Here is a 72089-nt window from a genome sequence, read left to right as displayed (position 1 = left end):
ATTTTAAGATGAAGTTTGTGAGATGGCAAAGTTAAACTAGAGAAAGAAGAAACAAGGGTTTAAAGTGGAAATGTTGACTTTAATGTCCATATAAACGGCGAGATTAATGTCAAAATGTCCAGAATAATGAAAATGTCAAGAATAAAGTCGACATGTCAACTTTAATCTCAAAATAAACTGTGAGAATAAAGTGGAAATGTTGACTTTATTCTCGACATACAGTGATCCCTCGCTATATCCCGTTTCGACTTTCGCGGCTTCACTCCATTGCGGATTTTATATGTAAGCATATCTAAATATATATCGTGGATTTTTCGCTGCTTTGCAAATTTCTGCGTATATGCTTCCTCAGTTGGTTAGCCCATTTGATTTCATACAAGGGATACTATTGGCAGATGGCTGAGAAGCTACCCAATCAGAGCATGTGGTTAAGTTTCTGGGTGCTGAATGGCTCAGCGACAGAGAGTGCAGAATTCGATTTCGCTTTGCGTTAGCCAGCATCTCGTCTCACTCATTCAGCGTCAACAGTTTCTTTGTGTGTACAGTAGTCAAGCCCTTGGTTATGTCTACAAAACGATCTGCTCCTGCTACTGCTTCCAGGGCCATGCCCAAGTGCCAACAGAAGATTCTAACGATTGCCGAAAAGGTAAAATTGTTGGATATGTTGAAGGAAGGGAAGAGCTACATCGCAGTAGGACACCGTTACGGTATCGAGTCCACGGTTCGTTATATTAAGAAGGAGGAAAAGAATATATGATCTACAGCTGCAGTGTCCTTTAACCAAGGCTCGAAACGAATTGTAAGTGGACGTAATAAGGCGGTAGTCCGGATGGAATTTGCTTTAGGGATTTGGATTGAAGACTGCTGGAAGAAGAACATCCCTGGGGACACCAATATCATCCGAGAGAAGGCCAAGAAACTTCATGATAGGTTTGCGGATGCTGGAGATACTCTAGATGACGTTCTTCAACCTGGAACTTCTGTTGAATCCCCCAGTGAGAAAAGTGAACTAACTGCCAGCATGGGCTTGTTTGAAAAATTCAAGACAAGGTTCAATTTGGCCAACGTGAACCTGCATGGAGAGGCTGCCTCCGCAGACAAACCCGCAGCTGAGAAATATGTCTCCGACACGTTCAAGGGGATCATTGAGGAAGGCGGATATCGGCCTGAACACGTGTTTAATATGGATAAGACGGCCCTATTTTGGAAGCGGATGCCGTCTCATACTTTTATCATGAAGGAAGTGGCAAAAGCCCCAGGGTTTAAGGCTCACATAGATCACATCATGCTGGTCATGTGCGGCAGGCAATGCTGCGGGCTTTATGATAAAGCCTGGGCTCATTTACAAGTCCAAAAACCCCCGGGCCCTGAAAAACAAGAATAAAAACCTGCTGCCTGTGTACTGGAGGCACAACCCGAAATGCTGGACGTCAGATTGGTTTCACCAATGTTTCATTCAGGAGGTAAAGATCTATCTGGCAGAGAAAGGGCTGGAGTTCAAAGTCCTTTTATTTCTGGACAATGCTGGACGTCATCCCTTGGATCTATCCTATCAAAGCGTAAAAACAGAGTTTTTGCCGCCGAATACGACGTTACTGATTCAGCCAATGGATCAAGGAGTTATCCAGGCTTTCAAGGCTTTGTACACCAAGAACAGCCTGCAACGCATGGTCGAGGCAATGGACACGGACGATGACTTTTCCCTGAAGGAGTACTGGTGTAAGTACATGATCACATCGTGTATGGTGAACGTGCAGAAGGCCCTTAATGATATGAGGAAAGAGACGGTTAATGCCTGCTGGAAGAAATTGTGGAAAGAGACGGTTAATGCCTGCTGGAAGAAATTGTGGCCAGAAGTTGTACATGATTATGAGGGCTTTTCTGCAGAAGAAATTTATCACTTGGTGGTTGACAAAGGCAGTCAGGCTGGCAAAACTGCTAGGAGGAGAAGGATTCGATGACACGACTTTTGATGACATCAATGAGCTGCTCGATGCCCACCCCGAGCCGCTGAGCGACGAAAATTTGGCCAAGATGACCAAGTCAGCGAGTGAGGAAGAACAAGAGGACCCAGCACAGGAAGAAGATGACTCCGGCCTAACTCTAGATCGAATGGCAAAAGCTCTCCAGACATCGATTGAAGAATGGGACCCTCAAATGATTGCAATTTAAAAATGCTCTTGATGCTGCCACGGAAGTATATAAAAACCTCTTTACACAAATGAAAAAGCAGCGCCAGCAACTGCCCATCACGATGTTCCTTACCCGTAAAACACCGCCTAGTACGCGTTCAGTGGAAGAAGAAACTCCAGACGACAACGGTGATGCTACACAGTCGCCTGAGGAAAAAGCTGTGACGCTGTCCTTTGTTGTGCAGTAAATGTCATCGTTATCGATGCGGTAGTCGTTGTGTCATTGTTGGCAAGTTCCCATAACTCATTTTCTACGTACTTAGTACATGTACGTATGTTTAGAGTAACTGTACACACATTTTATACCATTTTTCTTGCATTGTACGTATTTATTGCTGGTGGCCTGTCTATCGTAATGGCTGTAACATATGTGATATCGGAGACGCTTGATATCTTTAAAATAACATTTAGGTTTTATGTACAGTATTAACATGTTGTAGATATTTCATTTATTTTTATATTATCTAATCAATTACAATGTGTTGAAAACTGTGTTACGTATTAAATAAAACTCCTCAATGATATACGATACGTATGTTTGTGCGTAGTATATAAACAGTGTGTTTACATACATAATTTCAACGAATCTTACCTAATATCTAAGCGAATACAAAGGGTTTATGCTGTATAACTGTGCGGGAAATGTTTATAACAGTGTGGGAGAGTTTATAAGGGCTTAAAATATATAAAAATAGCCACATAAACATATGGTTTTTACTTCGCCGATTTTCACCTTTTGTGATCGAGAAGGGATTACTGTACACTTTTTTTCTTTACTGTGTCCGTCGTAGGGGAACCTGGGCCAGGTACAAGTCACTGTTGCTACAGGGTGTACCAACAGCAATGTGGTGAACACACGGCAGTTAGGCGTCTCTCACCATACTTACTTTTTATTTTTAATTCTCATTTACCCAGAGGTATATAACTGCTTCAATATCAAGATCGTGATCAATTAAAACAATGGTACATACTAATAAACAATGGTATTGTTACTAACTATCAAGATGTTAATAGACCATTCTATGCAGATTAGGGACCAATGTCCCCAGTACTCATTAATTTTCTGAGGAAGCAGGCAGTCCTGTTATCACAGTACGGTTCAGTATGTTGATGAGATACCTCTTCATTTATCTCAGTCTCAAACAAAAAAGGCACCCATTGCCCTTTCATCTATTGGCTTTTCCATTTATTATTGACATGTTTTTTATTTTTCTTTCTAAAAGTGCCACACAGACATGTCCTTTTCTTTGAAACACTGATTTCTAGCCCATTACAGGTGCACATTGAAACAGGTAAGCATTTGTTTTAGAAATGTCACGAAGAGATCTACTGGAATGGTTAAGTAAGTAAAAGATGAGAGTGTACTTGGAGAATGATTGATGAATTACACAAAATGTACTAGGAGATGATTAGATCAGCCGATGTCCTGTAAGCAACAGGACTGGACGGTGGTCACAAACACAGAAGGTGATAGCTGAACCTAAAAGAAATGAGAAGAACAAGATTGCGACAGAACAGACTTTTATTTGGATGTAAGCCAACAAACCAATCAGAGTAAATCTATGCATTAACCAGCACTGTTATGTGAATTTTGTTGTTTATAAAAACAGAACTCTGCCCTTATTTTTTGGATCATTCTCTAACAGACTGCTGTGATGAATGATCCTTCTTCAGCATTTGCTGTTGAGTAAATAAGGATGCAATAGATAAGCTTCCTCCTGCCTGACTCCTGACTCAGAGAGGTCCTATTTTGAGGACAGGATTCTTTCTTTAATACATTTTCCAATTTAATTTCTACCACAAGATCCAAATGCCCCAGAGCAGTGACAGGGACGCCGTCCTGTTAAGAAGTGGTGCCGTCCTTCAGATGAGACATAAAACCGAAGCCCTGACTCTCTGAGGTCATAAAAGATCCCTTTTAATAAGAAAAGTAGGGTGTTCCTGATGTGGCTAAATTGCCCACCACAGCCTGGTCATTCTGGCCCCCTAATTGGCCATCTCTCTCACCCCTTCACCACCTAACAGCTAGTGTGTCGTGAGCATACTGGGACAAGAATGGCTGCCATTGCATCATGCAGGTTAATGCTGAATATTGGTGGGGATTGAAGTGGCTCCCCACTGTCAATGTATAGCAGTTTGAGTTGATTATAAAAGCACTATATAAATTATTATTCTGATTTTAAAGGAGGGCGGTACAGTGGCGCAGTGGTAGCGCTGCTGCCTCGCAGTTAGGAGACCCGGGTTCACTTCCCGGGTCCTCCCTGTGTGGAGTTTGCATGTTCTCCCCGTGTCTGTGTGGGTTTCCTCCCACAATCCAAAGACGTGCAAGTTAGGTGGATTGGCAATTCTGAATTGGCCCTGGTGTGTGCTTGGTGTTTGTGTGTGTCCTGCGGTGGGTTGGCACCCTGCCCAGGATTGGTTACTGCCTTGTGCCCTGTGTTGGCTGGGATTGGCTCCAGCAGACCCCCGTGACCCTGTGTTTGGATTCAGCAGGTTAGACAATGGATGGATGGATTTTAAAGGAAGAGATTACATCAACCACTTGGACCAGATTTTTATCTTTTAATCAAAATTTTGGAAGTCAGGCGTACACTGCACTGTTTCACTGCCCAGCCTGCTTCTAAATCCCTTTCCCAAGAGAGTTTGGCTAAATAAACGTGCATGTGAATTTCACTGCTGCCACACTTCTGAAACGACTGTATGAGAGGGACTCATACATCATTATAGACAGTCTCCTTATATCAAAAGCTCTCCACTACTGGATACACGGGCTGTTCCTAGCAAAATTCTTTTTTTAATCTACATTTCTACATCAAGTTATGCTGTTTTGTTACCATCTACCCCAGAGACAAAACTTCAAAAATACATTTGAGAGGCAAGACAGCCAATCAGGTTTAAGATGAAGGACATGGACCGGCCCACGTTATGAGCACTGGCGAATCATTAGAAGGCAGATGGGCATCAATTAGTCAGTCCTCATTTAATGCCACATGTGGGCGTTTAAACAGGCAATCCAGTCCATCTCCTGTACGCTTTATCTCTGTGTGCAGCACAATTATTACACCTTGCGGCGTTTAGCTTATATTATTGTATATGAAGTCAGTATTTGTATAATCTAAGATTTGTAAATGATTAAAAGGTGTTCATCGACTCAGTTGACTTCTGTCATAGGTAATGTTATCTATACTAATAAAAGGCAAAGCCCTCACTCACTCACTCACTGACTCACTGACTCACTCACTCACTCACTCACTCACTCACTGACTCATCACTAATTCTCCAACTTCCCGTGTGGGTGGAAGGCTGAAATTTGGCAGGTTGATTCCTTACAGCTTCCTTACAAAAGTTGGGCAGGTTTTATATCGAAATTCTACGCGTAATGGTCATAACTGGAAGCAGTTTTTCTCCATTTACTGTAATGGAGATGAGCTTCAACGCCGTGGGGGCGGAGTTTCGTGTGACATCATCACGCCTCTCACGTAATCACGCAGTACATAGAAAACCAGGAAGACCTCAAAAAAGCGCTCAAGAAAACATGCATTATATAATTGAGAAGGCAGCGAAACAATAAGAAGCGAGCGAGTGGCATATACTACCATATTCATGAGTTCTGCTACTTCGGAAACAAAGCACGATGTAAACCTACACTTTAAATTAAGTTCATAGACAGGCTGCCGCTGGCGTTTGTAATTTAGTGCCTGCCCATATAAGGCCGTCCGTCAGCGGCAATCCAATAGCAAACTGCCACGGGTAAATATTCACGGGTGAAGGACTGTGCTTATGGAGAGGAAGATGAGATGGTCAGGGTGGTGTTTGACACAAACTCAGCGAAACTGCGAGAGAAAGTTTTAAGTGCCAGGACTAAGGTAACATTAAATAAAGCTATGGACATAGCACGAGATGGCACCAGCACAGCTGGGAACCTTCGATGCAAGTACACCGAGTGGCTCACGTGAACTGGCGCAGTGCACAGATAAAAGCAACAGTTCCAAAGAGCTGAACAAAACCGAATTACACAATTGAAAAGGCAGCAAAAATATGAAGCGTCTGATAAGCATATTCATAAATGCAGCTACTGTGGAAACAAAGCACACGGTGGAAAAAGTGAATGTCCTGCTAAAGGAAGACAGTGTAAAAAACCCGTGCATGCAGTTTGTCACATCACAGATAAAAGGAAGACGAGCTGTTTATTGATGCAGTAAGAACTAATCGATGAATGAAACCTCTTATCTTTACAACGATTGACAAACACGGAATGTAACTTGAACACATCCTACAAATACGAGCCTGATTGAAAGAAATAATGATAATCAAATCCTTGATGACAGCAACATTCAATAACACTCACAAAACAATTACTGTATATTGACAATCATGTTACGTTATTTTTAAAATGTTCCCTTTTCTTTTTCATAACTTCTACTTCTCCACTGCGATACACGGGTATATATATAAATGTATATATATACCCGATCTACAATACATACTTTAGCATAGACAAGCCACACGCTGTGCTAATTGTAGAATCTTAAGCCTCTAAGCGCCGACATTCGAGGTTCGATTCGAGAGGGTGTACTGACTATGTACGCGCTACTGATTCATTTTACCTTCGCATCTCCTTGGTTTGGGACGTATGAAAAATATTAGGTTAGCAGAATCATGTTACGTTATTTTTAAAATTTTCCTTTCTTAGCACAAGCACAGCTGAGAAGCTTCGATGCATGTACTCCATAACGCGTTAAAAAATAACGCATTTAATCACACTTTCAATTCCAAGCAAGCGGGAACTTTTGTCAATGCATGATTTCCTGGTACATCCATTACACTGATGCACACATCACAGCTACAAAAATGTTAGAGTCGGAATAAAGCGCGTTCCTACGACTGATCATTTCGACTTCCGAGCGAAGCCTTGATAAAAGCATGGTTTTGTGCACACTGAAAAGCAAGCAAAATTAGATGCATTACAGAAAGCGGACTTTGTGGCTCTTACTGGGGATCATTGGACTTCCGTGACCGTTAGTAATTCTAAATACATCTAATTACAAAATGTTCAATGATCACACTGTTTTAGCCTAATGTACAAAATAATTTTGGCTAATGTTACTCAGAGTTTAAAGAGTAAGTTGGTCAAATTACCTTTTATGTTTCTGACTTATTTTTTTAAGAAGAAAAACTGCACTTTATGTTGAAATTTTGGTTATTATTATTTAAAGACAATACTATTCTGAAAATGTACTTAAAGTACTTAAACTACCACTTTATTTTTAAGTCTGCCCAATTTTAACCAGGGATGATATTTTTGTTTCTGTTTTGAATTCAAATGCAGTTTAAAAGCTTTTTTTCAGAAATTAAAACAGCTTCAGTTTACAATATTCATGTCCATGTCTATTATTTGATTCTGTCGCCCACTAAAACCGTTTTAAATTAAAAAAAAAACATTTGCGATTTGGGGCAAATTTACGTGTGCGATTACATACGATTAATCAAGATTAATTCTTACACAGCCTCTAATTAATTGGATTAATTTTTTAATCGAGTCCCACCTAATATATATATGTAGATTTGTATATATATGTATATATACATATATATGTAGATATGTATATGTATATACAGTATATATGTAGATATGTATATGTGTATATACAGTATGTATATATATGTGTGTGTGTATATATATATATATATATATATATATATATATATATATATATATACCAGCAACACTCATGACAATGACAAAACAATTACATTGTCAATCATGTTACGTTATTATTAAAATGTTTCCTTTTCTTTTTACTTCTCCGCTGCCAATCGCAGGTATTTTGCTATATATATATATATAATATAAATAGATAGATATGACAACAACACTCATATCAATGACAAAACAATTACATTAACAATCATCTTACGTTATTTTTAAAATGTTTGCTTTTCTTTTTCATAACTTCTTTAACACACTACTTCTCCGCTGCGAAGCGCAGGTATTCTGCTATTTAATATATTGTGCATTTTACATATGATGGCACATTTTCCTGTCATTTAAGTGAGTTACAAAACATGTTCCCATTATTTCAGTACGCAGCTGCAAGCGGACCTTATCAATGTGGTGTCCAATACCGTAAACGCAATCATAAAGCACCTTTTCGGGGTCCCGCTAAAACTTAAATGATGTGATACACCAGTGTCTTTTGGTGGTAGGGTTGATGTGTGGTTGGCAGTCTAAAGTGTATCGCCACCCTCCTAAATGCAAAAAGAGAATAAAATAAACATGGATAGATGCGTATCTCATTTCTAATTATTGGACAGGGAGTTTTATTGTAGGCTGCAGAGACGATGATGTCCTCCAATGGACACTGTGCTGCTATTCAGGCTTTAAGTCTTCCTACAACGTTCAATATAAAGGAGATGCTCTTTTGGAGGCATCTGGGTCTTCCGACTGAATCAGAAGACCCAAATTCCATCTGAGCCAAGTGACGAAGTGGTGATCAGTTAATAGGTCTATCCAGAGCGTACATCCATGATTAACACAGAAATAATAACTCATATGAATTTCATGAATTATGATCGGACAGCCCTTTCTGGCACTCCAGGGGCCTCATGTATAACGCCGTGCGTAGAACTCGCACTATAACATGGCGTAAGCACAAAAGCCGAAATGTGCTTACGCACAGAAAAATCCAGATGCAGGAATCTGTGCGTACTCCAACTTCCACGTTCTTCTGCTACACAAATCCCGATCAGCGTGAAAACTAACGCTCGTGCACGCGCATTTTGTAATGCCCCAAATCCTCCCAGAATTACGCCTATTTGAATATGCAAATCAATATAAATCGCCCTTAAGCGCAGCCTTCTGTGAAAAGACAATGGGAAAAGCACGGGGAAAATATAAGAATTTCAGCGAATACCAAGTGGAGGCAAAGGAAAAACATACTATTTGTTCAAATAAACCGTGGTATAATCAACAAAAGGAAGTTGATCGAGTGGCATAGCGTGTTGGAGAAACTTGAAAGCTCACATTCACAAAATCGCACAGTGCCGGAAATAAAAAGAAGTCACATATCAAAGTCGCCGTGAAAAGCCGAGTTGTAAGCCCACTGTCTGAGTGTCATATGAAAGCTTATTAGGGTACAGAGAAAAAAGCCACACGGTAGGGAAAAAGCACGAAATGTCAACTTCAATCTCGACATTTCCACTTTAATCACGTAGTTTATTTTGTCATTTAGTAGAACATTATAAACTTCATCTTAAAATCGTTTAATTAACCAGTTTCTCAAATCACATCGTAATTAAAGTAGCACGTTAAATGCTTTGTTTTGTATTTGATCTTCTATGTGCTCTATGTGTGTGAATCACTACTTGTTTCTTAAACCGGCTCTCTTCCTCCAACTGGACACAGAATCCATTACATTTGTAATATTACAGCTCTCTGAATAACTAAAATACTGAGATGTATACGTGATGTCATTTTCATGATGATAGGAGTTAAAGCACATTATTAAACATGTGTTTCATGAGCCTCGTGCTCATGACACAAGTATTTATCTTTTGTCGAAATTTGTCGCTGCGTTTTCAGCTGTGTTGTTATTTTCTCTTTCTGTTTTATATTCAATATATATTGGCGTGGCCGCCCAAGAGTCAGTGCTTTTCTTTCCCCAAGTAACCGATCGCCACACAATCAGCTCTGTAATAGAAGCTAAGCCATCTGTAAGCTTAGCGCCGATTCTTCAAAACGTTTAAGGAACATTGAAATATCTTCGTAGTACATGTTAAATTATTCTATCCTTCACGACAATCCCAGTGAAGAATATAGATTATTTAAATGAAGTTAAAGTTTTATGTGTATAATTTAACAAACATATTTTGCTGCATTTCACCTTAAAAATGATATCGTCATCATATGTAAATACGCGCTTTATAAAGTGGCTCAGGTTGTGCGATATTATAACTGTAGTGCAAGTTTACAGTGAGGTGATTGTACTTATAAGTACAAACAGTTCTACAAGGAGCAATTGATTGAGTGCATTTAAAGTTCTTAGGATGAAACTGTTTCTGAACCGCGAGGTCTGTACAGGAAAGGCTTTAAAACATTTTGCAGTGGCAGAGACAGCATGTCCTTGAAGCTGTATACCGATAATTCTCTTTCCGATCAGCTGCTGCTGTGATTCACACTCAGATACAGTGATATAAATACTCCGAGTGGTGCAGTGAGAGAAATATGGTAAAAGATGATCCGCTGTGGCAACTCCTAACGGGAGGAGCTGAAAGAAGAAGAAGAAGGTGCAGTGAGAGTAACAACGCTAAAGCAGTTATGGTATTTGGAATACTATGGCTGTTCCCTGGACCATTATATTGTTACGAGTTAATTACAATCAGATGCATTACACTAATAAACAATATGCGGTTAGTTTCGGTGTATTTATAAAGCCGCGTCATGAAAATAATGAGTAATCACACAAGAACAGTACCATTGCTTTGACGCTGGGTGCCGACAGTCTGCAAAACCGAGCGGAGAACTTGCGTACAACAAGGTATGAGGTACCGTGGAAAAGTGCGTGGCTTTACGCCAAGTGTAGGTTTTATACATCGCGATTTGAATGTGGAAAAGTTCTTACGCAACATTTCTGTGCGTACGCACCGTTTATACATGAGGCCCCAGGTCACTAACCTCATGGGCACTGAAGTCTTCTATTGGTACTATAAAGCCAGCAGATGGCATCCTTTTGAAAACCCAATCCACCCTGACTGAGGAGGCCAGACACACTAAATAGTTTGTGGTTTAGTATGCACAAATAACCATTCATGTTTTCCTCCCTTTAACTCAGTCGCATTAAGGTGGCCTGTCATCAATTGGTACAAAATACCAGTCAAAAAGCAGAATCCAAAGAGGGACAAAAATCACAGGACAAATCTCATGGTCATGGTCAAGAATGCTAATGAACCAACAAATCGAAGGGCGGCACCAGAATGTGGCTCTCACAAAGGCAAGAATGCAAATGGTCAAGGACTCCCCTCCTCATGTCCGCATCCCCATGTGGCTGTCACCCAATGAACAATTTCAACAGGATGAAACTCCATTGGTCAGAGGCTCTCTCAGTGGTGCGTCCGTACTTGGAGCTCTGGGATGCAAACTCGAGCACTTGGAATTCAGAGTGAACAGTGCAGTTGGGTGAACTAAAAGAGAACTCTCTGCTCTCTACTGACCAATCTAACCTCCGATTACACGGGCATCTTCTGGGCAGAATGAGAGATCAGGAGATAAAAACACCAAAAGACTAAGAAAAACTACAGTATTGGCAGAGAAGAGCAGAGCTTAAATGGAGAATTCACTTTTAACTGAAGGAAAAAGGAAATTGGAAAGCTGAGAGCAAAGTGAAGGTCATGCCGAACAAATCCAATAATTGAAGCTAGCGACACTGAAGGAGATTTTCGAACAGTTTCATTTGCCAGATAAATGATGCGATGTTTACAATGAAAAGGTACTGAGGTCACTAAAAGTTGTCACGCCAGAAACGAAACGTAAAGTAAACAACAATAAAAGAAAATAACAACAATAAATAAGAAATGGAAAAAATTCACAACCTAAAGGTGACTTCAAAGTCAAAATTAATAGTAAAACTGAATTCTACACATTGTGAAAAACTCCAAAAGGAAATAAAGAAACCACAGCAAACTGGCTTCTAAATCCAGAGAGTCACAACACAGGCCCGCTCCATCTCAGCACAGGAGGCACAGAGGGTGGCTAGATGATGAAATGGCCAGGGTCAAAGCTCTGGCTCCTAGCCCATTCCAACAGGCACTTTGGTTTGCTAACGTCACAGGACCCTGCTGTCCCTTGTGAATGGTCAGCCCGCACTGTTTTCCCACATTGGTTCATCGGCCTAAGCACAAACAGGTAACAGGGGCCACTCGGCTGGCAGGCATTCCCCAGCAAATTCCCTCCCCAGAAAGTTAATTTCTAGATGATTCCAATTTGGTTTTGGTGTTACTATTATGTCTCTTTTAAAATTTGCTTTGACTCTTTGGACCAGTTTTCCTTCATGAAATATTCACTTTCTGTGTAGGATGAAATCATGAGTGCTCCCAACCGCACATGTAGTCTGGGCTGCTGATGGTATTCATTGTGACGTGGAACCTTGGATATGAACTGAGACAGAACATAAGCAAGCATCTGAAAAACTGAAACCGGCATTGCACACAGCATCACATTGCATGGAAAAGATACAAAAAGTCCAAATTAGGCAAATATCCTTCATATGTGTTTGATACCATTGACATATACAGTAAGAAAAATCTCCATGCTGGCCTGCTTGCAATAAAAAAAAACAAACCCAAAAACACAAGCCCTACCAGGTCATTGTGCTTGTCAATTTTCTCAAGTTCTTCTAAGGTTCACTTTGGTCCCATAAGACAGCGAGTGTCTGGTTCTCTAAAGCTGGATGTAAGCTGAAGCAAAGGTCATTCTGTCTTCCATAATTCAAGTGGCTCAACCTCTTGCTGCACGCTTTGCTGTGTCTTCAGTCTTGAGTTACACTTCTTTCAGGTCTCAAACACTGATTCTCTTACTAACATGACTAACTGCTGAGAGGCACTGACATGATAATCCTTGTTGTCAAGTGAGGAACGACACACAGGACAGCCAGCCTGGCTGCTCCCAGGTTATTCTCAAAGGTTCTTTTCTTAGAGACAAAATAAACAGGTGCTCTGTAGCACAAATTAAATCAAAACAAAAGTATATCGCTTAAAGCATTTCAAGGTGATTGGTCACAAGGTTAGTCGCACCGTCCTGCGAGGGGCTCTGATCATAGAATGACGTCTCCTTCCAGTAGCCTTGGAACTCAGAACTAGTGGACCAGTAGGGACAGAGTCAGCTGCCCACACTGGCCACTTTTTTGGCACTGCAGAGGAAAAAGGGCATGATTAGCCCCAGTGCCCCCTCTTGTCCCTCTGGTGCGTGTGCATTATACCCTGTGTTTCAAAAAGACAGTCGTTTTAGCCATTAATGTGATGTACTTTCATTCCAACTGTCTATACTGAACCTCCAGAAACCATTGCATGTAAATGATTTGAAAGCATTATTATCATTAATGTTTGAACCTCGGTATAATGAAAATATTTGTCTTTTCAAACGTGTTTTGAATTAAAGTAGCACAACCAAATCAATACTTATGATAGGTGGTTCTATGTGTTTCAGCTGGTTAAAGAAACAGGTTTGTGATTGATTCCTGTTTATTTGATGCATTTTAATTCATCTGTAGTGATTGTGCTTCTTCTGTAATATTAATCCAAGCTCATCTAATTTTACCTATACTTTCAGATTCAAAATATTATATAATATAAAAATATTAAAGACCAAGACTTTCAAGCAAAGTTTGTTCATTTGCTTCAGCGCTTACCTTGTTTAACTATGTGTTGAGTTTGAAAAGCTACACAATAGCAAGGGAAGAGCACTTGACATGTGAAAAAGAAAGAAATGTATATTCTTCCAGAAAAGCATGATTTCCTACAAACGTTGCTTACAACCCTCATTTGGTATGATTTTTGGCAGAGAAACACAATGTATGTTCATACATCTGTGAAAGACATTAAGGTTACAATTTAAATTTAGTTCTTACACCTTTCAACCATCAGTAAACCTAATGCGTTCCCAGTACTGTTCATTTTAATATCTATAAATGTTTATGCTTCAAGTACAGTAATTCAGGCTTGCCTTTTCAAAAATGTTAAAAAAAAAAAAAATAGAATGAAAACATCTTCAGTTTTTATTAAATTTCTTATTGAAATATATAACTTTAGTCTTACATGAACATGAAATTGAAACTTACGGAGTAAACTTAACATTTGTTTATAATCAAAATGAACATGTATTAGTAACTTACACAAATTCAAAAAAATTCCCTAAATATGGACACAAAGTCAAAATGAATTTATATTGGTTTCTAGTGCTATCAAAACATTCAGTAACAATTATTTGGTAAATTGCTCACTTTAATTATATGTGGCACAGTATGAGCAGCTGTCAATTTACGCTCAGGTCACCAACTGATGCTTTATAAATTTGACCAAACACTGTAACAGAAAACAATACACAAAAAAGTTAAAAATTAAAATACACAAAAAGGTTGAAAAACATTTTTACAGTAAACTACGTAAAATCAGCAGAAGAACTTTAACATACAAGAGTTAAACAATGACTATGTAAAGCAGGGGTCCCCAACTCTGGTCCTGGAGGGCCCCAGTGGCCGCAGGTTTTCATACTATCCATTTTCTTAATTAGTGACCTGTTTTTGCTGCTACTTAATTTCTTTTGAATTATTTTTTTTTGACTTGCTCTTGAATACAGATAGACCTCAGGTGGTGAGAATGGGAGGACGGGTGTCTGCTGAGCTCACAGTCAGCACAGGATCCCCACAGGGCTGTTGCCTCAGCCCCAAACTCTTCACCCTGTACACTTATGACTGTGTCTCCACCCAGGACAATACCATCGTCATTAAATATGCTGATGACACCACCATCCTGGGGCTCATTGGGGGTGGGAGGGTTGGTTGGATGTCAGGGTACAGGACACTGGTAAACAGCATTCTTGTCTATGGAGAGGATAATGACCTCATCCTCAACCCAGACAAGACCAAGGAAATTATACTGGACTTTAGAAAGAATCCTCCCCCTCTAGCCTCTTATCATCAAAGGGACTGAGGTGGAGAGGGCTGGCAGCCACAGATTCCTGGGAGTGCAGGTTACATCAGACCTGAGCTGGACTCTTAACATCACAGTCATAGTGAAAAAAGCCCAGCAAAGGCATTATTTTGTTAGGCTGCTCAGGAAAGCTGGCCTGAACCATCGCCCTCTCACCCAGGCCTACAGAGGGCTAATAAGAGGGTATTCTTACCGCAGGCATCACTGTCTGGTACGGGAACACCACACAGGCAGAGAGGAACGCAAAGAGACATAAAGACTGCGGAGAGGATCATAGGGACAAAACTTCCTTCTATGGACTCTATGTACGCACATCGCTGTCGGAAAACAGCATAGGTAATTATAAGGGATTCATTCCATCCAGCGCACTCTCTGCTCAGACACAAAAACTGTATGTACAATCTTAGACACAGTACAGCGGACAGCATCATCACTCACAGAACAAGGTTTTTCAATAGTTTTTTTTCCGCCACAGTCAGACTGATGGCAAAACAAAATTACCGAACATGTGAAATAACCCCACATTAGTCACTTGACGAGTGATAAATGTGAAATATTTTAACTGTGCAATATCTGTAATATAATTGTAATTTTTTGTGTAGATATTACCACTATTTTATATAGTGTTGGTATATTCATATTATGAATTTATAAATATAGAATTCCAATGTGCTTTGACTGTCGTTTTTATGCACAAATGGCAAATAAAGAAACCTTAACCTCTTAATTGTTTCTTTTTCTTTCATTAGCAGCCAAACAATAATGAGATACAAAATGAACCAAAACATGACCAGCAAACTGTGTCCAGCATACAATATCTGAAAATAAAGAAAGATAAAAGGTCTCAGGAATGCTGATCTGCTCAGGTCCCCAAAACACTTTAACAGTGCTCTTAGAAAAGAGAAAAATCAACAATTTCGGAAACGTATGCCATTGCATAATGACTGAAACAACAAGCCATGGAATTAAAGAAAGGGTTTAATTAACAACAAGACTCAGCACCTAATTAAGCAACTAGTTGGTGTGAAATTGGTTGGAGTTTGAGGCCCTGACTTAGTTGGTCTTCTGTTGGCTCAATCAGTTCACATTTCATTTCTGTTTTGGTTTCACTTATTTTTAATCAATTAAATTCAAAAGAAGTTAATTAGTAGCAAAACAGGTTACTAATCAAGGGTTAGAATGAAAACCTGCAGCCACTAGGGCCCCCAGGACTGGAGTTGGGGAGTCCTGACCTAAAGTAAACAAAGATACAATGTGTGAGAACAGATGCCTATAAAAAGAAAGAAACATATTCAATCCCTAGAGCACTGTGTCTCCTCATACACCACACATCAGGTCAACTGGCACAGCAAACCACTCATGGATGATACAGTCATGTGATTAAGATCACAGAAATGACCCCTGTATCAGACACTACACCATACAGGAATTTAAACAGACATACTGTTTGCTCCTCTTCTCTTACCAAACAAGTCAGAGAATGCCATTAATGGAACGTGCATTCAAACTTAAAAAAACACACTTTTTGAATATTTTATTTACATAAAGTATGCTGCTTATATCAGTTCATTCAGTGCAAAGTGAGAACATTCATTTTTATTACACAATTCACATGCATCATTCATAACATCTGTTAGGCACAATTCTCTCTTCTACTCTGTACCACTCTTTCAATTCTCAATATTTTTATGTCCTTTTTACCGCTGATCGCTGACTTACACAGTTATCAACAATTTGTGTAGTATCAAGAAAATGCCAAAAATCAAACTGGGATTAATCAACTGTTTTAATCTCACTAAATCATACCACTATCACGAGTTTAACAGCCGTTAACCCAGTTTAGCTGGTAGCTTCCATAAGTTATCTGACTGCTGTCAAATCTTTGTCACTTCCGCAAAAACGAGAGTAGAGTTTGCAATAATATCTTTTGGGTGCAAGATTTAAATACGCATTTTTTTTTGAGTTTTTCTAAAGATTTCCCCATTTATTAATAACACTGCACATGTTGACAAAGGTCATTTTACAGTATATTCCATCCATCCTTCCATTATCCAACCCAATATATATCCTAACTACAGGGTCACGGGGGTCTACTGGAGCCAGTCCCAACCAACACAGGGCACAAGGCAGGAAACAAACCCTGGGCAGGGTGCCAGCCCACCTCAGGGCGCACTCACACACACACATCCCCACACACCAAGCACACACTAGGGACAATTTAGAATCGCCAATGCACCTAACCTGCATGTCTTTGGACTGTGGGAGGAAACCCACGCAGACACAGGGAAAACATGCAAACTTCACACATGGAGGACCCTGTTTAAACCTGCCAATGTAAATTTGGATTGAAGACTGGAAGACCACTAAACTGTTCTGCATACGATGCACACAGTGGCTTTTTTGTGAAGTGATAACAAAATTACAAAAGAATTGAACTGTGGCTCTCAAGCTCATTCCTGGAGTACAATTCTGCTGTAGATTTTTGCTCCAACCAATATTAGAATTATGGGATTCCTTATGATTATACATTTTTTATATATATACATTTTATATATACATTTATATATATATATATATATATATATATATATATATATATATATATATATATATATATATATATATATATATATATATACACACACACACACACACACATATACATATACATATACATACACATACACATACACACACACAAATCCCTCATCTTTCGTTTGATAATTAGCTTATGGGCAAAAGTAAGACTGCCTGACACTTATTCTCCACTCAAAGTACATATGCATGAATTTTGTACATAGAATCAACATTGGAAACCCCAGTCCTTTAAAGTGCTTTGAAATTCTATTGCTTTTAAACATATACTTAGGATCTGAAACTAGAACTAAACCATAGAATGAAACTGTACATAATGACCAAGACAACTGCAGACCAACACAAAAATCCAAACAGGATTGGTCTCTAACAGGTGGCACAGACATCATCATATGATGCCACAGAAAAGACTTATTTTTTGTTATTTTTAACTGCTGATCCATTCACATTTAAATCTTCAAACTGGGTTTTTTTCATTGAAGTCTGATCTTTCAGTCGCCGCTTCTCTCTAAAAACAAAAAAAAAACATTTACTTTTATAATGCATTTTTTTATTTTAATGATGAATAATGTTTAAATGTTTAAAGTAAACTCTTACTATTTAATCTGTAAAGCTTATTTTAAATTTCACTCATATGCCATGCATCATAAATCTTTTATAAGTAAACTGATCTTCACTTCAATTTAAAAAAATTTAAAATGTTACAGTTAAGTAGTAATCTTAAAGCAGAAAATGCATATTTTCACAGTAAACAAAATCTTCTGAATGACACTTTTTGCATTACACTTGATTCTAAATTTACTGTTACTGTTACAATAGAAATGTTTAATGGATTAAACAGTATTAGTTTGTTTGGCTCACTAAACCATTTTGTCTAACGGTTATTTCTCTTCTGAATGTCCGTGCTGGACTATAAATACACCAGAGCCGAGGCCGAGTTTTGTTTTTGCTTTTTTATACATTGTGTTTCTTTTGAAGAAAATGGCTGTATCTGTTATTATTGCTGTATGACTGAATTAAATGACATTGTAATGTTTGGATTTTTGGAGTTGTTAAGCTACCTTCTCACTTTAAGTACAGTCATCCTTCAGTATCACAAGGGACTGGTTCCACTGATGCTTAGTGGGAGCAGTATTTGTATATAACCTAAAACACATCCTTTTAAATCATCTCTGGATTACTTGTACAGTGGTACCTCGGTATACATCCTTAATCCGTTCCAGATCCTTTGACTTACAGTATACCAAACAGGATGTATATCAAACAAATTTTTCCCATAAGAAATAAAGGGAAAATGATTAATCTGTTCCCATGGAAAAAAAAAATCTATTGTTATTGGCATATTATACATTGATGGGGTTGTATAAAATACTGTAAACACTGCTTAATACTAAAATACATAAATACAAAAGCAATTCGATGAAATAAGTGAAAATTTAACCTCACTTTTTAATAACATCTTGTTTTTCACAATCGTAGATACTGTCGTTCTCAGCATATGGTATGCAGCAGCCATGTGCCGGATATGCATGCCACCTTCATACTTTTCAATAATCAATTCAAATTTACATGAAAAAAACACAAAATCATGTGAAAATTCACAGAGTTATAGCGCGGATTGTTCACTGAATGCTAGCAACTGGCGTACAGACGTTCACGGGCAGTTATGGCTTTGTCTCGAGAGAAATAAACAAGGGTAGCACGCGGTGTTCTAGCACGCGAGCCGTATTCCAAAAAAAGGTTGTATACCAAGCAAACTTTTTCGCGTCCAAACAGGATGTATATCAAGTTGGACTTATTCCAAAGCAGACGTATACCGAGGTACCACTGTATTACCTAATACAATGCTAAGGCTAAGTAAATAGTTTTACTTAATTGTTCAGGGAATAATGACAAGAAAAATTATTTGTACATGTTTGGTATAGACACAACCGTTGTAGCCTAACTACTTAATATACGTTATAAACAACATAACATTTTTTTTAGATTGGATTTGTTAAATGACCTGGAACAGACATACATAGAATAAAACACAGAATATTTAAAATACATGTCAGGACTTGAAATCTGGTGCAGGATTTCACATAATGACAAGAAACCCAGCACAAAAGTTAGTAAATCCTACAAATTCTAAACTTTAATATGTGAATTTCTCTATCCTGTTGTAAGAATAGTCAACATATTTTTTTAAATCACTATTTTATAATAATGGAAAATGTGTTACTTAGGAATTGATTTTTTGTTTGTTTACATCGTGCTAAGGTCATATGAATAGGATGTCACCTTCCTGTTGGCATTTCTCTTGACCAGAACACGCAGCTGTGGAATATGCCAACCAGCTGTTCAGCACAGCACAAATGTGCAGCAGGAGTCAAGGGCATGGGGCTTGTGCTTCCCTAGGTTAAACTTCCATACATAATTTGGACTACCTGACAGAATTAATTTTATACCAGGAGAAGGAGAAAGGTAATAATTCCTCTAATTTTTAATCTTTATGGACAAGATTAGTTTTTATACCAGTAGGTCATGCAAATTAAGTGCTTGAAATGGGGTAGTGACACAGTGGTACTCTGCACCAGCATTTCCCCATTCCCTGTAGTTAATGTATGCATATTGCCAGTTCAAACCACAATGACAACTCCTATTTATAAGGCCAATATGTCCACTTGCACCTCCAAAGGAAGCATGAGGCACGATTGCAACCACATGTTGCTGACAAGGCGCAAATTCTGTCCCAGATATCGTTACCTTTACAAGAGAATGATGATATAGTCTTATTTTCTGATTCCACTAGGCACCATTGGGAGAATGTGGAATGGGCTAACATAATAGCGCCATTCCTGAAGGCATAGGACTTATTAAGATCTCTCAGAGGAGAATGCCACTAACTATGACCTGCTAAAGACACAGATCCTAAAAAGATATGCCATCTCCCTGGACCAGTAGGCGAGAATAAGCCACGAGTGGTGGTTTGACCTGGAGCGGCCAATGTGCACCCAGGTGTTTGACTTATGGGGCAAGGATGGGCGCTGGTTAAGGCCAGATGTGAATGATGCCCAACAGGAAGTACAGCAGGTCACCTGCAATTTGCTAATAAACACCCTCCCAGATTATCTTGCCCAGCCGGTTCAGAGGCAGCCTTTTAAAAACATAGAGGCTCTCACAGACACCGTAGACCATCACATTGCTACTTCACAATCCAAGAGAGCAGAACAGTACACTCACCAATCCCGGACAGGGTGCGTTGCTATTCAAAAGCCCAACCACCACAGAACAGAGAATGCGCCAAAGGCTAAGGACAAGCACATGATTCCCACACCCCAACACCACTGCAAGTGTGGGGAGGTGGGGAATACCATTCCCAGCTGCCCTTCTACCCAGCAAGCCACTAGACTGCAGCTGTGCACTTGCTAACCCACTTTCTTTTCCTTGTATAGGAGTAGTGCTTATTAAGGGGCATAGAGTGATAGCTTTAATAGATTCCAGTAGCAACATCTCTATTGTTATCTGCTGATTTGTTTTGCCATGATAGTGGTTGAATGGTAAGGCCAATCTAACCTGTATTCACAAAGAAATCTGCCAGTACATTGCGCGTCATGTTTCATCAATTATGAGGGCTTGTTAGGGGAAATTACGGTGGTGGTACACCGAAAAACCCCCTTTTCTGATGATAATGACTAGTCTAACAGTAAAAGCAGTAAAACACAATCAACTCCCAAATAACTTCATGGCCCAGTAATAGACATCGCAGACTGCCTCCACGCCATTGACACAGCCAGCAGAGAGAGAACACGTGGTCACAAAGCTTAGACATTAAAGCATCCTCAACAAACACAGTGGCATCTCAGGGTGAAACCACTCCCACTGAGGTTGGCCCTGACCCTCTCGTTTACATTTTCAGTTCAAACAAGCTCTGGCCTCCTTTGAACGAGAACAATGGAATTATGATTCACTTAACACTAGAATTACCACAGCCTACGAAAAAACTTGCAGATCCGTCCCACCTTAAAAAGCTTCCCATCTCTCCGTCAGCGTCTTTTGTCCTTTAAATGGGTTGATAAGCAGCTGCATTGTAGTGAGCATGTACTGCATACATATATATATATATATTATGTGTATATATATATATATATATATATATATATATATATATATATATATATATATATACATATATATATATATATATATATATATATATATATATATATATATACATACATATATATATATGTATATATGTAAGTGAATGTAATATGTAAGTGTAAATATGAGGAAGTGCCGGGGGAAGACGAAAGGGGACACACGGACGGCTTCCAGGTGCGCAGCCGGCACTTCCGCCACACAGGCAGCTGGAGTCCATCCGGGTTCCCATAAAAGGGGACGCCTCCCTCCAGTCATGAGGCAGTATTGACGGAGCTGGAGAGAGGACAGGAGGCGGCCAGGAACAAAGGCACAGAGACTGTGGGCCCTGGACTTTGGGGGATTCAGTGCCAGGGGCACTGGGGTTGTGTGAGTGCACGTGACTTATGGAACTTGTAAATATTGTAAATAAAAGTGTGTTGGGTGAAAATATGTCGTCCGTCTGTCTGTGCCGGGGCCAGCGTTCACAACACATACATACATACATATACATATATATATATATATATACACATACATACATACATACATATATATACACACACACACACACACACACACATTGTGGTCCCTGGCCGGGATGCCCAGGAGGACCAGAGGAGGGCTTGTGCCTCCTCCAAACCGCAAGGGGGCGATCGCCCTGGTTGTATTGGGGGTCACGGGTAGGGGGCTTGGAAGCCTAACCCTGTAGGGGCCCGTGGCCACCGGCAGGCAGTGCCCTGGCGCCTGAGGAACCCTGGAGCTCAGCACTTCCGCCACACCAGGAAGTGCTGGGGGGAAGACGACAGGGGACACCCGGACGGCTTCCGGGTGCGCAGCCGGCACTGATTGCCGGGAAGCAGCTGGAGCCCATCCGGGTTCCCATTTAAGGGGCCGCCTCCCTGCAGTCAGCAGTGGATGTCGGGTGGAAGAGGACAGAGCTGGAGAGAGGACGGGAGGCGGTCAAAGAGAGAGAGAGAGAGAGAGAGAGAGAGAGAGAGAGAGAGAGAGGCAGGCACAGTGATTGAGAGGCCTGGACTTTGGGGAATCGGTGCAAGAGGCACTGGGGTGTGAGTGCACGTAATTATTGTATATAATATTTGTAAATAAATAGTGTGTGGTGGAACTATGTTGTCCGTCTGCCTGTGTCCGGGTCCCAGTTCACAGTGGCGTAGTTGTGCGGATGGTCCGTTTGGTACAAGACGGGGACCTGCTTTACAAAAACATAATTCTGTGGACGGCCCGGCGCAGCAGCGGACCCCATACACTCGCCGCGGGAGCGGCGCGTGCACAATCCCGCGGAATTGGTTCACCCCACAGACCGCCGCCGGTCCGCATTATGGCCGAGCTTCCCAGGTGCGGAGGAAGGATAATGGGTGTTGCTGGAGTGCAGCGGGCTCCCGCAGAAGGCGCCTGGGACGGCAGGCCACCTAGCGAGGCTATGCCGGGGACGTTTCCCCGGACAGACAGGACCCGGGAGGTAAGTTTCCTGCTTGCTGGCAAAAGGGCCTGTGGGTCCGCGTCTGTTTTTTCTTCAACAGGCAGGGGCGGCCCGGATCCTTGTCGGTGGCAGGCGCCTGTCGAACCGCGGCGCCTCGTTAACGCAGCAGCAACTGGGAGAGCTGCTGCGAGGGAGACGCTGCAACCTGAAGAGCCGCCGCACTGGGGAAGAAAGAGTCAAAATGGCCGCGGGCCGGATGTCTCGTCCGCTGACAGGCACGGGATTGGATACATATACATACATACACACACACATATACATACATGCACACAGAGGGGGGGCAGAGTAGCTAAAAATTGTACTCAAGTAAGAGTAGTGTTACTTCAAAATAATATTACTCAAGTAGAAGTAAAATGTAGTGATCCAAAAAATTACTCAAGTAAGAGTGAAAAAGTATTTGGTGAAAAGACTACTCAAGTACTGAGTAACTGTTTGAGCATAATAAATGATTTATTTTGTAGAAATGTAATAAAACAGACAATAATATAAACTAATGTGCAAATTCTGGTATTTCCAAATAATAAAATAAAAAAATGAGTAAAAATAAATAACATTTTTACAAAATAGAGATGCACAAATAACAAAGTTCAAAATCTCAGTTTTTCACAACAAAGCTTTTGAAGCCAATACCTAGAGTAGGTAACATGTATGCTTGAACAGTACAAACTACTTAAAGTGACAGGATATACTGTACACTGACAGTATAATACTGTATATTCATTTTGTGGTGTAGCGGGTCTGCGGTTTAAAAAAAAAAAAAAGCTGTGTCACTTTCCGTGGGCACAACTGCACCACCGCAGGGAGTTAATGAGGTAGTTGGAGCGAGTCGCTCTCAATTGTTTCATTGGCTTCCTGTGCCATGTGATTAAGGCCCACGGAGGCGGGAATGTATATATATGGGTCAGCACAAAAAAAAGAAGGGGGAATCAAAGAAAAGGAGAAAAGAAAAGAGCTAAGATGGAAGTCGGCCGAAAGGAGCTCGTGGCTGCTGAGTCTCCGCTGGCTATGTGAGCAATGGTTAAGCCAGGAGAATGAGAAGGAGGTGTGCTGAGATCAGAAGTTAGTCTGCATTTTAACCTTGGATTTTTAACAGATTTATTTATTGATTTTTTTATCGTTACTTTTCACAATGACTTTTATGGATTTATATATGTACAGTACTGTTTTTTAGAACACTGCACCATTGACACTTTTGTTGATTTTACTTTTGTTTTGACTGGTTTTTAAAAAAAGCACTTGAGCACTTTTTCCACCATTCTCTGGCCTCATCATGAATTATCCTCCTATGCAAGTTCATCTCGGTCATAACTATTAACTGTGTGGGTTCAGCAGACTCCCCCATGTGTGAAAAGGGAGTTTGTAGGGTACCGGCATCGTCACACATTTGCCCTCCAAATAACACAGCTGATAGAAAATAACATTAGAACAAGGCAGCTTGTGCCTGTACAAGAAGTCTCACCATGACTGTCTGTGCATGTTTGGTTAAAACGTGCTTGTTCTTCACTCAGTGAAGTGATGGTTAAGCTTCTCAAGGTTCTTGTAGTGAAGCTATGACGGTTTAGCAGTGAACAGGAGCACTGCATGACTAAAAAGTCTCTCACAGGCTGCAGACGCAGGAAGTTTGTGTGGTCATGTGATTGCACGGCTACATCTGATTGGTGAAACAGAGTCATGTGATTATCGTTGCTACATCTGATTGGTGAAACAGTCATGCAGTAGATCCACTGGTGACTTCTCATTGATAAAAAAATATAGTGTAATGTACAAATGGAAAAAAGTAACGAGTCGAGTGTTGCCCAATGTAGCGGAGAAAGAGTAGCGTTTCTTCTTCAGACACATAATTTTATCTACTATTTTATAAAGTACTCAAACATCAGAATAAATAGTAATAAAAAACTGTTTGAAATGTTAAAATCAAAGTGCTTCTTAAACTGTACAATTCTAAACAACTACCCCCAACACACTTTTTCACCCCAACAGTCTGAAATCCCCCTTTGTGTTAAATTTAAGGAAGGAATCCCCTCCTGCCCCAGTTTCAAAAATGAATTTCAAGCTCTGCAAGTACAGAAAATATAAATTTATTCTCTCTCTCTCGCGCACACACATACAAACTGTACATAACAATAACACAGTGAACGAACAAGATGCAAGGTATACAATGCTCAAACAACAAGTGCTAGAGAAGGACAGAATCTGTGCAAGTGTAGGATCTGCATGGATTTAGAATAGCACTTGGGAGAGGGCATGAAAAATATACAGTGCTTTAGTTTTTAAACATTTTCATCTATTCAGGAATCTACAAAAAGAAACTACACACGTTGTGGAAACAAACTGGAAAAGCATCAACAATAAGCAAACAAATCACAGAACAGAACCCTCTCTATGCCTTAAAAAAGACCAAACGATTTACACACTGTCATCAATAACAGTAACAGTTAAAAATTAATTGCCAAGTAAATGCCTTTAAAATGATTTTGCTGATGTTCTTATCAACTTTTGTATTTTCTACCATTAAAATTCATTTAACTGTATAAAAAATAATTCCCCATGCTTTTTTAAGCCAAACCCCAACTTACTCCTACAAGCACCAGTTAATTTATCTTTGATTGGTGAAATTCATGAATGAAACACTGCGCACAAATATGAAAAAAAATGAGAAAGTGCTACAGTTAGTAACACACCTAATGATTTTTTATTTTTAAAATGCCACAAATGATCTTGGAGTTGTTAAAAAGTATTTCTGGGAAGTACACTACATTAAAAGTCAAGAGATAATTTTTTTTTAAATACAGTAATGTCCAGAAAATCAATCAGTAGAGTTTGGTGTGCTACTGATGAACTGAGATAGGTCTTTTGTTAAACAACATGGTGTATTTTACCTTCTTGACTCATCTTCAGTACTGGCAATAGCAGCTCTCTGAACCTTCCGTGCTTTGGGGGCCTCCAGCTGCGACCGAGGTTTAGATGGCATGAATTTAAAAATCTCCCTCTGCCACTCATCATCAAAAGTCTGGGCATCAGCTGTATGAAGAGATTTGTGCATATGATTTATTTACTTTGTGAACATCTCAGCTATATATTCCTGGCTGACATGAAAAATTCTTTACATGGTGTAATGCTGTCAGAATATTTATATAAGGTTTTAATAAGAATTTCAGTACTTAAATCTGCCATTGTAAACATGACAGCATTATACACAACTTTATAGAAAGTAAAAAATAAATACTGTACATGTGGACACAATAAAAACTTGGAAGGCAGAATCAAAACAATCCAACAAACCACACCTTGTTTGTTAGATTAAATAAATGTAATGTCATTGTCTAACCCACTTAGTCCAGATCAGAGCTTCTGTGTTAGGGCAGGGATTGCTGCCTGTCCCAGCTAGCATAGGGCACAAGGCAGGAACCAACCCTGGACAGGGTGCCCACACAACAAATTCACACTAGGCCCAATTAGCATCGACAATTCGCCTAACCTGCATGACTTTGGACAGTGGAAGAAAACCAGAGCACATGGAGAAAACCCACACAGACATGGGGAGAAAAATGGAAACTCCACCAATGGTGGACCCAGGACATGAACTGTGGTCTTCTTACTAAAAGGCAGCAGTGCTACCATTGCACCACCCACATTAAAAATATATAGATTGCAAAATATATTCTGTTTTCACTTTTAAGGTAATACAAACAAAACAAAACTTCTATTTTATATCACCACAGGAAGTGTAACTTGTTCTATACCGAACGACTTGGTCGATAAAGGTAATACCAGTCAAAAATGACAGGAATATAAAATAAAACATTATTCGCTTTGGCAAATGACTAGTTTTGCTGCAGCTTAGGTGTCGGACTAGTGTTCCACTACTGGCAGATGTGACTTTGGCAATGAAATTAATAGTAAATTTATGTCAGTTCACAAAAGTACATTCTGTTTACACAGAAAAAACCTGTAGACATTAAAAACATACTTTCATCTAAATTGACGAATTCTTGGTTAACTTCCCGGTTCCCAGTTTTTTTGTTTTGTGATTGTTCAATGATGTGAGCCCGATCATGAATATGGTGCCCAATAGCCATCTTCTCAATTCCACTCTCAGAATCTTTAACTGCCCGTCTTGTCTCCTTGATCTACAAAACAAAGAACAAAACAATCATTTCAAATCAATATTTAAATTAGGGGATTAGCTACTGTATTAATGTCTACAGAATGAAATTATATTCATAGACAGCATAACCCATCATTTTCTAAATCAGCTTAATCTAAATTATGCATGGGCTTCATGGGGGAAACCAAAAGCACTGGACAGGCCAACAGAGATAGAATTAAAGTATCATAAACTTGGTAAACATTTTTGCTCTTCTGGATTTAATAATAATAATAATATTTAATAATAATGAATATTTTCACTGCACCATTGTTTGCTCTTGCTGTCTCATTTTAGCGATCAGCTATGTCACTTTACCAAATTTAACACTAAACTGAAAAGCACACATTCATAATTGTTAGGATCAGGTGAAATGATATACCTACATTAAACTGTGTACCGTATAACTACAACAAATATTGCATAAACTCCTGTCCAGAAAACCAGTGTCTCTATCTATCTACTTTCTCATCACTGTGCGAACTTCCTTTACTTTCAAAACTCTAACTGTAAAACTGAAGACAATAGCTAATCATTTTTTCTTTATCTTGACCAACACAAATTTGTCTGCTGTTCCCCAATGATCTCAGTCAGCTAAAGTACTGCACGCCTGCACTGCGCAACATTTCTAAAAGGCCACATGTATATAAAAAAAAGACTATAAAAAGACAACCAAGTTTTACATATAACAGTTAACTTTACCGCTAATAAAATGGTACTATATGTTAAATAAATACATACATAAATAAATAAATAAATAAATAAAAGTGGGTATAATATTTAAACCTGAACCAGAGATCTTGACGATGGGCTATTCAATTTTAGAATTATTTGATACTTCTAAAAACAAATTATAGGACTCAGACAGTATTTCTGTAATATATAAAACCATTTTACAGTCCCTCCCTTTCAAAGATCCAAGAGGACAGTGGGAAAAGGATCTCTTACTCAATATCTCAGAAAAAAAGTGGAAGGTAACAATGCAGAGAATTCAATCACGCTCCATATGTGCAAATGAAATACAATTATTCAACTCAAAATTATATATCGAGCACATCTGTCTCGTTTAAAATTGTCCAATATGTTTCCTGGGCAAGATCCAACCTGTGAACACTGCAATCAAGTTCCAGCCTCACTAGGTCACATGTTTTGGGCCTATACCAAATTAACATCATTCTGGACCAAACTTTTTAAATGCCTTTCAGACAGACTTGGTGTCACAATCCCACCTAACCCATTAACAGCTGTGTTTGGTGTACTCCCAGATGGGCTTAAAGTGGAGAAGGACAAACAAACTGGGATTGCCTTTACTGCACGTTGACTTATCTTGCTCAATTGAAGAATCCTAACTCTCCACTTTTAAGTCATTGGGTAACTGATGTTATATACTATTTGAAATTGGAAAAAATCTAATTCTCACTTAGATGATCTGTGCAGAACTTTTTCAAAACCAGGATTTAATCAACAACATTTTAGAATAAGCTTTTAAAGCACTAAGGAAGCAGATTCTCTCCCCATTTCTTTTTCTTATCCATTTATCATTATTCAGTTATTAATTAATCTATTTACTTACTTTCACTAGCGTTACGTTTTACTCTGCTTGCCATGCTCTCTTTCTTTGGGGTAGGGGTTGATTTGTTTTCAATTCCATTTTTGTTAAAATTGATCTATTTGTATGGAATGTTGTGTGATTACAATAAAATGAAAAAATAAATGAACAAAAAAAAAATAAACAAATTATAGGTCATCCAAATTAAGTTGCCTATCATCTGCTTGTTGGTGTGCTCTGCTTAATCATAAAATCTGAGATAATGTAGTCTTAGAAAAAAAAAAAAAAATGTATGAATTAATTAATGTTAATAAGCCAACCTATTGATATACATCTCTCAGCATACAGAGTAATTTAAACAATGATAATTCGACATTCAGTGCAAAAACCTACTGAAGAATGAAGAATATCTATATATATATATATATATATATATATATATATATATATATATATATATATATATATATATATAAATAATTCACTAAGGCAAGACAACCATGGAAAGCACGTCGGAAGGGGCGTGGATTCATTAAGCTGCAGACAAGTGAGACACCTATGGCACACGCAGGAAGGAGCCACGGCCAACAACTCCAAGACCATTGGATAAGACGACAACTCACAGAGCCACGCCCACCAAGTCGGACGCGACGACACAGAAAAACCGGTGTCATTTATATTCGTCTGTCGTAGAGGTCACATGTAGCTCCGACCCACGTTGACTGTTCATAGAGGCATGTTTCTTGTGGAGGTGAATTGCGATATGCAGCGTGTAAAACTGTTTGCAAGGGGTATCCCATGGGATCCATAAAACATTTCTTTACAACAGAGGTAAAACACAATGAAGTGAGCAGTCTTTAATAAATGAGTTTTCGGTTACGACGCACGACCGCGTGCACCATAGCAAACTGTTTTACATGCTACATACAGCAATTTATATCAGCGACAAACATGCGTCTTCTTAGATGCTCCTGCACTTTGTACACACCCCCCTCCCACCTCGCTACCACCATGGTCGGGTGTCTTGGTGGATTATACAGTATATGTGAGTCACAGGTGAATCTGGACTGTACAAAGACGACAACGACTCGAGTGACGAATTGGAGGTGGGCACATGAGCAGGCAGTGCATACTGGACGAGAAATCAGCAGACTAGCATGACGGAGGGAGCGGAGTGGATGTCCTTCTCCTCTCCTCCTGTTCCACCCTCCGTGCCTGAGCGCCGCACGGACGATTGTGTGTTGGTCCGTTCCGTGCATTGGTTAAAACCCAATGAAGGAGGCAGTCTTTAAAAACCAATAAGCCCTGTGCCTCTGTTTCATTGCCGTCTCACCTGCTTCACCAATGCAGGCGCTCTCTCGGCAGCGGACCTTCACTGTGCCTGATCGGTTCACACAGAGGCACCACATGACCAGGTAGTGTGTATGCTTCGAGAACGAGGGTGGATGTGACAGGACTATCTAAGAAGAGGCATGTTTGTCACGGATGTAAATCGCTGTATGCAGCGTGTAAAACAATTTGTCGTGAATGTGAATCGCTGTATGCAGCGTGTAAAACGCTGTATTGTATGTTGCCCTCTCCAGAGTTGCATCTTTTCATTCACCTACAGTCGTATACACAATGAAGTGAGCAGTCTTTAAAAAACGAGTTTTCGGTTACAACGCACGACCGCGTGCACCATAGCAAACTGTTTTACACGCTACACACAGCAATTCGCATCCACAACAAACATGCATCTTCTTAGATGCTCCTGCACTTTGTACACACCCCCCTCCCACCTCGCTGCTACCGTGGTCGGGTGTCTTGGTGGATTATATATAGAAAGGCAGCCAAAACCGCACAGAGCAATAAAAAATCTACGTGAGTCACAGGTGCATCTGGACTGTGCAAAGATGACAACGACTCGAGTGACGAGTTGGAGATGGGCACATGAGCAGGCAGTGCATACTGGACGAGAAATCAGCAGACTAGCATGACGGAGGGAGCGAGTGGACGTCCTTTTCCTCTCCTCCCGTTCCACCCTCCACGCCTGAGCGCCGCATGGACGATTGTGTGTTGGTTCGTTCCGTTGCATTATTACAATGTTGCTTTTCTTGCTGATTTATTACATTACCGATTTTTCAAATGTTAATTTTCTCCCTGTGCTTAAAAATTATTAAAAAACCGGCCTGATTATGTGGCGTATGGTACACTGCGGGTTGGCTAGTTAGTTTTAAATGTACCATCAAGAACATTTTTAAACTAATCTGTGTTAAGTTACACCAAGTATATCACTCCTGCCAGGTGCATTGGTTGTGCCCCTCCATTGATAATATAGTAGTCACTTAATTTTTTTTCCCTTTAAAACTTAAATGCCAGAATATTGTCTTTATAATTACATCTACTGACATGGAAGGAAATGACACTTGTAGATTGTTGTTTATTAAACTAATGATTAAAACAACTACCCTTTTCATGATTAAGTAATTCTGGAGTATAAAATTGGTAACAAAAAAAAAAAGTATCCATTATGGTATTTAAACCCATTTATTAATGTATTTTGCTAATTTACATCAATACTAGAGTTTTTGACACTGTTCAAATTATATAATTCACATTACAAAATGGGCGGCACGGCAGCACAGTGGTAGCGCTGCTGTGTGGAGTTTGCATGTTCTCCCCGTGTCTGTGTGGGTTTCCTCCCACAGTCCAAAGACATGCAGGTTAGGTGCATTTATAATCCTAAAAAACTGTCACTAGTGTGTGCTTGGGGTGTGTGTGCCCTGCGGTGGGCTGGCAAACTGCCCAGGATTTGTTTCTGCTTTGCTCCCTGAGCTGGCTGGGATTGGCTCCAGCAGACCCCCGTGACCTTGTGTTAGGATATAGCGGGTTGAATAATGACTGACTGACATTACAAAATATGAAAATTGCTTACATTAATTCAAACCAATTTCACATGTGTTTACTATAACAACAAATAAATTTAGACTTTAATTTAGGACTAAAATAAATATAATTTTTAAATTTAACCTGACTTTTCTTTCGGCAAAATAGATTTTTTCAACCAATAGTGTATCTTTGTCTTTTGTCACAAGCCAAAACTTGGGGACATAGTTTTCAGCTTGCTATCAATTTTCCAAACCAATTTTTTTTTTTTTTTTTTAATTAGAAGGTCAAAGGAAACTGGAAACCTTTTGCAACAAAATCAGGTGTAAGGCAAGGAACAACACTCCATGGGAAGGCAGTCCATCACAGGATGTTAAACTGTCAACACATTATTCTTTCTGAAAGCAAGCCCTTATCCTTCTTTAGTGTTTCTATTTTTGCAGAAAATGAAATGTTCTGTTTCAGACTTTCACTAATTCAGACCCTAAATAACTAAAAGACTAATGCATATAAATATGTTTAATAGTTAAAAAAGGTACTTTTTCAAAAGCATTTGATGTATGTTTACACATTACACACACATTACAAAATTAGGATAAAGGAGTAAATATCCAGCTTTACTATTACAACGTTAAAGTAAACCAAAATAAGGAAAAAGATCAAATTGACAAATTTTCCTGCATATTTGACATGTATTGAAAAATGAATAATGCTATTTTTTAAAATTTCTTTCAGATGATGAAATATTACTGTTACATATTTGCAATGTTTTCCTTAAAAAAATAAAAACAGAAAAACACATACCCCTCCAGGAGCTTGTCGCATCTGACTTGAGGCTTGGAAGACTTTTGCAGGTTTGTCCCCCACTTTAGAGTATGTCATTACTGAAGACGATGTGAATGAATGACTATTAGGTTCCGATGAGAAATTTTCCTAATTATTTAAAAAGTAAAAATTAAAATCACAGAAGATCATCAGAAATACGATAATCAATATACATTACTTATGATCTCTAGGAATAAATGCATTATGTTTAAAATGTTGTGTATATCCGTGATAATAACTTTGAAAGTTTCCATTCTTTTGTGATATTTATATTCAAGAAGACTCGGCAGTACAGAAAAAAGCCTTACGACACTGCACCTATCCAATTATAGCCACAATCACACCAACAACAGTGTTCTTTAATGTTGTAAGTAATGACAGCAAATTAGAAGTTATGTTTTCCAATATTTAGTGCATAAAGTTACAACAACATACACCAGAACTTTGATAAAGGATAACTGATGACTGTTCTTTACAGTTGTTTACTTGAATATGAGTTTGGATATGTATGTGTGAACATGTGCGTGCACTTGGCTAACAAATCATGGTTTTAAAAGTACTTTGGTAAGGTGAGGTCTTTGTGCTTTAATGATTAAGTTATGTATTTCATGTCTGACTGGACAAACAATACAATTTATAAACATTTTTAGTTTAGTTGAATTTCACAAATTAACTTTTTTTTTTTTTTTCAAAACAAAATTTACTGTCAATTTTTAATTTATATATCTTCCTCACTGATAACAGAAATACTACATTTTACAATATATCCAGTGAAAGCTGGCAATTTTTTTTCTGGTTATCTATAATATACATACTTGATCACATGATAAAGACAACATTCTTAAAAATTGAAATGTAAATGAATTACCAACAAAATATGCAATGTATGCAAAGCAATGTATAACTGGCCAATATCATTTAGCTATTTAGAATAAATTCCATTTTCAATTACATAACACTGGGTCAGATAAATTATTTTTTAAATGATTTGTTATCACTGTGCATAATAAAATGTAGAAAACACAATTATATCCAATTTAAACCAATAAACAATTACAATGAAAATTAGCTGATGTAAACAAGATGTTAGACACATTTTAAGGAATATATTGTTAACTTGTTTATTTCTTGATTTCTCGATGATACAATTAATGATTCCATATTCAAGATGTGGAAGAACACCAAGGTAAAATAAATACTTACAGTGTTTCTATGCAGATCTGTAAACATACTCCTCATATTTGACATCATATCATCCATCTGGCCAAAAGGATTTCGTCTATCAAAAACCTGAAAAAACAGGCACTTGCTTAATTATGTTTCAAACAATAAAAGATATGTTTTAAAAAAGTTTTAATTGAGAAATGCTCTATTACTATGTAAACTGTGGATGTAAACTTTAATGATATTTCATGTCACAAAATTTTACAATTCAAAAACACTATATTGTTTTTGGATATGTAAATATATAAACATGTATTGTGATAATGTGTATTCTATTTGTTTAAACTGTACTAAAATACTCAAAAGGGTGAAATAACATTAGATTTGTTAATGCAAGCCTATCAAGTTGTGTGTAACTAAGTGCGCAGTAGCCAAAACAAGAATGGTCAGCTGAAGTTGAAATTTAGGATGGCTTGATGTCTTGTCAGTCTACTGTGTCACAGGTTTTTGAATTATCTGTTAAATAAAGAAAACAGCAAGAAAATAGTTAAAAAGACAAAGACCATATGCAAGCATGTCAAGAGAGTTTAAATACAAGTTACAGCTAATATTACTAACGTGATGAGCCATGTACAGCTCCATCACAGTGACAACTACAGTATAAGTCCCACCAGCAAAGAAGCAAATGCCTAAAGGCCAAGGAACTCTGATGAATTTATTTGCCAGGAATAAAGGCAGGAAACAAACCCTGGGCAGGGCGCCAGCCCACCACAAGGCACACACACTAGGGACAATTTAGAATCGCCAATGCACCTAACCTGCATGTCTTTGGACTATGGGAGGAAACCGGAGCACCCGGGGGAAGCCAATGCAGACACGGGGAGAACATGCAAACTCCACACAGGGAGGACCCGGGAAGCGAACCCGGGTCTCCTAACTGTGAGGCAGCAGCGCTACCACTGTGCCAACGTGCCGCCCCATGGTTTAACCCTTATATCAGAATTCATACTCTGAATTGTTACTTATTTCCATTGGTACCCCAATACCACAGCTATGTTTGCCACCAGACAAAAATTACAGGCCTTCCATCACATACACTGATAGTTAGTCCCCGTCATAAAAATGAAACAGAACACTGGAAATGCTCATTTCCTATACCGAGCAGTAAGCCAAGATAGAAACAGCCCTTACAAGCCCAGAGGTACATGGTACCAGCATTAGAGATGGACATCATACAACTGTTTAAACTTATGAAGAAAATACAGTCACCACAATGCCAGACAATGAACATATCCCCATGTAACTTTCACTATACCCAGAAGAACATGAATAAACAAAGCACTGTACCAAAGGGTATATTCAACCACTATGGTTAGCATAAAGACGGCCATTCTGAAAGACCTCATGGACAGATACAGAGGGCAGTGGAACTTTGGGGATGAATGCAAGATTTCAAACTCTGCCACATCTGGATCCTATCCAAAGGAATGCTGTCTTCAACAAAATAAAGGAAAAGCAGAGCAGCAGCAGTGCACAGATCCCTGTGTGTACATGTTTGGGCCCTGTTCTCAAGTCAAAATTATATTTTGTAAAATACTAGTAGCGCTACTCACAATAACTTATGAGACACTAAGCACACTGTCAGTTCACATAATGATATGGAATTGAACTGTTAGTTACATATTACATTTTTGATATCTCATGACTTCTGACGAGTTTCAAGTTGTTTCTCTCTACTGTGACAGATGGCCAGGAGCATTACACGGCTGGAACACCGGCTGGGTGGAAGGACCAAGGAAGAGAACCTCTTTAGGACAGTATCCTCCCCGAGATGCTAGAGGGCAGCCCCCTGGGCTGCTACTACACCATGAGTCCCTGCAGGGTAAGCAAGGAGTTTTAGTTTGGAGCAACCCTGATGGGCTCTGTGGGTGCCTCCAGAGGGTGCTGCAGATACAGCTGAACCCTTTGGAGCACCACTTCTGCCACACTCGGACATGCATCCGGAACAAGGTCAAGGAAAACTTCAGCACTTCGGGTGCATCATAAAAGAAGCCTGGAGGAGGAGTTGAGGCTGAAAGAAAGAACGAAGAAGAAAGGACTGTGTGTTATTTGGAGCTTTGTACTGTGTAGTGGGGGGCAAAAGAACAACACTTCCCCACTTTAATAAAAGGTGTGCAATTTGGCAAGACGTGTATCAGCCTGTCTGTGTTGGGGTTTGGGGAGCGTTACGCCCCATGGTGGTCCACAATTGTCAAAGATTTCACATACTGTATATTAAAAATATAACTGCAAATAGTCATTATTTTTATATTTAAAAACTTGCCTTGTAACCTCTGCTATTTGAAGATTGAGAAACACTGGGAACATACGAAAGTAAAGAGGGTAAAGGCACTGAAGTAGATGGAGCAGAAGAGCTTGTTAAAACTGCTGACAGGCACAGTACATTAATGCTGGAATAATTGCCTCCCAAGATCTTGGCAGTGAAATTTCTCCTTGGAGTATTTCACCGAGTCTGTGGCACAACCCATGTGTGGGATAAAGCAAGAAATTGAGAGGTACCAAAAAGAGTCCCCTTTTGCACTACCTGTCCGCTGAAATGCTGGAGAGAAAATGTACTGAAATATCCACTGCTTTCCTCATTGGCCAAAACATATCTGTCAACTCCAGCAACCTCTTTCCAAATGAATGTGTTTTTTATTTTTGTGTTCAGGTTGCTACCTGAAAATGTGAATAAGTTTGTATGCTTATATGAAAATGTATTTTATAAGTATATTAATCATAAATTAATTTCTCCTTTGAGATAATATTAAACAAAAACTTTTCAATCATAGCTTTTCTCAATTTAGAATTTGTTTAAAATATCACGAGGGTATAGAATCACAGACCCAGTATCATAAATCAAATCGCATTGTTAAATGCCACAACATTTCCTAAATTTTGCTTAGTTTGGAGATATAGACATGTTATATATTAAATATACACACACATCTTTAGTCAAGACTACAGATAATGGCTTTACCAGTAAATCCAGCCATCTATGGGCTGAACAGGGCAGATGTCAATAAAACCCAAATGTATTTCAAATATGGTATTAACTAATTGCTTTAATGAAGTTAAAAAGTAAGCCTTGAACAGGTCATGCAACACAGATTATATACAAAAGGGCAGAACAGGGTTTTTTTTTCTTGGGAGACTGTGTTCCTTTAATATGGATAGTGACATCCTTCACATCTTCTACAATTCTGTTGTGTCAGTTTTCAACACGGTGGTGTCCTTGGTCAATAATATAACTTCAAGAGAGGCTTAATGAATCAATTCAGTTCAGTTATGGGAGGCACTCTGGACCTCCTGGATACTGCACATCTCCTCTCTGACGCACTAACACTGAGGACTTTCAGCCAACAAATTATTCAGCAGAAGTGTGTCAATGAACGCTACTAGGTCTCCTGAATATTAACGTCAATACACCTGCATAATGCTTCATTGTGCCTGGGACTGTCAAGTCAGAAGTTTTTCTTACTTTTTAATTCTTTTTCTTTTAAGTCATTCTAGTGTGTGTTCAGACTATAGTGTGTGCATATACATGTATCTATGTATTGTGACAGGCGCCTGGCGTCCATGTCCAGTCGGGACGCCCCTGCACACTGTATTCAGGGGAAGTAGCCCTGGACAGTGCAATACCTACCCCAGGACGCTAGATGGCCGCCCCCCTGGCCTGGTGAAGTGCCTCAGTTTCCCACAGGGCTCCCTGGGAATTGGAGTTGGGGGCAGCCCTGTTGGGTCCCGCACATACCGCCAGGGGGTGCTCTGTTTGGGACTCCTGAGCCCATATGGACAGCAGCTTCATCACACCTGGAAGTGCCGCCAGATCTTGGTGATCAAACACCTGGAGCACTTCCAGGTGACCTATAAAAGGAGCCAGTGACCACCACTCATCGGCCAGAGTCGGGTGGAGGAAGACAAGGTTGTGAGGGAGGAGTGGTGGTGCCAAGGAGGAGTGTTTGTGATTGTGCTGCACTGGTGGTTACTGGTGCTTGGGACTGTGTTGTGGCTGGGGGGATTATGGGGAAGACGTGCCCTCCAGCTGAAGAAGAATAAAAAAGCATTTTATTTTACACGTACCTCCAGTGTCCAATCTGTGTCGGGTCAGGCGCTATATAGTGCCGTTTACAGTGTGCATATATTTATTCATTCAAAGAGCTTCTATAAAAAGCCAAATTTCACCCTGGGAATAAATTGAAGTAATATATTGCTTTAATATTTAGCTATTAAAATTCCACATGAATCCTTTGTTTTTACAGCATTTTTTTTAAATAGAAATTAAAATAGGAAGCAAAATTTGCAACAGTAATGCTTTTTAGTTTTCACAGCTGTTGAAAGATTTTAAATATGGTATATACTCGTGGATAAGCCAATCCTTGAATTTTTAAACAAAATACCATGAGGTATGCATTGCCCATGGATAAGGCAAATGTGAAAATTTTAAATGGGATCAGTTCATTATTTTTTAAAGTAACAGGAAGCCTAATAGAAAACCTATTTTATTGAGTAAAAATACCTGTGTTGGATCATCAGTTCTGCTCACTGTTCACATTCCATCTTATATTAGAACATTAGAACACTCTAGACGAGAACAGGTCATTCAGCCCAACAAAGCTTACCAGTCCTATCCACTTATTTCTTCCAAGAAAACATCGAGTCAAGTTTAGAAAGTTTCTAACGTCTTACTGTCTGCCACACTACTTGGTAGCTTATTCCAAGTGTCTATCGTTCTTTGTGTAAAGAAAAACTTCCTAATGTTTGTGCGAAATTTACTCTTAACAAGTTTCCAACTGTGTCCCCGTGTTCTTGATGAACTCATTTTAAAATAAAAGTCTCGATCCACTGTACTTATTCCCTTCATAATTTTAAACACTTCAATCACGTCACCTCTTCATCTTCTTTTGCTTAAATTGTATAGGCTCAGCTCTTTTAATCGTTCCTCATAATTCATCCCCTGTAGCCCTGGAATCAGCCTAGTTGCTCTTCTCTGGACCTTTTCTAGCCAAAACTGCACACAGTACTCAATATGTATCCTCACCAGTGCATTATAAAGGTTAAGCATAACCTCCTTGGACTTGTACTCCACACATCGTGCTATATATCCTAACATTCTGTTAGCCTTCTTAATGGCTTCTGAACACTGTTGGGAAGTTGATAGCTTAGAGTCCACTATGACTCCTAAATCCTTCTCATAAGGTGTATTCTCGATTTTCTGACCGCCCATTGTGTATTCAAACCTAACATTTTTACTTCCTATGTGTAATACTTTACATTTACTGACATTAAATTTCATCTGCCACAAATCTGCCCAATTCTGTATGCTATCCAAGTCCTTCTGTAATGATATAACAGATTCCAAATTATCTGCTAATCCACCTATCTTGGTATCATCTGCAAACTTAACCAGTTTGCTACTTATATTCCTATCCAAAACTTTCATATATATTTAAAAAAGCAGCGGCTCTAGCACTGACCCCTGTGGAACACCACTCTTAACATCGGCCAGTTCGAATGAGTTTCCTCGTACCATCACCCTCTGCTTCCTGTGTCTGAGCCAATTCTGTACCCATCTAAAAACATCACCCTGAACTCCCACTTCTTTTAATGTGATGCTCAACCTCTCATGTGGCACCTTATCAAATGCTTTCTGAAAGTACAGATAAATAATATCATAAGCCCCACTTTGATCATATCCTTTTGTTGCCTTAGAATTCCAGCATGTTAGTAAAACACAACCTCACTCTTCTGAACCCATGCTGACTGTTCAGAATAACTCCTGTCCTTGCCATGTGTTTCTCAATCTTATCTTCAATTCCTTCCATTAATTTTCCTGTGATGCATGTTAAGCTTACTGGCCTATAGTTGCTTGGATCTGCCCTGTCACACTTTTTATATAATAGGATGATATTTGCCATTTTCCAGTCCCTCGGAATCTCTCCAGTGCACAGTGACTTCCTAAAAATATGTGTCAAGGGTTTATATATGTACTCACTAGCCTCCTTAAGAACACGAGGATAAATATTATCTGATCCTGGTGATTTCTTTGATTTCATCTTGTTTAATCTGAGCAGCACTTCTCCCTCTACAATTTCCAAATCCCTCAGTACCTCCTTAGTAGTCGCGTTTACCTCTGGGAGGTTGTCTACTTGCTCATTTCGAGATTTAAGCTGAAATTTCCACTTTAATCACAAAGTACATCTTTTCACTGTGTCCCTAACTTTTTTTTTCTCTCTGTGGCTCAAATATGCCGTACATTCTGATGCTGTTGTGAAGGTACCAAAAAAAAAAAGACGGTATGCGAGGTCTTTAAAATGTATCATGTCATTATGATGGGGAAAATGCGACACTTGAATATAAAAGCATCACGAATGCATTTGTATGCCATCATTTTGCTTCACCACATTCAACCAGTCATCAAACATCAAAGCATGCACATCCATCCTATACGATCTGTAAAGCAGCTTTCTGTCACTTGCCGTGTAGACAGTAAACAGAGACTCCGACATCACATTCTGACTTTATTATACTGCGCCCCCCAACTGTTTGCTGGTACAGCAACTTGTGCACACGTTGCATTCATTTCTGAGGTCGTGCTTAGAGGACTCTTCAAATGAATGCTGGGAACGCATGGCCACCATGATGTGTATGCTTTCCGAGCATGAAGTATAAACCGGCCCTAACTTCTTGATCTTGCCATGATCAAATTTAATGGAACAAGTATCATGGATAATGTTAGAAAATGTATTTTGCACGCACCAGACGCACTGTTACTGATATGAAAATGCACATAAATGTAATGAAAGTATTTATTTTGTGTACTATATGAAACAAAAAATATGGATAACTATACATTTAACCATTAATTTTTAGGCACTCCTGATGTGTTACAAATTTTACATGATTTCATAATTGAATATCTGGGTCCTGATCAGAGCATTGATTACTATGTCTTTAGCTTTGGTGACAGTAAGAAAATTCAGTTAATGGGACAATCTGGGCGCATAATGAATGACAACTCTTTTGTTACCCGAATAATTAGGAAATGAGTTACAGCGAGAGAATTATGCTTCAAATACAATTGTATAAAATGAAGAGTTCCCCTTGCCATCGTTATTTTCCATACAGGAATATTAAAATTGTGTCTATGCTGGATCCTAAAATAATTGGCTTATCCATGAGTATATACAATGTTATTCTTCAGAAGAAGTCCAGACAAGTCTTGAATGAACTGCAAAATCACAAGAATCAGGTGTACTAAAAATGCACAAAACTGTAAGTAAAAGCCTTTAGGTGTATGGTCCCAGAACTTGAAACAGATCCACCTGACAATCTTAAAGATAGACACATCAGTGTCATCCCTTAAATCAAGGTATAAGACTCATCATTAAAGTGGATAAATCTGTAAAGAAGGTAGCATGTACATAACTTTAAATGTCTCAGGCATATGTCCGAGAACAGAATTAGCACAGTTTGTGAGTTTATCTAAAGTCAGCTGTAAAACATCACTGAAAAATTGAATCACAAAATGAATGAATCAAAACATAAAAATATTGTATGTGACACAAGAATTACGATAATATCATAACAAGTACCTGGCAATTCAAGTCCTAACCAGTATTAATAAATAATTAAAAATATGACTTAACTACAAAAAGTTGCTTCAGTTTACAATTCATTGAACATGCGGAGTTCTACAAACTTAAAGCTTTTTTTAAAAAGTATTTACATTTTTTGAATCTATATACCTGTGAAAAGTTTCATATTTTTTGGTTCAGTAACTATTAATTGAGCCAACATACACTGGCAGCACTTCCCTGGTGTATTATTTTTGAAATATGTAGAAAGCAAGAAATACTTAAATAAAGAGGGTAATCAAACAAACAAATTTGCAACATTGATTTTTATAGAATATTTTTTTGGAATAATTATGTATATTTGATTAAATAAAGTTATAAAGTCACATAATTTATGATTAGTATAGTGCGATTAAAGTAAATTCAGAAGAAGTGTTAGGAAAGTGTACCAATATTTTTGCCTTGCAGTTACAATTTGTTACTTTAAGAATATCATGACAGCAGCCAAAATTAACATAACATGGACCAATAATAAATATTTAGTTATAAATAAACCAAGGAAAATCTAGTTGAAAGGCAGACTTTCAATATTACCATTGCAGTTAAAGGTACAGTAATGCATATTTAGTATTCATACAGCAAAATATTTCAAAATCAGGCAAATATCAGGTAAATATATTATAAAGTACCTATCACAGATTCTCTTAAACCCAGAATAATTCTTTGTGTATACATGACCTGATGGCTGAAAGTAAACTGAATGTGGGTATACAGCTTGTACAAGTATCAATTTCACGAGGACAAGCTGTAACTAAAAATACTTCCACCAAATCTTGCAACAGACTGTATTCATGTTGTTGCCCTGGATACACGGAAAACTCCATGAAAACATTCACACTCAACACAAGCTACATAGAAATGTACTACAGGACTGGCTAACTCATTGTTTAATTGGAAGAAAAATATATCTATATTTGAATAAAAACACCTGAACACTATAAGGGCATTTTATGTCTTTAATTCTAAAACTGAAATATTGCTTCTACAATGTAATTTTAATGGCAAAGATAGTGTCATATTGGTAACTTAAAAACCTGCTATTGCATTTACTGTTTAAAAAAAAAAAAAAAAACTTCAGATTGTACTATAATGTTTTTCCAAAGTTGAATTGATAGATTTTAATTGTTATATCTATCAGGTTTACATCGTTCATCTCCACTCTAGATTCTCAGCTTCCTTCTGTGAAAAAAGGTCACCATTCCATGTAAAGGCTGGCATTCGATGAAAGCAATTAGACAGGATACAAATATAGCCAGAGAGTGGGTGTAGTTTTAACACGTTGTAGCTGGTTAAACTTTGATTCTGTGACTTTCAAAGCAAAGCCAGCTATTCTCTTAAGATTAGAATTTAAGGTGCACAAGTTTAGATCTCTTCTTACATAACTCTGCCACTGATAAATAAAAATCTAGAAATAAGCAACTGGTATAATAGAAATTACCTCAAAATAGGATAAAGATGCTGTATTTATAAATCGGGTCTTTAAAATAAAATCCAACAAAATAACCTTAAAGTAGGTAAATACTACATTTAACCACAAAAAAGAAGTAGTCTTGAATATGTGGACATTTAATAATCAATGGCCAAACTTTCTTAATAATACCTTACATTAAATGTTCTGGTTCTCTGTGGTAGTAAAACTTTTTTCATCTAAGAGGTGAGAAAAACTCACATTCAGGAATTTTGGTGTCAGACTCTTGCCAAGAGAACAGTCTATAAACTACTGACAAGTTTTGACCTAGTGATATTTAATTTACATTATGAAACATATGCAGCAGTGAGATGATAACATTTTCATACAAGAAAACCAATTTGCTGTGGACATTAACAGACTCTTGTTAATTGAGTCCTATTACTTCAAACTTTTTTAGGAGTCACACTCTCTGCTAGATTCCATAGATATTATGTAACTCCCTTTATGTTGCTGTATTTAGCTTTATTCACACTTTTGCCATTATCTGCATACCAATTCATTCCCTTCAATATGTATCATGAATGTAAGATGTTATTTTGGCTATAGCACCAAGCTGACTGACTTAACGTCATAAACTATTTAACTAGATTATTAATGTCAGCTGCATAATATCCCGCAGATTCATGACAACATTTTGATTAAAGCTTTCTGTAAGTCCAGTAGTAGTAAAATATTACATCCCATATACAGTACCCTCTGTTATTTAACAAGCATTTACCCAAATCCTCACCTGTCCAGCCAGGTGTTTGTAAAAGAAATAAAGGTAATTATATAATGGCTTAATTAGGTTGCCATGTATATCAATGGGGCTGAAGATTTGAATTTATTTGTGTATGCATTTCACCTCTAAAACATTTTAGTATTTGGGGAGGCAACTGAATTTGAACTTGTCAGACTTTAGCCTCCTATGTTTATAAAATATTAACAATCTGATAAAAAAACTGAACACCAAATGGTGCAAGGGATTATTGCCTAGCTAAGCAGAAGTCAAAATGCAATTATTTGTATAGTTAGGACTGAGTGAATATCCATCCATTTTCCAACCCGCTGAATCCGAAATATTATAAAGTTAATTTACAAATAGAGTGTATCCATATAATAAGCATTTGTTTAGATCAATATTCAATGATTTTGTGACAGATGTTAAAGCAGTTATACACAGCAATTAGTATATGGTAAATTCATTTTAACTTGCCAGGACTGTGACCAACGTGGTTCCAATTATAGCCAAGCTTTAGCTGCCTTTTGCTTAGACATTCACATTCTCCTGAAGTTCATTGTCATCATGCCAACTGTTGATATACCCTGTTTAGTGTGCACTGCCTTGCTCAAGACCATTAACAGAATTAACAGCAACAAAAAATTAAAATGAAAGAGAAAGACAACACAAATGGTGAAGTAAATTTCTTAGGCAGAAGAAAGACTTTACAATTTGTACAAGTCAAACTTTCATTATCCTTCTGTTATAAAGCAGTCAGTCCACAAGACAGAAAGTGTGGTTTAATATTCTTTCATCAGGATCACAGCTGACAGTCTAGCAAAATGTACATGAAGTATGAATGAGTGACATTTGCTATTCTTTATATAAAACCTGTAAAGTCAATACTCTTGAGAACATGTGCTTACCCTATGATTGTCTCTCAAGGCCACATTGGAACCATGAAAATCTCTGCCTCGTTCTCTCCCATTTGTAATGCTGAGAAATGGGTCACGCCCAAATGGATCTGAAAAGCTTCTCATCATCTGGTGCACATGTTCACTGTGAGCTCGAAGGGGATCCCTATAAATTAAAATAAAAAACACATGCACATCATTAAGTACTGGACAAAATGTTTTTATTGCACAAAATGTAATGGTGAACGATTAAGACTGTAAATACTTAGAGACTGTATTGAGTAAGAAAGGGTCAGAGTGAGTTTAAGGTTATAAATGAAGGGCCACAATATGAATGTTTGCAACACAAAATTAAATCTATAGCAAGTGGTAATGATAATATTTGACACAAGTAATGCTATAGTCTAAATTCTTATGAAAAATTGTTAATCTTGTAAGGTTTAACACATCTGGATTAGCCTCACATGGTAAAAAATTCTGTCAAAGGACAATGTATGGTTACAACATGACTTATTATGCCCTGCATATTCATATAGCTTTCCTATATGATCCCTGGTCTCGTTTATGTTGTGTCACCCACAAAACATCAAAAGAATACATAAACTAAAGCAAAGCTTGCTGCCCCACCGGGCCACCCAAAAACATGTTTGAATGCATTTGTATATCTAATTAACGCCTGGACGTCTAAACACCTCTCTCAATTTTTTTTTCTTTTCTTTTTTACCATTAATCATGTACCACTTCTACCTAAAATCTCTGACCACAGTGACCTAACTTCTTCTCATCTGTGAACCCACAATTTTACACCCCCTCAAGCTTAAATGCCTCATGATTGAACACAACTTTGGAATTCCCTCCAGGCACACTTCTGGTCCAAGTTTCGGAATTACGTATGACCCTCTTCTGCCAAAATGAAAAAGTTAGAACTCCATTGAGCTGACTCGAATCCTACTGTATCTCTTAAGCTACCTGCTCTTCCTGTATACCAGCCATATGGTTAAGTGACGGCCTTCAGTAATTTCCCAAAGTTATTGTTAAAGGGGAAGTATGCTCCTTTGCTTAGCTAACTAAGGATCTCATGTGCCATGATGTTAATTTTTCGGTATGTGTAGAACTTAATTCTACCTCACCTCCCAACTGAGATCACAATTTACAGCAAAGTGAATGCCTACATTTTTGATGTTAAAGAGAAAACACACAGGAAGAGCAAATGGTTCAAAGTAGTACGAAGGGTTCTTATTTTTAGCTAATCAAGGAAAAAAGTCTTTCTTCCTGTCTGACGTGCAAAAGTTAAAGTTTTTAAAAACAAGTTTCTCCTTCCTCCACCATCACCTTCTTCCAAAAGCCAGTCACTACATAACAATTTGTTGTCCAGGCTAAATTTCTATCCATGCCATATTCATTCTGGCCCCCTAATCCTCCCCTGTCTCTAATTCTCTCTCTCTCTCTTACACCACTTCACCACCTAATAGCTCTTGTGTGGTGAGCATACTGGCACAAAATTGGCTACTGTTGCATCACTCATATGGGCGCTACACATTAGTGGTGTAAAGCGACTCAAATTCTGAGAAGATTCTGCACTAATATGGGTGTATTGGAAAAGGGGATGAAAAGAACGTATGAGTCAGGTAAAGAACTTTGTTTCTTGATGCAAAGAGAATTGTCTGCAACTTAAATCAGCAAAAACAAGAAACTGGTTATTGAATTTTCCCATACCAAAGGCCCTCAATGACAAATCAATTATTAGGGGTGGATGTGGAGGTAGGGCACTGTTACAAATACTTGTGGTCCACATGAATGACAGGCGGGACTAATCTCCTAACACAAGAGGAGGTACATTAGTAGGTGCAGAGCAGACTTTTTTTTCTTAGGAGACTGTATTCTTTCAATGTGGGTAGAGATACACTTTATATGTTTTATAACTTTGTGATGGCCAGTGCAATTTTCTATGCTGCAGTGTGTTGGGCTGGAAACATCAATTTAAGAGAGACCCACTGAAATAACTAGATAATTAAAGAGGCTGGCTCAGTTATGGGATGCACTCTCCTGGATGTAGTGGTAAAGGAGAGATTAAAAATAAAACTGAGTTTCAACAGAAATGTGTCAGGAATTGCTATTGGAGCTCATTTATAACTAATGCAATACACTTTTATAATCACACTGTGACTGTGGCTTCCCTTTTTACCTTTGGCCAAGTCAAATGTTTTATTTTTAGTTTTCCTTCTTTTTCAATAATTCTTATCGTCACTTTGTTTATTATGCATGTATTTATTTATCTATTGAGCTTCTGTAAAAAGCTAGATTTCCCCCTTTGGATAAATAAATTACTGTCTGTAAAGCTCTGTCTAAAAAAATTATCCATCCATTATCCAACCCACTATATCCTAACTACAGGGTCACAGGGGTCTGCTGGAGCCAAACCCAGCCAACACAGGGCGCAAGGCAGGGAACAAACCCTGGGCAGGGCGCCAGCCCACCGCAGTGCACTAAAACAAACTAAAAAGGTATTTTATTATAAATAAACAGAAAATGGTCAGTATAGAGGTGCATTAATTATCAGTATTTCTACACAGCCCTAGAATCCTGGGTTGGAATCCCAACCCAGTCTCATCTAGGAGTTGACTTCCTTGTTGTTTTGTTCTTTAAGGTAACTGGGGACTTTAAATGGAGCATTGTAAGAGAATGTGGGCATGAACTTGACTATGCCCTGTAATGGACAGGAACTCTGTGCAGTGTGGCTGACTACCTTGCAGCCTGGTTATGCTCTAGTTCCCTCATGACCCAGTACTGAATAAGCAAATGGGATCATATTTCAAAGTAAGAAACCCTACAAGATAAATACTTGGAAATTGGGGAAATATAAAAAAAATATTGTAAGCAACAGTTTACTGTACCTTTAGTATAAAATGTTTGCTAAATAAATAAAAACTTGCAAGAATAACAGGCAAGACTTTCCTTAATACATGCACCATGCAGACTTCAGCTTCTGTGTCTACAAGTGTCTAGAGCAGTGATTTGTAGTTTCAGTGGCTCCAAGTTTTTTCCAACCAGTTAATTAATCAACCAGTAGAAAATAGTATTGTGATATAATAAATATCCAATTTCAAGTGCAAACTCACTGACTCTGGCTAGCAGGTGTTACTGCTCTGCAGCTGGTGACAGTGCCACTTGACAGTATGTGGTACTCTGTGTAAAAGGTAATGGATTAACCATTGAAAGCCCATGTCATCAACGATGTTGATTAGAAATGTCTTGCTCAATTAAATGATGAACTTAGTATCCAAATAGTTACATACAACATCACCATATCTCATCCTAAATAGGTCATGATAATTTAAAGACATCAGCCTATGTCCCATTAGGGCATACTGAATATTTGTGCTCTTGCATTTTAAAAATGATCATAAATAAAGTTAGCAAGAATGTTCAAACTGCTTGTTTGTAAATTTTATATAATACAATATAATTTTATTTTTTTTCTGCACTGGTGTGTATTTGCATTTTGTTTATACTCTCTTCTCTGGCCAAGGAAATAATTATATATTTTTGATGTTACTTGCACTATATTAAAATTTCACATTACTTATATCACATAATCCATATGTCAGTTACACTGTTGAATGCTCAAAACGTGCAAAACGTTTTTGCTAAAATATTGTTAAATATATTCCTCCTAAATTATCAGTGCACAATAAAAAGGAAACATAAAGCCTCATGGGAATGAAAAGAAGACCCACCTCTATCTCTGCTGCATTGGGCAAGAGTCTTGCCTTTAATTCAAAAAATCATTTACATAAAGCCTTAATTTTCCTATTCATTATGTGTGCTAATAATTCTGGAGATATGTATTTAATAATTTTTGAGCAAAAAAGCATTCTGCACATTAAGCATACAACTGTATAACTAATATGTGGATTATGCAACATGAGTAATGCTAGATTTTTTCTTTTTTTCCCCGCCTTTGATGTTTGTCACATCATTTGTCGCTGAACAGCGTTAAACACTACTGACTTTTACTATATCGTAAATGTTTTTCTCTACATTTTGCATAAAAAGAAAAGATTACAATTTTTTTTGGCCATCTCTACAAACCACATGGGGTAATATTAAAAAAAATACTTTAGGTAAAAGTTTTATCGTCTGCTTTACTAGGTAAAATATAAACAAACAGCGAGTTCTCTATCATCTGACATGCAGTATAAATAAACTAGCACCAGCACAGCATTCTCAAAACTGCTTAATCCAATTAAGGGCCACAGTGGGGATGGTATTTTAAAATCCTAGGCACCAGGCATCTACGAGCAGTTTAACACAGAGCCACTCATATTCATGCACATACACCTAGTGTAGAATTATACTTTATTTAACATGTACATCTTTAGAGCTGTGGGAGTAAAACTGAAGTGAAGTTCCACACAGACTGCAAACCAGTACTGGAATTAAATCCTAGGATTTAATGGATTTGTGATGCTTTAGTGCAATTCAGCAAGACACAGAGCCCCTGTGTTTACCACCTGCAACATGCAAATGACTTACTGAGTTTTGAAACACATCATTTATTGTACAACAGTGCAATTTTTGTAAACAGCAGATTTTCCACCTCAGTTACACTACCAGTCAAAAGTTTTAGAACACATCAGTATTTCTTCAAATTTAAGCAGTTGAAATGCAACAAATGATCTAAAATTGGGAAAAGGTAAGCAGTAAATTCCCAGAGGTTTAAATTTGAAGTTTAGGATAGCAAAAACTGAAAAAAGGGAAATAAGAATATTACAAATGGGTCTTCTTCAGGGAACAAATAATAGGTTACAACCTACAGATGTTCTGCAGCAATTAAAGTAAATTAAACCTTGCAAGCTGAAGCAAACAATTTGCATAGGTATCCCAACTTCTGTTAATTACTTAAAAACCTGGTGTCTGTCTTAAAGCAGAGTTCAAACAGACTGTGGACTACTACTGAAAAAACCGAGGTGTTCTTAAACTTATGACTGGTAATGTACATTCACTGACTATTGCAGTGATTCAAATCTGATTGCATATTTGACTCAAAAAAAAAAAAAAAAATAAAAATAATCTGCCCTATAGCTTTTAATGTAATAAGCACTTAATGTGGAGGTCTAAGCCTAATTTAGTAAGGCAACTTTAAGATCACTGTTTGGTTATGCAATAAAAGGATATTTGTCAAAAATGTGAACTTTGTAAGCATCGTTTAAGAGCAGTGCCTACTTCAAATAGGCACAGGAAAAGATGCCAGCAAAATAACTATTAGGAATTTACAGACTGGTAATCCCTTATATAATGTCCTAGGGCCTAGGCTATGTAACACTGGGCAGCAGGTTAGACATCATCAGTCAAGTCCTCTGATGTGCTTGCATTGCCTCTAAATGTGACACATTTCCCTTGAAACCTTAGGACACTGCGACTCTACAGACACCTGTCTTATGGATAATCCTGCTATTTAGTCCGTTCAAAAGCCTGAAAGGCCAGCTGTCCAATCCTTCTTGATTCAGAGGGAAGAGCTGCGCTCTCTCTGTATATACGACCCAGTCACGTGAGTTGGCACCATTAAATCCTGAGAGACGGACGAGGTTCACGTAACAACCATACAGTCCACTGCACAAATGGAATGGTCAGTATCAACTGTGTTTATATTTATCTTATGTATCTCGGTGTACTCAACAGCAATGCAGACTTTTTCTTTTAGAGCAGTAAGAGAGGTGGCGGACTATTCTGGAATTATTAAAGCATTCCTGATTTAAAATATTCCTTAAAAACAGAGCCTACTCAGGTTATTTGCCGAGAGAAAATACTAATAAAAACAGTATAATTCACAACATAACAGGAATGACAGAAATAAATACTTTTGTGCAAGAAATGGTAATCATTTTCCTATTAAAATGCATGTTTAATTACCGTAAGTAGTAATCGCCACTATTGCCCTGATAGAAGGAGACAAAACACCATATAAATAAATACGTGCAATTTAAAAGAAGCCATTACAAAATAAAAACTACTGCATTTAGTATTCTATGTAAAAGTTACTTAAAAATGACAATTAAAATGGAGCAATTTAACATCACCTGATAAGGCATTATTGTGGAGAATAAAACATAAATGAATCATAAATTTGTACACAAAACAGCAATCTTAATTCTAATTAAAGGCCCAACTGAACTATATTCCACACTAAAATTGTTTGACATAAAAATAGTGAACAAAAATTAACAAGCATTTAAAACCCAAATAATTCAAAATGCAGTATGTGTACTTTTCGTCAGCCATTACCATTTGTAATACAGTATATCAGAGATTTCTTGTGTTAAGAACTGTTCCTGCTATGAGAGATGCTAAGTCGCTCATGCAAGATTCGCAATCATTGCAAGCTTAAAGAAAAAAAGTTTAAATTGCAAACTTGCGGGGCGCACACACAATGCTAGTTGCTATCATTATTAAAAGAGAGATAGCGTTAAACTATATTTGGACATCGATAGAGAGAAAACGACTACAGTCCAAAAATACAAAACAAATATCTCCTACGTTTTATTGCATGAAATTGTTTTGCTGCTAGAATTGTTAGAAGACTGTTAAAACACCTACGCAAAAAACGGATCATCTTCGAACATCCTGAGGTGACTGCCAGTGCCAAACATCTTCAAGTGTGGTCTCGGAGCTTGTTAGAAACGACGACTGCAAGCTCTACAGCTGCGACGAGGTAATACTGGCGACTTGCGGTAAGTTGCGAGAGGTCACTGCAGAGCACGTGATCCCTCCCTCGCCCTCTGATAGGCCAGGTGACAGAGGAAACTACCAGAATCTGCGCGAATGTTGTGGATTTCTGCTGTCATGGCAACACTAGCTGCGCACCAGCTGAAATTTTCTGCATAGAATCCTCGAGAGCTGTGCCGTGTTGCGAAAATGCAACATTAGACTTTCGGCGTTTAAATGACAACAGAAGAAATTTCACACACGAGAGGTGACTATTGTGTGCATCAAGCTCGGTTGGTTAAGTAATAGCTTTGTTGTCCCAGTATCTCATCCGGACAGTTTTTAAAAGCAGCATATTAAAATTAAAACAGGCGAATACGGAAATAAAAAAACACATTATTAAGTAAACGTTCCAGTAGACAAATTTATAATACGTAAGTGCTAAAAATGTTAATTTATAATAAACTTGTCTAATTTGGAGTGTTCATAAGAAATCACATGACTTAACTTCATCAAGTAGAAGTACATAATAAACAAGAAATATTTCAAATATTAAAATTCAATTTAGTCTAAATATTCTCGATTGCAATAGTAGAGGTTCAAAAATCAAAAATTACATTATAACCACTGACCTTGAAATAGTCTAAACGATACCCCACATGCATTTGTTTGTCATTTTTAACGGTCTGGGAGTGGGTGCTAGAGCTCTAGGGCCACTGGTGAAGAATCAGATCTCAAAAATATGATCAGATTTGTGATAGAATTGCATAAAACTGTACTTCACATGTTTATATAACCAATTTTCATTTTATCAAAGATTTGTGCAAAGGAGTAACTTTGACCCCTCATGTCACATGTCAGGTTAACCCCTGAGGTCAACTGATGCGGCATGCACTACATCTGATCATTTTTAACTGAAGACACCTATTAGTTTTCTTTTTTTCATAAGGATTTATTTTCCTGCACAAAATATGGTCCAAAAGTAAGAGTATTTCTGGTCTAGAGGGCTAAAAATAAGGGGGAACCCAAAAAAGCTTGGCGTCTTGTATAACTAGACATCAAGACTTGTCAAACAGTACATGGCATGTGGGGTTTATCTTGTGCCAGTGCATCAGAAAGCACTGGATAATACAAACTGGAGTGGTTTCAAAGTGTTCAGAAGTCATTCTTGCAAACAAAATCATTTAGCATTGCAGTCTTCACTGTCCTGCAGACAGGTTCTGACATGGCCTATGTGGAGTCTTTTTCTCAGACTAGAATTGTGTTCCTATGTTAGCTTATTTAATGATTAGATTTAGACTGTTAAAAAATAGACATATGGAGACATGAATAGATGGAGATATTAATTTATCACAGGTGATCTTATTGTTAGTCTTTGAATAGTTGGTATTCTTTTCAGGCACATCACAAGTGCAATTGTGTACAGCTGGCGTTTTTGCACCTTGGAAACACTGCTGAGGATCACCCATTCCTCTGACGCTTCACTTTTTGGAAACTTTCAGTCTGATTGATGCCCCATTCGGGGTTGGCTCTGGCCAGTGCCCTGTGTTGCTTAGATAGGTGGAAAGAGGCTTCCGTTTGGCCCCTCAGCAAATCTTAAAAACGTTTGCATCATGTTATTAATTCCAATTGCATGTCAACATTTGAGAAAGTGAGATGTTTGGCATTTTTGGAGAAGCATACTTCTTTTTGTCACCAAAATATCCACTTGTACAAAAATTGATAATCTAATAAGCTTTTACATTTTTGAATTACTAAAGATACTAAAAGGAAAAGCATTAACATTTATTGTAAGTGGACTGTTGTGCCTGATGCTGCCAGGATTGACTCCAACCCACCCCAAATGACTCTGCACTATAGTAAGTAATCAACAAATACTGTGAAAATTTAATTATTATTTTTAAATAATTTTTATTAATTCTGTGCACTGCATGAAACCCTGGTGTAATAGTAAGATAGCAAACGCATGCAGATTGTGGAGAAGGCAGCAAAGAATGATATCAGAGTCCAGCTCCCTCCTGTTCAGGGCATGTACGACACGTGCCATCTCAGAACGTCAAACAGTATAATTAAAAACCTCAGCAGTCCTGCACAGCTGCCTTTCTCACTCCTACCATCAGGCAAATGGTGCAGGGCTTTTGGCGCTCATACCCGTAGATTCAGGGATGGTTTCTATCCACAGCTTGTAAAGTAACTGAACAGCCAGACCCAGTAAGAAACACTGAAACTTAAAGAACACTTCATGCGATAAAAGACAAACTCCCTGGTGCAGGCTTTTTGCTGATGATATCTTGTTGCATAGCACCAATGGAGCAGGACTTTGGAAGATAAATAGGAGGAAGACAGAATATTTGAGGTTTAATGATGATCAGGATTCAGAAGTTAGCCTGCAGGGAGAGCTATTGAAAAGAGTGGATATATTTAAGTATCTAGTATCAGTAGTAGCCCAAGATGGAAAACTAGATGCAGAGATAACCCACAGAGTGCAGAGTGGGTAGAAGAGTTGGAAGAAGGTATCAGGAGTATTGCATTTTGAATTAAGATTAAGGTTAAAGTTAACGTTTTTAAGGCAGTAGAAACACCAGCAATAATGTATGGAACTGAGACATGGGCAGTAAAGGGGGCGCAGGAGAAGACAGATGTGGCAGAATTGAGAATGTTGAGCTGGATGTGTAGAATTATAAAAAAAGGGACAGAATAAAAAAATGAGAAAATCAGAGGTACAATGAAAGTGGGAGAGATATGAGGTGGTGTGCACATGTGATGAGGAGAGACAATGAAGAGGGATGAACATGAAAGTTCAGGGGAAAAGAAAACAATGGAGGCCAAAGCGGAGGTAGATGGATAAAGTAAAAGATTTGAAGGAAAAGGGCTTGACTGGTGAGGAGGTGCAGGGCTGAACTGTTTGGAGAAGGTTGACCAAGCACATTGACCCCACACAGAAGTTGGAAAACATGAATTAGTGGAATGGAGTTCCAGCATTCATTCTGGAATACCCTTTGATGAAATGTCATAAACTAGGATTAGCTGGAAAAGGAAAGAGTTTGAAACCTGGGGAAAAGGTTAGTTTGCTCAATGCATTGCAAAGATTAACACAAAAACAAATTGTCTATGTATCTTCTTGAAGCTTCACTGTAACAACAACCTCCAAGAAATATTACTGCTCCTCAAATGTATATCATAAGCAAGAGAGTTGCCCCCACATTTGTTCTGTTTGTGCAACTGACCTCCTGTCCAGTGCACCCTTAACAAATAAAAGATGCTATGCTCTGTTTAATCTGGAAAAGAAGGGTACAAATAATTGCATCCAAGATAATTTAGAGAATTGTTTTATTAGGTTGTGATTGGACAGTGTTTTTGTTTGTTGAGAAGGATGGCTGCCTGTGCCCCTGTATTGACTGTACAGAATTAAATAAAACACCATCCACTACCTTTGATCTTGCACCTTCTTAATCACATAAAAGACTTGACAGATTCCAAAAATTAGATATCAGATATGTGTATAATTTCATTCATACTTGTGCAGGTGACAAATGGAAAACTGTGTTTTACAAAGGATCAAGGTATTAGAATACCTTATCACGCTTTAATCATTTGGTCAGCGCCCTTTGCCATTTTGAAGCCATCTGTCACCAACCTGCTTAGTGATGTGTCAGGAATGTACATATTTGTGTATGCTGATGGCATTCATATGTATTCTCCTGATTTCAAAAGACATACTGGATATGTTGGAGAATGATTGGAATGTGAATTGCATTATACTTCAGTGCTGGTTTGGGCTTTCAGGTATCACACTCAGGACTGAGAATGGCTAAAGCCAAAGTTGATACTATTCAGGATTGGCCAATTACAAACTCTGCTAAAGACATTCAGCATTTTGTGGGCTTTGCAAGTAATTATCAGGGCTTTAAAGAACTTTACTGCTGTAATCTCAGCCATTACTTGTTTATCTAAGAAAATCACTAGCCCTAGCAGCCTATGCGGTGTTTGACAGATTAAAGATTTTATTTATTTTTGTCCAGTATATTACTTTACAACCTTTTTAATTACAAGTAGAAGCTTCAAGCATTTTTGTCATCTTTCTCTCTCTTAATTGCTGCTGAGTTGATGTTGACTCATGGAGACGCTGTGGAGAGTATTCTGAATTGTGTTCAATTGTCAGCTCCGCACTTAAGACTTGACAGAGGGGCATCCATGGCTGCAGTGTTTGTATCCATCCTCCACATTGCAGGTCTTCTTTTTTGTTGACTTTCAAAGAAAGATAGTCAGGATTAGATCACATTTGAGCTTCCAAAGATAATGTGGTTCAGTCAGTTCCAGTACTAATGGATGTGTTCGCCCCGGCTGTCCAGGGTAGGCATTGGATTCTTCAACAACTTTATAATTCAAAGGTGTCGATTGTCTTACATTTCATTTTCTTCAATGTCCAACATTTGCATTCGTATGAAATAATTAGGAATATTACGGCTTGAATCAGCCAAATCTTTGTGTGCAAAGTGACATCCCTACACTTGAGAAATGTATTGACGTTCTTCATGGCTATTCTGCCAAGAGCAATTTGTCATTGAATTTCTTGGCTGCTTGCTACCTAATTATTGATCATTCATCCAAGTAGGTTGAAGCCGACTGTTACTTACTTTTCTTTTCCATCCATTGTAAAGTTGTCCAGCTTGCCAGTTGTTATGTTCTTTGTCTTCTTCTTCATGTGATATCTCCAAATGATGTTGTTTGATCTTGGTAAGAAGGTGCCTCAGATGGTCTTTGAATTCAGCTAATATTGTCATGTAAAAATTGATTAGTCTTCCATTAACTTTCACCCCCCCCCTTTCTTCTTCATAAAGTCCCTCTTTTCTGATGATTTTACTGTGTATAAGTTTATAGACCATAAAAATCTGTTTTACTTAAAAACGAGCAGAACACATGTCAAGCCAGAAGGGCTTTGTTCTTACGCTGCTTTAAAATCATAACATCAAGTACATCAAGAAGCAAAGAGGTAAAAACACAAAAACAAAAGATACTCTTTCTTGCCAGTTCAGGGTTACCAATTGTGAACAAGAACCAGAGACAGTAATACCATCTGAGACGTTAATGGCAGCCGTTCAAGAACTTAAGCCAGTCAGCATTATCGAAGTGGTACAGAAAGCTCAAAAGAATACAACACAATTTCTTTTTGTATAGACCAAAATCACAAAAAAGGAGTGTCACAATGGGCTTTAACAGGCCCTGCCTTTTGACAGCCCCTCCAGCATTGACTCTCTAAATAGACAAGGAAAAACTCCCAAAAAAACCCTTGTAGGGAAAAAAATGGAAGAAACCTTAGGAAAGAGAGACCCCTTCCCAGGTAGGTTGGGCATGCAGTGGGTGTCAAGAAAAGGGGGTAAATACAAAACAATACACTGAGCAGAACACAAGTAATCCTCAATACAATATAATAGTGCAACCGAAATATTACAAGTACAGAGCAGAATTCAACAGTAGATGATATCCCATAATAGGATTTGGATTTGAACAGAGGTGGATACCTTAGATGGTTCACAGTTTGTTCTAGATGTGACTCATCAGGAAGTTTTGAAATCAGGGGTATGATTCTCCTATGTTTGGTTCACATCAGAACCTCAAAAACAAGGGAATCGATTGGAAGACTTTTTAAGTGGTCCACTATTCATATGGATGCTGAATAAAATGTCAGAGTTGATTTGACCTTTTGGCAAGACACATAAGATATTCATGTTGTTCAAGCTATGGATTCTTTGTCTGCTTCTAAGTTGGTTGGCACTCTAATGTCAATAAAAGAGTTGCTTTTGGTTCTTAATACAGATGGTGTTATGACCAGGCCCCACTACTGTTTTTGATTAGGTAAAACTAAATGGAAGTAAAATAGTTTTAATGCTCCTGCCCTTTATCGACCAGCTGATTGTATTGTTTTTTTTGTTTTTGTTTTTAACACCGACAGAGTTCTTAACCTACAACTAAACTATAGTCTGATCCAACTATCTAAACATTCAACCCTTGAACTCAACAGATTTCACAAGGGCCTTTATTTTGCTAATGTCATAAACCGTTCAGTCATAGATTTGTTTTTTTTTTTCTCCACACGCCACACAATCTAATCGCATGCCGACCATACAGTTTGTGTTATTTCTAGTGTTAGCTTCCTACAGAGCTGATGCTTACTTTACTCGATCATCCTTACCTGACCTTTACAATAATTTTGTTAAATTCTACTTTCACAGACTTTTCTCCGGTATATCAATGTGGAGGTTCCATAGTAACCTTTTGAAAAGAAAAAATAATTCGGTGCTCCACAGATTTGGTTTCAGTCTCTGAAATATTGTGGGAAGCTATTGAGGACTTTATTTGGGATAACTGAATTGCTCTGCGTGTGATTTGTGAAATCTGGGAGCACCAATTTCTGAGGTTTCCCCTAACAAGCCTTTTCAACAAGCCTGAAATTTAAAATTCTCAGGAGACCCTGAAAGCATTTTCTAAATATAGTGTTATAAATCACTATGTGTCTATTGCTGAATTTGTGAGCAAAAACTGTACCAGATGGTGGGCAGTTTTTCTCAAGCTGGACCAGGCTAGAAGACTGGAGTGGCATCATGATTTCTGGCAAGAATATGGAGCACATGCTTTAGGAGGATTTGAAGATGAGGGTGGAATGAATAAATGAACCACACGACAAGGCAGAAAAATATGCTACCCCATAATGTTCAGACACATGACAAATGTAACGACTTTATGACAAACCATTTTAGCATTTGTAGAAAAAGTGTCAATACATGCACTGTTCTTCTTTTTTTGGCTGCTCCCATTAGGGGTTGCCACAGCGGACCATCTCTTTCCATATCGTCCTGTTTTCTATAAATCACAAAACAAATCATATAAACTAAATGCATCACAGGTATGTACTGTATGTTAAGCTTATATTTGAACATCCTACAATTTTTAATAATGACACAATATGTCATAGAGTCAGAAAGGGCCTAACAATGGCATGGAAAAGAACCATGACCCTGCTTAGCATTCTGTTTACCCCTGGAAAGATAAGCCAAAAACATTGAATTATTTTCAACATGAAAAAATGTTAGATGTAACAGAAACATGTACACAGTGAAACATTAACATAAATACAATAGGATAAAGTTATGTCTAGTGTCCACTGTGGTACCAATGCAGATTTAATACACATGCTTTGTGTGATATGTTTTGAGACAGTCACTAATGCATAGCCCAATGTTGAAATCAGGGTAGTAGAAGTGTGTTTCATTGTGCGATTTTCTTTTTTTTGTGTTGCTTACACACAAGATGGTAGAATTTTAGTGCCTCATCTAAACTATCGACACACCTCTTGTGATATTGAAGGCTACCACAGTTTAAGGCTAAGTGACTTCCACATTTGCCCTAACAGGAACATTGACAGTTGCCTCATTGTGAACAACACTTAGGGCGCTAACGCCTTGTACTCGACTGCAATTATTTTTCCTTTTTGTCATGCAGCTACTGTTGCACCGTGCTGAAGGTTCGGTGGTTCAGTGCCTTATCATGCATCAGTTTCACTTTCCATGTCAATTTCAAACGACCAACTCCCATCATCATCATCATCAATATCGTTCAATTTGAGCAATCACTCCACTTCAGTTCGTTCTAAAACTATCTTTATGGCGTTTTATTTGTCATTGTGTTTTTTTGTTGGAGGCTCTGTCCCACTCATGAATATTGATAACAAACCATGGAGTGGCGAAACACATAGAAGTATTCACGATTTTTTGCAGCCTGATGTTATTTCATTCTCTAGATTCCAGCATTATACTGCCCCAAGCATTATTCAGTCTTAAAAATGTAAAGCTGATCATTAAAAGTCACCCTAAGGGTAAATGCCAAGAAGGTTAAATGATGATTGATCCCTCAGCAAAGATGTGTTGTCTTTGCTGAGGGATCACTAAGAGTCTCACTCTAAATGGCTGTAGTACTGAGATGGCACAGCTCCAAGGTGCAGTGCGATTAGCATGTTCTGTCTCTCGTCAGATAAATGGACAGCAGCATATCTCGCTGTTTACCTGTGACAGAACTTAACCTGTGGCTTTGCATGCTGCTGGTTACATTTACTGAGGTATCACCAAAAAAAATTACAGTGGGTATAATGAAAGTATGTGCATTTTTACATCAAAGAGCATAACACTAAGTATTGTACATTAGACATAAATAAACCAGTGTGTATGGAGCAGTCCGCTCTGCTCATGCTCAAACACTGCTACTAGGTACCGTATGCATGCACGTTTACATTTTTTCGGTGCTTGCATGCACCTCACTTCTCACTACGAAAGACCTGTGTGCAACAAACGCTGCTGCACAACAACAACATTGTGCTAATGACACAGATGAAGAGACACAACTTCGAAAAGAAGCCGCAGCTCAACAACATGCAAGTGAAACACCTCAGCAACAGAGGGCAAGGCTTGATGTTTTCACTAAAAAAAATGACTATCTGGAGGTATTTTCTCGAGCCAAAGATTAATAGGATTCATAAGCCAGCGATACGGCTAAGATGTGGTATCACTAGTGTTTTCTTACGAAAGCCAGCGGGGCAGCAAGCACAGGTGGATCCACATCCTCTGCACTGGGTAATTCTTAAGAGTTAGCTGACACCACTCCAAGTTCACGAATACAAGGGAAATTCTGGCTCATCCTGAAAAGGACAGTAAAAGAGGAATTTAAAGTTTTGTTAAAGTTTGAGCAAGCAACTGAGCAAAACCCAAAAAGCTAAGTCAGAACATTCAAAAGGCAATATAAACACAAGCAAAATCACGAATAGAGATGTATCCTGAAGCTAGGGTGCCAGTTACCATCTGCACTCCCATCTTATATCCACAACATATTGAAGGTACGTCACGTGAATGGCAATGAATAACATCACACAGTACAAGTTTTGGTAAAATTTCAGTTTGGGTACTGCAAAAATGTAGCAAAAGCTCCTTTGGGGCTTCAGAACATTTACAAAGTTTCAGTAAAGTGTAACCTACTAACAAAACTCTTTGGAGTGGTCTGAGGTGGCCTTTGAAACATTTCACTTGATATTACATATTTAGTATAAAACCTGTGAATCCTTCATATTAACAAGTAATTTTACCACAAGTCAATATGCCACCCAGCACACAGATGGATAACCCATCTACTGACGTGTTGTAAGTGTTATGAAGACCTAAAGAAGTCATTGTTAAGGTTGTCTAACATAAGAGTAAATGTGTAATAGATGTGTTTTAGAAGTACCTAAACTAAAGTGTTACATCAAGATAGTGGAACATGGGTGTCAAACTACAGTTCTGGAGGGCTGCAGTGGCTATAGGTTTTCATTCTAACTATCTTCTTCATTAGTGACCAATTTTTGCTGCTAATTAACTTCTTTTGCCATAATTTGAAATAACTTGACTCAGGCCCCTTTGTTGTTTCTTAATTAGCAGCCAAATACAAATGAGACACAAAAAATTCCGCCTCATGACCAGATCACCTGTGCCCACCACACAATATCTGAAAATAAAGAAAGGTGATGGTCTCAGTAAGGCTGATCTCCCAGGTCACCAAAACTTCTTGACAATGTTCTTAGAAAAAACAGAAAATCAACAGTTTTGGAAATGTCTGCTGTGGCAGAATGAGAGCAGCAACAGCACATGGAATTTAATTAAGAGCAAGAATCTGGTTCTCTTTAAGAGATTGGTTGGAGTGAAATTAGTTGGAGTTTGAAATACCAATTTAGCTGGTCATCCACTGGCTTTTTTTACATCTCAATTCTGTTTGGCTGTCATTTAATGAAGAAAGGAATAAATTCAGACGACTGAATCCTTAAAAACACGGCCATTAAAATGAAGGGAAAAGAAGTTAATTAGCAGTGAAAACTTTTCACTGATTAGGAAAAGGGTTAGAATGAAAACCTGCAACCACTGCGGCCCTCCAAGCCAGAAGTTTGACACCCCTCCTTTAAAATATTTTTATTAATGGGAAACAAGGTAAACCAAATAAATCAGAACTACAGGCAACTTTTTTTTAATGAAAACAAGCACTGAGCTGCTTGCCTAAATTCTTGCTTTTGGACTGCTAAGTATCCCCCCCCATTAATGAATTGCACTTGTTGAGATCTAATTCAAGTATTTCAGCTTTGGATGTTGTATATGATTTTCTGTATAACATTGAAGCTTGTTCAGTTTGAACAGTTAAACTGCAAGAACAAGTATGAAAATATAATGAAAACTGTTTAGTTCATTGGCAAACAGTTACCCTAAAACAAGAGAACCTTTTGTACCTTTCTAAATCAGACGTGCTCAGCAATATTGCTTTTTTTTTTGTTCAGTCCTCTGGCTGAAGTCTACAACACGCTGCATGTATCATGATCCAAAAATCCTTCAAAGCTACATGTCACATATTATTTTAGATAACACTCCCAGTGGCCCATAGGTTGAGAAACTTTTTTTCCCCTCATTTTTTCCATTCTCTGTTCTTGTTATCGAAATACCTTATTCTTTGGATTTACTTGACTTCACACCAAAAACCATTTCCTTTTAAAGGATATTAAACATCAAAGCCCTATGTCTAGTTCCCAGATGTGTGTCTTCAAAGTTGGTGAGTCCTCATTTCATTCTCTAGAACTGTGTGTAGTGCACATTAAAAAGGGTTCTGGTAATACAATCTGTGTTCTGGTGGATCTAGTGGATGAAACAGAACATAACTCCCAACTGCCAACAATGGCGTGAATATTTTTATAGAGCTCCTTAATACCTTTCTATTGTCTGCTTTTTATTTTCATCTTTTGCTCACTGCCTGGTTGCCATCCATATTTAGATTACATTGAATTGCCATCTTATTAGGTATCTAATAGGTGTCGTTCTTCCTTCGGTCTTCAAAACAGCATACATTCATCTGGGCACGAATTCTACAAGATAGCAAGTAGCTGGGCTGCCACAATTGAATGGACACCAACAATCTGTGCATTCCTTGCTGTAAGTAAAGTCATACGCTATACTTACCAATATTAAAATACAGTTTGCGTAGTTGCTACACTGCCCCCCTAACTCTCCCTTACTTAGTGCTGAGACTCTTATGGCCCATTTTGTCCCCTTGCTTCTCACTAACTGTGCTCTTCTACTCTGCAGATGCTGCACTGGACTGAACCAAGACAAACCATGAATACTTTGTGAAGAATGACGCATGGACAAAGGTACGTGCTCATCCTAACTAAACATCTGTTCACTGCTCTCTTGCTGAGTAACACTCCGCATTTGTTTTAAAATAAAGCGTACAACAGTTTATATCTTTGGCTACATCAAACTAGACAAATTAAAATTAGAGAGACGTATTCTAACCACAATGTCATCGTACTTGAGACCAGACTTCAACACTGTGTCCCTGAACCTACCACTGCTTAATAAATCATTTCAAACCTCAATGACTCTGAGAGATCTGACAAACTTTCCTGGCTTTCACTCTATTGTAAGCGTCCACTTGCACACTCTGACCACCCTGCTGCAACCCCGTGCCCATAAATCTCTCATTTTCTTACATGTTGCTGCCCCTTATTGCAGTAAGTTAAACTCTTTGTCTCTTACTTTTCGGCCCTAACCTCTTTTCCATTTTTTTTTTAAAGAAATTTTCTTTGTCTCTCTTGTCCGTTCCTCAAGCTCCCCTCTTCTTTGCTTCAGTTAGGTGGTTAGGTTAAGGTGGTTGTGAGCAGCTTGAGGGTAAGTAGGATCATATTTTACAACAACAACAACAACATTTATTTATATAGCACATTTTCATACAAAAAGTAGCTCAAAGTGCTTTACATAATGAAGAAAAGAAAAATAAAAGACAAAATAAGAAATTAAAATAAGACAACATTAGTTAACATAGAAAAGGAGTAAGGTCAGACGGCTGGAGAAAAAAAAAAAATCCGCAGGGGTTCCAGGCCACGGGACCGCCCAGTCACCTCTGGGCATTCTACCTAACATAAGTGAAATAGTCCTCTTTGTAGTTAGGGTTCTCATGGAGTCACTTGATGTTGATGGTGATACAGACTTCTGGCTTTTAATCCTTCCATCATTGTTGGAACATCACGGTGCTTTGAGTAGATGGTGGTGGCGCAAGCAACCACCAAAAGGATACCGGAAAAGGAAACAGAAGAGAGAGTAGGGGTTAGTACAGATTTTAGAGCCACCATGAATAGTTATTATAATGAGTTGGATATACAAAGTATCAGGATTTTAATTACAGTGAAGTTATGAGAAGGCCATGTTAATGTAATGTATTTTCAGCAGTGTTTTAAAGTGCTCCACTGTATTAGCCTGGCGAATTTCTAGGTTTTAGGTGCATAACAGCAGAAGGCCGCCTCACCACTTCTTTTAAGTTTTGTTCTTGGAATTCTAAGGAGACACTCATTTGAGGATCTGAGGTTACCATTTGGAATATAAGGTGTCAGACATTCCAATATGTAAGATGGGGCGAGATTATTTAAGGCTTTATAAACCATAAGCAGAATTTTAAAGTCAATCCTGAATGACACAGGTAACCAGTGTAGTGACATCAAAACTGGAGAAATGTGTTCGGATTTTCTTTTCCTAGTTAGGATTCTAGCAGCTGCATTCTGCACTAGTTGCAAATGATTTATGTCTTTCTTAGGTAGTCCTGAGAGGAGTGCGTTACAGTAATCTAGTCGACTGAAAACGAACGTGTAAACTAATTTCTCAGCATCTTTCAGTGATATAAGCGGTCTAACTTTAGCTATGTTTCTTAAGTGAAAAAATGCTGTCCTAGTGATCTGATTAATATGAGATTTAAAATTCAGATTACAGTCAACAATTACCCCTAAGCTTTTTACCTCCATCTTGACTTTTAATCCTAATGTATCCAGTTTATTTCTAATAGCCTCATTGTATCCATTATTGCCAATCACTAAGATTTCAGTTTTCTCTTTATTTAACTTATGAAACATACTATTCATCCATTTTGAGATACAAGTCAGACATTGTGTTAGTGAATCAATAGAATCAGGGTCATCAGGTGCTATTGATAAGTACAGCTGTGTGTCATCAGCATAGCTGTGGTAGCTCACGTTGTGCCCTGAGATAATCTGACCTAACGGAAGCATGTAGATTGAGAAGAGCAGCGGACCCAGGATAGAGCCTTGTGGAACACCATATTGGATATCATGTGTTTGAGTTGTAATTACCACAACTAACAAAGAATTTTCTCCCTGTCAGGTAGGATTCAAACCAATTTAAGACACTGCCAGAGAGGCCCACCCATTGACTAAGGCGATTTCTAAGAATATTATGATCAATGGTGTCAAATGCAGCACTCAGATCTAAGAGGATGAGAACAGATAAATGGCCTCTGTCTGCATTTACCCACAAATCATTTACTACTTTAACTAGTGCAGCTTCTGTGCTGTGATTTGTTCTAAAACCTGACTGAAATTTATCAAGAATAGCATGTTTATTGAGGTGGTCATTTAACTGCATAATGACTGCCTTCTCCAGAACTTTACTTAAGAAAGGCAGGTTAGAGATGGGTCTAAAATTTTCAAGAGCCGAGGGGTCAAGATTATGTTTCTTAAGAAGGGGTTTAACTACAGCAGTCTTAAGACAGTCTGGGAAGACCCCCATATCTAATGACGAATTTACTATGTCAAGAACATTATCAATTAGCACGCCTGATACTTCTTTGAAATAATTTGTTGATATTGGATCAAGGACGCATGTAGAGGGTTTCAGTTGAGAAATTATTTTATGTAAATCTATCCTAGTGAAAGAGTTTAATTTGTTTATAACAGAATGCTGGGGTTTAGGAGGATCCTTCGTGTTGGAGGGATATACTATGTTATTTCTAATATCATTAATTTTTTGGTTGAAAAATACAGCGATAGCCTCACAGGTTTTACTGGAAGTACTTAGGAGGCATTCCTTTGAGTTACCTGGTTTAGCAGACAATCAATCGTAGAGAATAAGACTCTGGGATTACTAGTATTGTTATTTATAATCTTAGAGAAATAGCAGCACCTCTCAAGACGGACTGTGTTATTGTATTCTGTTATTTTAACTTTTAATATTTCATAGTGGATAGTTAGTTTAGTCTTCCTCCATTTACGCTCAGCTCTACGACATGTTCTCTTTAAATCAGACACTCTTTGGGTCTTCCATGGTATAACAATGCTAGAAGATTTTTTAACTGTCTTTTCAGGTGCAACTATGTCAACAGCAGCTCTCACTTTAGTATTAAATCTTTCCACCTTACTATTTACATTCTCCTCGCTATTATAGTTGGCACTATAAACGGATTTTAGGGGAAGATACCATGTGGGTCACTTATAGCACATCTGTTTGTCTCACTTTCTTGCTCAGTCTCCCAACAACAGGGCCTCACAGAGACATCGCTCTACCTGGAGTTGTTCCTAGTAGTCCTGATGGACACTCCAGCCCTGATTGTTCAGGAATGTTACACTGTGCTGCTGCTGCTGCAAATCGGAGGGCTGCATAATCTTGCTGTAAAAAGCCTTTTTTCACCTCTTGTCTAACATGCTTGGTAGGGTGGAGATCTGGAGATGGTTCAGGCCATTTCCAGTCATGGGGTATGACAAATTTGCTGACCGCAGTCGTTGATCTTGTTGCCAGACCATGTCAAGTTAATTGACTGAAAAATCACTGCTGATAACAACAACAACAACAACAACATTTATTTATATAGCACATTTTCATACAAACAGTAGCTCAAAGTGCTTTACATATTAAAGAATAGAAAAATGAAAGACATAATTATAAAACAAAATAAATCAACATTAATTAACATCGAATAAGAGTAAGGTTCAATGGCCAGGGGGGACAGAAAAAACAAAAAAACTCTTTCTCGCTGGAGAAAAAATAAAATCTGTAGGGATTCCAGACCATGAGACCGCCCAGGTTTGGATTTTTTTTCTCCCTAAATAATAAAAACCATCATGTAAAAACTGCATTTTGTGTTTACTTGTGTTATATTTGACTAATGGTTAAATGTGTTTGATGATCAGAAACATTTTGTGTGACAAACATGCAAAAGAATAAGAAATCAGGAAGGGGCAAATAGTTTTTCACACCACTGTATATACAGCATATAGATGACATACTGTATATGACATGCCGATGTTGACTTTGGAGGCCATTTGCCTGATTGTGGCCCATCTGTTGGCTTCTACAATTCTTGCCACTCTCTTTGACCCCTCTGATCCACAAGCTGCTTTTGTTCACGATTACTCAACATTGATAGTTTTTTTGCTTTTCACACAGTTCTTGGTCAACCAATGAAATGGTCATTCATGAAAAGCTGATGCTACGACCAACAAGCCTTGTGCTGATCATCATGCCACATTCATCCAACTGGCATCCTCACTTTCTGCCCCAACCACCTCAACTCTCATTCTTTATGTCACTTGTGATGAAGGACGTGGAGAGACCCTAAGCAATACGGTGGCAAGGTATTGACAGAGAAGAAGGCTTTGTGACAGCTGAATCTGACAAGAATGTTGACATGATGTGTAGCAAACCCATGTGGGGGTGGAGAAAGGGCAGCACCATTAGAACTTTCAAATTATGCACTTAAAACTACAATAGAAATTGCAGAAATTTGGAGAGGCTCCCTCAAACTGGATCCATCAGCTGTGACTAAAGCCGATCTTGATGGGGTAGTTGATTTAATGACAAATTGAAAGCTCGGCCCAAAGCATTAACTTCAGCTTTACCACTAAAATTCAATACACTACAGTATTTACAAACCTGCTGCAGCTGCAGTGATTCATCGGTCTATTTCAGGATCACTTCCATCATTTTTTATTGTGAACAGGACCATGAATTTCATGATCAATTTCACTCTGAGCAGTTGCTTCTTCTTAGCAAGTCAAACTTTCTTTTTTTGTATTTTTTTGGAGAGCATCAGGACCTAAGATTGAGAGGTGCTAATTCTGATCCTCATAGTCAGCTGTGAACTACTCCAGTGTGTGCCAAACATTCGGGTCTGATGAGGCCAAGCGGCTGTGCACGAAAAAGCCTGAACAGGAGAGGACACAAAATGAACCTTTGGCAGAGACCACCAAAGAGTCAACGTAACATCAAGCATGCATGCAGAGGTCTTGTTTTGCAAGAACATTCACCAAACAGCATGAAGAGTAGTCTCAGGTCATATACTGTCATAGCAGGGCACATGTGGTTAAAATTCTTCTCCACGTCTACGACTCCCATGACCACTTAAATATTTGTACACATAAAAAGGGTTGGTCAGTTTAATGGCCAGAAAGGAATTTGTGTTATTCTTACTGGATCTGTAATTTATCATCTGGAGTATACTCTGGAGAGGCTTTCAAATGCAGTCCTGCCCCCTTTTTAAAAACCGATATCACTACTGGAGTCTGGCAGTTTGGAAGCAAGATGTCCATATCTTGCAAGCAACAGCTTAAAAAGACCGCCTCATAGTATCCAGTGTTTTCAGCATTTCTGCCATGATCTTGTCTATTCCTGAGGCATTGCTACTACACATCTATTAAAAACACCACAGTAAAGGATTCAGCTTCAGCGAGCTAGGATAAGCTCCAGCTTCCGAGTGACTCTGCTCTGGATAAGTGGATTTAGAAAATGGATGGATTTCTACTGACTTATTCCCTTGCCGTAAAGTTCCTGATGTTGAACCTTTAAGAAACTCTGCGATGCACAAACTACTCCACTACACCAAAGCTCACAAATCCTGGAATAATGTTCTTTCAAATGCATATATTTAAAAGAAAATCTAAAGCTAAAACAAAATAAAAATAAGACATCTTCTTATTTCCTGTGCTGCAGGGACAAACTCAGGAAACCCAGTGGCCTGCACTTTGACAGAGCCGATATACGAACAATGGATGAATGCAGACCTTTTCTGAATTTTCTTTGAACTTTTCCTAAAACGTCCCTTCTATTTCAGACAGGCTCCCTCCTCCAAGCAGACACTCTGTACTCATCAGCACATTTAAGAATTAATCCCCAGCTTCTGCTTTTATTTTATTAGTTCAATATGTCTGTAATCAAACTCTGTGGGCTAAAAATGACCGAAGCTGCCTGCCAGGCCAGACCTCAATGTGATGCTAAAGTTAGAAGGTTCACCTTTTTCTACTCCCTGAGAGAGCGGTTCAGATGTTCTCCTCAGTGCTTTTATGGGGGCGACCTAACATCCTAATTGACTGCCGCTTTTTTATCCTCCCTGAGCCGTCCCTCACGGTTCAATTTAGTGAGCATTCAGCCTTCCTAGAAAGCCGGAGAGTCTATCTATCTTTTTATAGAGCCGGCCAAGCAGAATTCTCTTTGGCATGGTGACATCCAATAATGCAGGCCAAGCTGCAGCAATTCGTGCTGATAAAGTATGAAGTGAAAACAATGCAACAGGTGTTCAGTCGTTTCAAGTTTTCAGTGACAAATCGAGTCTGGTAATGAAGTTTTACAAAAAAGGAGGCTGATGAGTTTAATGTGTGTGGGTCGCCCACTATGACTTGCTTTGGAAGAAACCAAAATAAATCTAAACAGCTTCATTGGCAGTTTGGTGCCTCAGTGCTCCACAGTACTGAGGGTAACTGCATGTGGACTGAATGAAGCACTTAAACCAATACAAGACCAAGGGGGGCCACAGCCACACTCACTCACTTATATGAGTGCAACTCAGAGTCCACAATTAGTGCACATCTTTGGGGTGTAGGAGGACAACGAGTGCAAATGGCGCGAGTACCTGAAAAAGGACAGACACTAGAGCCTAGAGGTGCCCAAAAAAGGACACCACTGAGTCCATGCACCAAAAGCGAAAAAAATCAAGAATTCAGTCCAGACACTATTTTGAGTTTCTTTTCCCAAATTATCACTACCATGACGATTGTTTTTACATTTTTGCATATCCCAATCTGTGTACTGCCATCTTTCATAGGTGGGACATAATGAAGCAATATATGATGTGACCGACAATGGGCATAGCAATTGTAAACAATACGACCATGGCCATGTAAATGGGGAAGACTTCTAAAAACAATTCAGAACACAAAATTACCTCACTGGAATAATCTACCCACCTTAATAAGAGGGCAAGTGTCTTGTGCACCTGTATCTGTCCGTCTGGTTGCTATGTCTCTGTTATATGCCGTTTGGCATGGGATTCATAAAAGCAATGCTAATATTTGTGATGTGCCATCTGTTGAAGTGAGAAATGCAATACATTTTATTACTATAAATGTTTGTGGTGCGCCATTAGTTGGAATGAGAAATTAAATGCATTTTATTACTGCAAATGTTTGTGATGTGCCATCTGATGGAATGTGAAATTCAATGCTTTTTATTAGTACAAATGTTTGTGATGTACCACCTGTTGGAATGAGAAATGCAAAGCATTTTATCACTATAACTGTTGGTTATACACTGTCCTTTGAAATGAGAAATGTAATGCATTTCATTGCTCCAAATGTTTGTGATGTGTCATCTGTTGGAGCAAGAAATAAAATGCATTTTATTACTGCAAATGTTTGTGTTGCACCATCTGTTGAAATGAGAAATGCAATTCATTTTATTACTACATGATTTAAAAAATAGATGGTGTACTGCGAACATTAATGCTGATTATGTGATAGGAAGAAGAAGAACGAGAGCCTTGTTTTCTGCTGCATGCAGCCTGCTGGTATTTGTGAACTACTGGGCTGCTGAGTGTGAGGCAAATTGCAAAAGCTAATTACGTGATAGGATGAAGAAGAATGAGAGCTATGGCATCTGCTGCCCATCAAGCACATGCAGCCCTGCAACCTGCTGGTAATCCAACATTACTGGGACTGGAATCTCAAAGAACTGGAGGTCCTTGTGTTTTCTAGTGATATAATAAATGTGGTTCAATCAGTATTTCTTAGTTATTTATTATTTTTTAAACAGGGCTTTATGTTTCATTATTGATTTTAGTCTTGTTTTGATATTAAATCATTAAAATATTTATTTTGTAAGTATCATTATTCTCCTGTATTCTCCTATATGTTCCTTGTGTTCAGGTCCACCCTGACATCACTACCAGGGACCACCCTCAGTCTTTACATTGACTCTGAGGAGTATGATCAGGCATTGCAAGTTGAGGTGTGTGGACAAATTTATATATATCAAACTATAAGTACTGCTTGGACTTTATGGATTCATGAATTTCTGCTTCTGTCTTTGGAGTTTATTCTTTTGATTACGAATTGGATTTGTTTGCTTTTGGTTTGCCTTCTTAGGTATATTTTTTTGCCTTTTTGTTTGTCTTGCCATTTTTATGTTTCCCTTTGTTTGTATAATCTATACTAATAAAAGGCAAAGCCCTCACTGACTCACTCACTCACTCATCACTAATTCTCCAACTTCCTGTGTAGGTAGAAGGTTGAAATTTGGCAGGCTCATTCCTTACAGCTTACTTATAAAAGTTAGGCAGGTTTTATTTCGAAATTCTACGCGTAATGGTCATAACTGGAACCTACTTACGTACAAATATATGGCCATAGCCTGCAGCTCGGTCATCGTGTGAGGCGGAGTTGCGTCCCGCATCATTACGCCTCCCACGTAATTGAGTGCCTGCCCATATAAGGCCTTCTGTCAGCAGCAATCCAATAGACACGCTGCCACTAAATATTTGCGGGTGAAGGACTGTGCTTATGCAAACGAAGATGAGATGGTCAGGGATAGAATAGTGTTTGGCACAAACTCAGCAAAAGTGTGAGAGAAACTTTAAAGTGCCGAGTCTGAGCTAACATTAAATAAAGCCGTGGTCATCGCAAGATCACACGAGATAGCACAAGCAAAGCTGAGAACCTTCGATGCATGTACATGTGCAGCTCATGTGCAGCTCATGTGAACTGACTGTGAATGCAGTACGCAGAGAACAAGCAAGAGCTCCAAAGAGCGCTGAACAAAAAACGCATTACACAATTGAGAAGGCAGCAAAAGAATATGAAGCGAGTGACGCATACAAGCGTATTCTTAAGTGCAGCTACTGCGGAAACAAAGCACACGGTGGAAAAAGTCAATGACCAGCTAAAGGAAGACAGTGTAAGAAATGTGGTAAATTGAACCAATTCACTATAGTTTGCAGGACTGGGAAAGGTAAACCCATGCATGCAGTGTGTGATATCTCAGATAAAGAGGAAGAAGAGCTGTTTATTGATGCAGTAAGAGAAGAACAACCCTCTGAAGCTGAACAAGCCTTTGTAGACATAGCAATAGGAAAGCAAGGTGTAAAGCTTAAGTTTAAATTAAGTTCATAGACACGCTGACGCTGGTGTTTGTCATGCCTACGACGAATACGATATTCGCGAGATACTAGTTTAATGAGAAGACGCAGGGTATAAAAGAGACTTTTGATCACTTTGTAACGGAGTTAAACTTGCAGGTGAAGGACTGTGCTTATGCAAACGAATATGAAAGCAAGGTGTAAAGCTTAACTTTAAATTAAGTTCATAGACACGCTGACGCTGGCGTTTGTCATGCCTAAGATGAATACGATATTCGCGAGATACTAGTTTAATGAGAGAATGCAGGGTATAAATGAGACTTTCGATCACTTTGTAACGGAGTTAAAATTGCTGGTGAAGGACTGTGCTTATGCAAACGAAGATGAGATGGTCAGGGATAGACTAGTGTTTGGCACAAACTCAGCAAAAGTGCGAGAGAAACTTTTAAGTGCCAGGTCTGAGCTAACATTAAATGAAGCCGTGGACATCACAAGATCGCACAAGATAGCACAAGCAAAGCTGAGAACCTTCGATACATGTGCTCCGAGCGGCTCACGTGAACTTACTGTGAATGCAGTACACAGACAAGAAGCAAGAGCTCCAAAGAGCGCTGAACAAAACACGCATTACACAATTGAGACGGCAGCAATAGAATATGAAGCGACTGACACATACACGCATATTCATAAGTTCACCTACTGCGGAAACAAACCACA

At 38.4% G+C, this 72089-nt stretch overlaps 1 protein-coding gene and 1 long non-coding RNA gene across 3 annotated transcripts; one reads left to right on the top strand and one right to left on the bottom strand.

Annotated features, from left to right (window-relative positions):
- Positions 1 to 17538: 17538 nt before the first annotated feature.
- On the bottom strand, positions 17539 to 51131 carry mlf1 (myeloid leukemia factor 1). Its single transcript, XM_039756316.1, has 7 exons — positions 51021 to 51131; positions 44436 to 44589; positions 33702 to 33788; positions 32478 to 32606; positions 27083 to 27242; positions 25992 to 26133; positions 17539 to 17997 (listed from the first exon to the last, which is right to left on the bottom strand). The coding sequence occupies exons 1-7, from the start codon at positions 51071 to 51073 to the stop codon at positions 17901 to 17903; spliced, it is 822 nt and encodes a 273-aa protein (XP_039612250.1). The 5' UTR covers positions 51074 to 51131; the 3' UTR covers positions 17539 to 17900.
- On the top strand, positions 49969 to 68209 carry LOC120531171. Of its 2 annotated transcripts, none has more exons than XR_005634067.1 (3): positions 49969 to 50052; positions 62273 to 62337; positions 66416 to 68209. It is a non-coding gene; the product is annotated as an uncharacterized LOC120531171 (long non-coding RNA). The 2 variants fall into 2 exon arrangements; XR_005634069.1 differs by lacking the exon at positions 49969 to 50052 and adding an exon at positions 62033 to 62119.
- Positions 68210 to 72089: the final 3880 nt, after the last annotated feature.

The sequence above is a fragment of the Polypterus senegalus genome, chromosome 1 (genome assembly GCF_016835505.1).
Source record: "Polypterus senegalus isolate Bchr_013 chromosome 1, ASM1683550v1, whole genome shotgun sequence".
Taxonomy (NCBI): Eukaryota; Metazoa; Chordata; class Cladistia; order Polypteriformes; family Polypteridae; genus Polypterus; species Polypterus senegalus.
The sequence above is the reverse complement of the archived record's forward strand: the minus strand, read 5'-3'. Positions and strand labels throughout refer to the sequence as shown.

Excerpts from the sequence above, each read along its gene's own strand:
- mlf1 (XM_039756316.1), bottom strand. The coding sequence starts at position 51,073 with ATGTTTGGCACTGGCAGTCACCTCAGGATGTTCGAAGATGATCCGTTT. Across the intron at positions 44,590-51,020 it reads GAAGATGATCCGTTTTTTGC|GGATCCCCTTCGAGCTCACA; the intron begins GTAGGTGTTTTA and ends TTTAATTTATAG. Across the intron at positions 32,607-33,701 it reads CAGATCTGCATAGAAACACT|GAAAATTTCTCATCGGAACC; the intron begins GTAAGTATTTAT and ends TTAAATAATTAG.